General features: G+C 35.5%; 4 protein-coding genes across 4 annotated transcripts; 1 reads left to right on the top strand and 3 right to left on the bottom strand.

The window, feature by feature from the left end:
• Window positions 1-16,529: 16,529 nt before the first annotated feature.
• On the bottom strand, window positions 16,530-18,814 carry LOC131624530 (probable WRKY transcription factor 31). The gene is made up of 5 exons (XM_058895485.1): window positions 18,578-18,814; window positions 18,330-18,434; window positions 17,502-18,071; window positions 17,289-17,402; window positions 16,530-16,811 (listed from the first exon to the last, which is right to left on the bottom strand). The coding sequence occupies exons 1-5, from the start codon at window positions 18,812-18,814 to the stop codon at window positions 16,530-16,532; spliced, it is 1,308 nt and encodes a 435-aa protein (XP_058751468.1).
• Window positions 18,815-35,169: 16,355 nt separating this feature from the next.
• LOC131624528 (probable WRKY transcription factor 31) lies at window positions 35,170-38,402 on the bottom strand. Its single transcript, XM_058895484.1, has 7 exons — window positions 38,193-38,402; window positions 37,949-38,059; window positions 37,570-37,683; window positions 37,147-37,521; window positions 36,935-37,048; window positions 36,339-36,504; window positions 35,170-35,558 (listed from the first exon to the last, which is right to left on the bottom strand). Exons 1-7 carry the CDS (start codon window positions 38,400-38,402, stop codon window positions 35,170-35,172), a joined length of 1,479 nt encoding a protein of 492 aa, XP_058751467.1.
• A 3,303-nt stretch (window positions 38,403-41,705) lies between these two features.
• Window positions 41,706-43,420, top strand: LOC131624503 (uncharacterized). Its single transcript, XM_058895467.1, has 3 exons — window positions 41,706-42,132; window positions 42,265-42,402; window positions 43,077-43,420. Exons 2-3 carry the CDS (start codon window positions 42,336-42,338, stop codon window positions 43,418-43,420), a joined length of 411 nt encoding a protein of 136 aa, XP_058751450.1. The 5' UTR covers window positions 41,706-42,132; window positions 42,265-42,335.
• A 9,849-nt stretch (window positions 43,421-53,269) lies between these two features.
• On the bottom strand, window positions 53,270-63,547 carry LOC131624527 (probable WRKY transcription factor 31). The gene is made up of 5 exons (XM_058895483.1): window positions 63,402-63,547; window positions 55,032-55,128; window positions 54,202-54,773; window positions 53,676-53,709; window positions 53,270-53,551 (listed from the first exon to the last, which is right to left on the bottom strand). The coding sequence occupies exons 1-5, from the start codon at window positions 63,545-63,547 to the stop codon at window positions 53,270-53,272; spliced, it is 1,131 nt and encodes a 376-aa protein (XP_058751466.1).
• Window positions 63,548-72,089: the final 8,542 nt, after the last annotated feature.

Genomic DNA, 72,089 nt, shown 5'->3' with positions numbered 1-72,089 from the left:
AGACCACGTACTGGTCTCCACTACACATGTAGAATCCTGGCAGTCTCCGAATGGCCTAGGTATCCGATCCAATGGTGAGATCTTGGACTAACGCTGGGGGCTATAAATACCCTCTTTCACTAGAGTGTCCCGTAACTTCATTCATTTTCACTCTTATCTTGTACTTGCACTCTGATTGCTCTTTCTTCTCACTTTGGCATCAGAGTACCTTGCAAGTACACCCCTCCAATTTACCAAAATCCAGTCCTATGCAGACCACGAAGGTCCGTATGATCAGGTACGATCAATTAGTATATTTTTAACAAATTATTTAATAAATCTAAATAATAATTAAAAAATAGTAAATTTTACCAATTCTCCGTAGATATTTCTTTCGAAACATTATAAGTATATCTTTAAGATATTAATTAATTAGTTTTTACAATATTTAAAAATTATTAAATTTTATAATAATTCCATAAACTTTTTCTTCAAAACAGAATTTTTTTTGTTTTAAAAATAGTTAATTCTATAATAATTCCATATACGAGTTTTTCTCATTTTCTCTATTATTCACTATTTCATTAACTCCTTTCATTAGTTAAATGAAATAAATTCTATTTTTTTACTTTCCATGTGTAATAATTAGTATATTTTTATGATATTAATTAATTAATTTTTATAATAATTAAAAAATATTTAAATTTTATTTTGTCTCCTTAAATTTTTCTTATAAAATATAAATTTTTAAGTTTTTTTTTTCTCTCTAATTCTCTCCCAACAACCATCATCATACTATTACATTTCTGTATAAAATAAAGACTCCATAATTTTTCTATGATTTTTGTATTTAATATAGTTTTATCTCATTTCCTCTACCATCAACTACATGCATTTAATTATTTTTAAAAAAATAACAAAAATATTATTCCACTTTATTAAATTTTATATTAAATTCTTTCCCTAATTTGTTTTACCCTCAATCTCTAAAACATATAATATATCGAATTTTAATATTTTATTCTAATATATGTTATTTTGATTTCTTTAGGAATGTCAAAAACACGTAAACTTTAATAACTTGTTAAGCATTTACAACTATAAATATATCATATTTATCAAAATTGATATCATGTATCAAGTCTATGAGAACATGGAACTCTTGTTCTGGAATTGTGGAGATGTATCAACTAGTGTGGTTGATTGGTGTGTGTATGGTTAGAGTGTAATTCAGATTGTCTGGAATGTGACTGTCCAATTGTTGTGACCTGATTGGAAGAGGAATATTGTTTGTAATGACATCTAACATTTCAAAGTCAGACATAAGGTCTGAATACCATGCCTATCTGGAGAAGATTCTTGAGATGTTCCTACTGCTTCATGTGTTTTTTGTATGACCTGGAATTCTGATCAGCTACTGATGGTTGATCCCCTTGTGTTCCCCTGCAAGAACTATGATTGGTTTACTATGGAGGTTGCCTTATGAACCATAGTAAATGTTGGATTCTTGTGACTGAGACTGATGTTTGAAAAGATGTTGGAACATCATCTCAAGTGTTTTGATTGTTCAGCCAAGGAAGTTTAGTTGTTCAAAATGAAGCTGATGTCACACGTGTGCACAAGAAGGATGTCAAATCAATTGTCCTACCTTGTATGAGAAGGTAATCTTTTTATGACAAATAGTAAATACTTTGACGGGAGACTAAGTATTTGTCTATTGTTGTTGAGGATGAATAATTTAATGGGAGACTAAGTATTTGTCTGTAAGTTACGCTTGTCTGCAGTATGAATAGTTTGACTCTAAGAGTGTACTTAGATTTTTTTGCAACTGTGGTTGAGAAGTTTGAAAGTGGTGCTCTGAAGTATGACAAATAGAGGTGGTCTTATCAACTGGCTGTTTCAGAAATTGTGTGAAAGTTTTTTCTCTCTATTCTGTTTATTGGTTAATAAACTGATTAAGAAGCAGTAGGTGTGATCTTTTTTCTATGATGTGAAGCTAATGTCATACATGATGTCACAACATCATTGTGTGATGTTATCTTGGAAGAATGTCTAGGGTTGTGCATGGAAAGGTTGAAGAAGCAACATTATTGGCTAAAGTGGCAGTTCTGAGAAAATGTGGATTGGAATGGGGCAGATTCTAAACTTGGTGGTAGTAGTATGTTCTGGAAATACATGATTCTATCATGATGAAGACTTCACTAGGTGCTAGTGACTGTAAGGACATAAGTTTGATGTCAAATAGTGAGATTTGATCAAAAAGGCTGAAGATAAGGAGGGTTCTTCTACTGCAAGTAAGAGATTATGACAATCATTATTCTATGTAGCAAGTAAACTAAAGACATGTGTTATGGAATATGTGAGAAATTCCAAATCAAGTGGACTTTTGCGTAGATTTGGCAGACCTTGTATTTAAAATGTGTCATACCCCAAAATTTGCCCGATCAAATCTATATCTTTTAATTCATCAAGGGCCAAAATTAAGGTTCGCGGGGTTTGACATTCATATTGTCAAACCCGCCTTCTTATAAAAAAATTCTGAGAAATAAATGGGGTGCGATTAACAGGTGTTTCAAGGGTTTCATCATTTGTTAATATTATTTTCCTCTTACTAACATTTGCATATTTTTTTTGGATTATTATTAATAATTTTTATTATTTCTAACTATTAGTATTTAATATTATTAATTTGATTATTAATATTAATATTAGTATTAGGTGATATTATTATTATTGATATTATCTAAGGTTATTATTATAGAATTTGTATATATTAACTATTATTATTATTAATTTTAGTATTAATTTTTATTAGGATTATTAACTATTATTATTAGAGTTAGTTTTAGGACTATTAGGTTAATTAGGATATTAGGCCCATTAGGAGATGAAAAAATTTAAATAACAATGTTTATAAAAAAAATTACATAAAAAACAAGGTTTTCATAAAATTTACCAAAATGTCTAGGTTTTGCAGGACCCCCTAGAGTATGCGCCAAACCATTTAGCGCATTAGTATAAATTTTTTTGAGTTAGCCAATCCATTTGGCTTAAATGTTGAAAAGTAAAAAAAAAAAAAGTTCACATTTGCGCCAAACCATATGGCGCATACTCCTAATTTTTATACTAATGCGCCAATTCATTTGGCGCATACTCCAGGGGGTCTTCAAAACCTAGACACTTTGGTAAATTTTTTGAAAAACTTGTTTTTTTGGTAATTTTTTTTTTAAACCTTGTTATTTAAATTTTTTTTTCCCATTAGGAAGGAAAACCTAATTTGACTAATATAAATAGGATTGATTTTAACAAATTAGGGGAGGCCAATTTTACTAACAACTTTTATTCATCTTCTGACGTACATACTCCAGCACTCACCAAAAATATTGACAGAATCCTAATCCTCTCTCTCTCACGTACAGTGAAAACCTTTTCCTAAAAAAAACCACTCTACATACATTTAAGTACATTCCCCTAATTTTTACAATGTTCATGTACTTATTTTTACACCTCTAAACACATATACAAAACGTCTCTCGTAAACCCTCAAAGAGCATCACAACTTCTGTTTTTTTAGAACTAACAAATCATCCCAGTGACAATTTCATAACCTTTGAGTTTTGATTTCAAACCAATTCTTAACTCCATTAAGATCATCAATAACCCAATCCATCCAAACCGCAGCCATAACATGATTACGGAAAAATCTTAACATGAACCGTAATTGACTTTTCTGCAGGAACTATGTCTCCGCGAGAACAAACAACTCACTAAATCTTTTACTAACATTGTAGTTACAATCTGTACAAATTAGTGTTTGGTTTTACAGAAAAAAAGAGAAGAAGCTCTCTCCGAACCGCACACCGCCGCGGATCTTCCACCATCATCACCGTCACTTCGACATCATCTTCAACACCGGCATCGATCGAACACGCCGACAGCCAGCAACGCCCCTTCGCACAGCTCCGCAGCCACGCCCAGCCGCTCTTTCCAACGAAACTCTTCGACAACCGCGACTCCATTAACAACGCCACCGCACTGCAGGATCCGGTTCTGTCCGCCGCCCTCACAACCACCGAAATCTTAGCCGGACGACACCGCGCGAAGCTATGCAATCGCGATGCAAACAACCGTTGGGCCACCCCTCGCGGTATGCGCCATGAATAGACGCCTTCGACTCCAACACAAAAGATTTCACGGTAATCACTCTTTTCATCCTCTTGGTTTTTCTTCATGTTGTTATTTGGTTTTGTGATGAGGTTTGAAAAGGATCTGTGGTATTATTGTTTGAGAATTGGAAAAGAAAATAAGATAAGCAGGTGGGGAAGAGAATTAAGAAGAAAAGAGAACGTTGAGATGAGGGAAAATTTTGGATCTGATCTTTATGCCACCTCTCTCATCGTGTGTACATTAGTGGTGCAATTTTTATTTTTTTGTTTTTTCTTCCTTATTGACACGTGTCACCATTTCGGTAGTAATGCTTTTGTTTCAAATTTGGAATAGTCAAAGGGTCACATGCTGAATCAAACCCAAGGGTACCTACCGCCCCAAAATTGTCTTGCTGTGTTTTTTAAAAAAATATTTCATAAATCTTTTTGGTGGTAACAAGTTTAATTTAGGTTTAGATTCCCAATTAGGCTTTGGGCCTTCTTACTAACTCTCCCTTTTATTTCTAACATTACACCCCAAATTCATACCTTGAATACAAAATACACCCCCCCTGCAGAATTAAAAATGAAATTTAATTAACTTAATAAAATTTCTTTAATTGTTTCATTGTTTGTTTTTTGATAACTCGATCTAATTTTCTCCTCGAACCGACTATACCTATTAGTCGCAAGTAGACGAGAAATAATTTTTAATTAATTTATTTAATCAATTCTTTATTAATTCTCTCCTCGACCCGACTAAATCTATTAGTCGCATTAGACGAGAGATAAAATACATAAAAATTAAAATACATTTAATTTGCTGCCCGCGACGATCAATCCATCGATCTGAGTAACCAGCAATGCCCATTAATCCGTTAGCTATACTGACTAAATCTATTGGTCATCGCATCTAACGGTGCCATATTAAATCAGGGTTGTACGCCCAAACACTTAAAACACATCAAACCACAAATCACAGATTTTCATCTCTGCAATACTGCGAAACTACGAAGGTAATTCAAAATACCTTTTCAAAACTACGAAACGGTAATTCAAAATACCGTCAACACACTCATATCAATTCTAAGGCGTACAACCTTGTGCCCGAACTACGTTGACTCTGATTCTCCATAAGGAGATACGTAGGCACTTGGATAACCAAGGCGAGTCCCCCTCTCTAAAATCTCAATTTTCCCCTATTCAATTCCTTAGCTATTAAACCTTAACTGTTAGCCATAAAACTTGACCCTTAGATTCAAAGCCAATAGGAAAGGGTTGAGGGTGCCTAACACCTTCCCTCGACCTGATTATAATAACTTACCACGATCTCTAAACTGCGTAGGATTTCCTATTCGCCCTTCAGAATAGGTGGCGACTCTAAAAGTTAAATTTTTAGCGCAGGTTGCTACAAAATGGTGACTCTTTTTCCAAATCAACGAGTATATAAGAGTACTCTTATTCCACCATTGGTCCTCAGTGACAAGAACTGGTTTCTGTGCTGAGAGACTTCTCTCCTATATTTTTCCTCATGTACACCACAATGTGTGTATTTCGCAGAGGGAGTTGATGTAGATGTCCAACTGGATGTTATGGCATCGTTATTCTCCTTGTCATATTGTGGCTAAAAAGGGGGAAGAGACCGCTACTGTCAAAAGAAACAAAGGAATATTTGAAGACAGAGTGGATTGAAGATATTGTGAAGACTTAAAGGCCAGAGTAGATTGAAGGATCTCTGAAGTCTGCCAAAGATATGAAAGACCTATTCTTCTTAAGTTTTTAGTTTATGTTTTGCTGCAAATTATAATTATATGTGTAGTTTTAGCCAAAATAAGCCAAAGGGGGGGATTGTTGATTCTCTGAATTATGTGATTGGCATTTACGATTGGCTAAAATGTAGTAGCAGCAATATGTAATAGGATGTATAGAATTTGCAAATATAAACAGGTACAAAACAGGTACAACAACAAGATATTCTATGGAATGTTGGGACATCTTTTGTGACAACATGTCTTATGAGATATCATATGCAGAAACTCATGACATCGCACCTGCTGAGCTGGAATATGAAGATTCAGTATGTACTCAACAGATGCAGAATATTCTATGGAATATTATGCAATCCTATGTGACACAGGTTTAAAGGTCAAGAGAATCAAGTAAGATTTTGAAAATTATGTAGTTTTTAATTATGGAGATAATTTAGGAAACGTATGATTAAAGACCTTTCTTTTAGCAGAAGTTTTCTGCTGATTTGTAACAGCAAATAAGGCTGTGATTGAAGGCCCAAGTCCAGTTGGGAATATGTTATAAATAGGAAGCTTTGTAACCTAGTTTAGTAAGCTAGCCGGTTTTAGAAATATGTAGTCTTTAGGGTTAGCCATGTAAGTCTGTAGGCAAGATGTTTATTTTACTCACTCAAAAGTTGTGAAATAATGAGTGTTGTTTTGTTCTTGGAGAAAGCTTGTAAGCAACTCCATTATAGTTATTTAGAATTCTGGTTGAATTGTGATTTCAACCTAGGTGCTAAGTTTGTGGGTACAGATCCTTGAGGTGATAGGGAGTGGAATGGAGATATTCCATATCTAGGACGAACCTAGGTAGAGATTGCATTGGGTAGGGTTTATGTGAGAAGTTGTGAATGAAGAAGTTCAACTACAAATTAAGACTACTGGTAGTGAATCTCATTCCTGGCTTGGTAGCACCCGGAGTAGGTATTATTGTATGCCGAACTGGGTAAACAATTCTATGTGTTATTTATTTTCTGCACTGCTTTATTAATCTGGTATAAGATGTCGTAACATCTAGTACGACATCAGGGAATACTTCCATAGCTTGTACTTTTACAGTACCACCCCAGATCAAAATCTGTTTGTGATAACTGAGTTATCATTATGCATAAATGGTTTAAGTATTCTTATGATCTTTTAGCATACTAGTGTTGAACCAAAATTGAAGATCATCCTATCCTACCATTGCAGCTTTTACAACAGAGCAGATGTGTCGACATCTTATACGACATCCAGGTTCTGTCATACCAGAATTTCAAAAAGAATAGGAGATATTTTTCGGTGGTCCTCTATGTGAGCATTGCCAAATAATTAAAGGATTTTTTTCGCGTTTTAGGAACAATCTAAAACGTCCCATAAACTATATGAAAAAGACATTTTTAAAGATATGTTAGGCGGCGTTTTTAAGATGTTGCTAAAAATTGCAATGATTGAAATTTTTTTCCTAAAAATGATAGAGTGAGACGATTATTATCATATCTGGCAACAACTATCAATTGTCCCTTAAATTTGATTTCAACTTTTTAAATGTTGCCATATTTGCGTACAACCTGAAATTGTTCTCTAAACTGAATTCTTTTTTAATAAAACCATAGCAGATGTACAAGGTATTTAGTCTCATTTATATGGTAATAGTTCCCAAATTCACCACTTTATCATCTAACCACGTCATATCAGGAAAAAAATAGGAAAATAAATTATTTGCAATGTCATCAAATAGAAGTTTACAGAGGACATTCCTCTTAAAAATCTTTTTTGGTATAACTTCTAGTACAGTTGAACACACTTCCTATTTTCTTAATAGGGAACTGATCAATTTCACATCCTATAACATTAAAATAAAAAAAGAAACAAATAAATTTAACCTGTTTAAATCCGGAAAACAAAAATCAAATCTCTAATAGAAAAATTGATTATAGAATAAATTTTTTAATTATGTTTGTTCTACGAGTTTAGCAAAAACCCGTTATTTTACTTAAGTTAGGTTCTATTTGGTGTGTAATTTTCTTTATTGGATTTTGTTCGCCTCTTTGTATCTGAGTTCCTAGAACTTTCGTTCTATTCTAATGAAACTTGCTTAAAAAAAATCATGCTTTTTAATAATCCAAGCTTTTTAATATTTGAACATATCCCTTAAGAGTTCTCTTAACAGCTTTTTGATGCTTAGTTGCACACTCAATAAACATAGAACAAGAATAGCAAGTTATCCATGTAAGTGAACCACCCGGATTGTGGGATGGTCATTGATTTGTGCCTCGAAGTCTGTAGGCAAGATGTTTATTTTGCACACTCAATAAACATAGAACAAGAATAGCAAGTTAACTATTAAAATGAGCGAAGTCTATTAACTTGTAATGCTTTATATGATTATTTTTGCCTTGTGAAAACTTTGAGTTAGTCATATTTTCTTCAACATCTACACCACATTGGACTCCATTTAGATATGGAGTAAGTCAACAACACGAGCATGGCTACATTTATATGTACAAGAAGGGCTTTGGATCTCAACCTATTTATAAATGGAAAGAAAATAAATTATAAAGATCATAAGTTCCACATTAAAATTTGCAACATTAATAATCCACAGACCTTGATACCACGTACCTCTACATGTGTTTTCCTAAATATATAACTTGTTTTCTTTCTCAAAGATGTTATATTTTTTGAAAAATAAATAAAATCTCACAACATAATTTCTAGTGGCTTCTTAAATGGTGACCAAAATAATAACTTCTATGGGATAGAAGCTTGAAATGCATCAATGCTTCTAATATGCTCAGGTCCATTTAAGTCCCTTACAATCCAATGTTCAATAATCCTTAAACCATTCTTTAAGACTTGTATTTTCTTTTCTAAATCACAAATGAAATCAAATAAATCACTACCTCTAATATATAGACGATTTCCGGCGGTCATGATACGATTTCCGGCGGACATTCACTTCGGTGATTGTTGGTGAGGAGTATCGTGCAGCTTCGCTTTTTCGGTTAGTCCCCAAGGGGCTTTCGCTAGGGTTAACAATCGTCTTCTCATCTTCGGTTTAAATTCCTGTCCTTAGGGCCAGGGACCTTGTTGGGAGGGCGGTGTGTTTTTCTCTGGTGAGGCCTTGGGAGTCTTACCGTGTCTTTCTTGTTCGCTCCTCATCTCTTATCGTCTTGGTTTATTGTCCTTGGTCTGTTTGGGGGTTTTCTTTTCTTTTCTGGTTAGGTTTCTTCTTCTTGTTTGGGATCTTCTGTGTCGGTCTACGCTTCGCAGGAATGTTCAGAGGTGGTTGGACAAAAGTGGTTTACAACAAAAGGTTTTCTCCGAAATGGGATGTGTATCCGTTCGGTGGTCGCAATAGGAATCTCGCGGAGAGGAATGGTGAGGTGTGTTCGATGTTCGTTTCGGAGTTCCCTGGCGAGACGACGGCCAAGGATCTATTTGAACTATTTGGGTGCCATGCTAGTGTGGTTGAAGTGGCGATTTCACCGAGGAGGAATTCATTTGGGAAAAGGTTTGGGTTCGGGCGATTCGTGGAGGTTAGCGATGGGAGGTTACTGGCTGTGCGCTTGGATAACATCTTGATTGCAGGTAAGAAATTACATGTTAAATTACCGAGATTTGAGCGGAGACAACTCGGGGGCTTTGGGAGGTACGGTGGTTCTGTTAGGGGTTTTCAGGGAATGTCCAAGGTGGGGAACTTGGAGGGGATCAAGAAAGATTCTAGGTACCAGGCCTTCAGGAACAAACAATCCTTCGCAGAGGTGGTTGGCAAGGTCCCTGGGACTAGCGGCTCGAAAGAGGAAGATAACATCTCTTTGCAGTTTAATTCGTCCGATGTAATGTGAGGAAGATTGGCTAAGGCGTATGTTGGGAAGGTTTGCATTCCGAGTACGGCTCATAGTATTCAAACACACTTTGAAATGGAGGGAGTGTTCTCTGTCAGAGTTTCTCCTTTGGGAAGAAACTCATGTCTGTTAGAGGAGCTAGAGGAAGGTTTCTTAGAGGATTTACTAAAAGGAGGTGAGGATTGGTGGAAGGGATGGTTCTCGGAGATCAAGAAATGGGAAGCAGCTGCGGTGAAACAGGACAGGGATGTGTGGATAAGGTTTTATGGCATTCCGGTACACGCGTGGTGTTCCGATTTCTTCATCGCATTGGCAGAAATCCGGGGAAGGTTTGTTTGCACAGATGAAGCTACTGCAAAAGGAAACGAGTTTGAGGTAGCGAGAGTAATGGTTAACTTGCCCATCGAGTGGAATGTTCAGATTTCTGAACAAAGTTAAGGTGGCTTCGACGACGGAGTCTAGTCAATTTGAATCGGAGGAAGATTGTTGGGCGGACGGAGGTGAAGACGGGGACTGTAGCGTGTCTGACAGCATTGAACAGTTTACCGATAGGCTGTCCGCGGAGGTCTTAGGTATCTCTGCAGAAGAAAAGGGAAGAGATCTAGGTGCTGGTGGAGTTAGCGATAATGTTGACGCGAAATCCTTGGTGGTGAAAGAAGCTGGCAGTTGCGAAATCTTTTCTAAGTGCAGGGGGATTCTTGATTCTGCAGTTAATAGTCTCAATGGAAATTCTGGATTTGTTTCCACAGAACCTGTGCTGTCTTTGAGGAAGGAACGGGCGGATGATGCGGATTTGGTTGAATGCAGGGACGGGGCGGAGGTGATGTTGTTGGGAGCAGGAGGAATGAAGTGTTTTACAAACTGTTCCACAGACCATAAAGTTGCTGATTGTGATTCGGTGCAGGTTGTTGAAGACAGTGTGAATTATGGTGAGATGGGAACCGGCAGCAATCCTGTTTGTGCTGCGGCTGGACATAGGGGGCTAAGTCACATGTTGGATTCCAAAAGGGAGGTGACGGGTGACTCTGTTTCTTCCAGAATGGTTTGTTCTTTAGGATGTGAGGGAGTTAAAACAGTTAGGAAGAAGGTGAAATACAAGTCCCTTAGCGAAGTAGGGGTCGGCTCAGTTAGGGGCTGTTTTGGGGAAGGTAAACAACAACTCAAAACAGGCAGGCACTGTGGAGGTAAGGCAAAAGGAGTGGTTGCGGTTCAGAAATGCAAAGGTATAGAAGGAGAGAGTATCGGAGAGGCTTCGGTGAGTTACGGGAAACAAAAGGAGGAGTCGGACATTTGTAGGAATAATGGAAGACAATGGGAATTCCTTAAAAAGGACGTTGGGGAAAGGTTATGGGAGGCTATTGTAGCGTTGGGGGTTGTTGATGAGAAAGGGCGGAGTAATTTAGTGAATAGAATCGAAAATTTGGAGAAGAGTAAGGAGGTGTCAAAGGAAGGAAGGAAGGAGAACAACAATGTGGAACAATGATCGTCGGTTCATTGAACATTAGAGGGGGAGCAAATGCGCTCAAAAGAAGGAGGATTAGAACTTTGAATAATAAAGGAAATGCGGACATCTTTTTTATGCAAGAAACGAAGATCACCAACATGAATGAGGGGTATGCTCATAGCTTTTGGAGAAATCCGGAGATTGATTTTTCATTTTCCAATGCGGTGGGAAGATCGGGCGGTTTGATCACATTGTGGAAGAAGAATATGATGGAGGTCATTCTTAGTTTTAAAGGGGAAGGGTACTTGGGGATTAAAGTGAGTTGGAAAGAAGACTTCTACTATGTTGTGAACGTTTACTCTTCTTGTGACTTTCAAAAGAAGAAGGCTCTTTAGGACAAATTATTAGATTTGAAAAAGATTTATAATGATGGGGAATGGATCATTGGTGGAGATTTCAACGCGGTTAAGAATGGTAGGGAAAGAAGAGGGAGAGTAGGGGGTGAGTAAGAAGGAGGCGGATTGTTTTGGGGATTTTATTCTAAAGAGTGATTTGATTGACATTCCTTACAAAGGGAAGAAGTATACGTGGTTCGGTGGAGATGGTAAAGCGATGAGTAGGATAGACCGTTTCTTACTTTCTAGCGTGGTTGTGAATCGGTGGGACATCATCGGCCAATTGGTTGGAGATAGGGATATTTCGGACCATTGCCCAATTTGGGTGAAATTCGAAAATCATAATTGGGGGCCTAAACCATTCAAATTCAACAACGAATGGTTTTCTTTCGATTCTTTCATGCCTTTTGTGGAGAAGGAGTGGAAATCATTGAAGGTGGAAGGAAGAGGAGATTTTGTGTTGAAAGAGAAACTAAGACTTCTAAAAGAAAAGCTCAAAAGTGGAATAAGGAGGTTTTTGGCAAAATTGACTTGGATATAGAGGAAGGAGTGAAAGGGATCAACCTTGCCGATGAGAGGTTAGTGTCACTCTCTAATTCTTGGTCTTTAAACTCTTTAGAGGAGAATGTGGAGATTAGAAAAGTGGCGACTAGCACTTTTTGGAGGAATTTAAGAATTAAAGAAAATATGCTTCTTCAAAAGTCTAGTTTGAAGTGGCTCCAAGAGGGAGATTCCAATAGTGGTTTTTTTCATAAAGTGATGAAATTTAGAAGAAGACATAATCATATTGGTCCTATTATTTCTTCGGGAGGTTTAGTGGAGTCGGTGGAGGATGTTAGGGAGGAGGTTTTTAAGCATTTTGAGAATAAGTTCATTGAAACGGAGGAGATTAGACCGGTGCTAGAGGGTGTCTCATTTAATTCCATTAGTAGGGAGGAGGCTTTGGATATTGAGAGACCGTTTCTTGAAAGTGAGATTAAGGAGGCGGTTTGGGAGTGTGGGGATGCGAAGAGCCCGGGTCCGGACGGGTATTCCTTCCTTTGCATTAAAAAGTGTTGGAGTTTTATTAAAGAAGACTTCATTAATTTCTTTCGTCACTTTTTCCAAGGTAGACTTCTTTCCAAGGCGATCACTTCTTCTTTTTTAGCTCTCATCCCGAAGGCGAATAATCCCATTGGTTTAGATGATTATAGGCCCATTTGTCTTGTGGGTTGTTTGTACAAAGCGGTGGCGAAACTTTTGGCGGGGAGATTAAAGGGGGTGCTTCATTCAATTGTTTCTCCGTGTCAAACCGCTTTCGTTCCCGGTAGGCATTTATTGGATGGAGTTATGGTGGCTAATGAGGTGGTGGATTTTGCGAGGAAGGAAGGAAAAGAATGCATTTTGTTTAAAGTGGATTTTGAAAAAGCTTACGACAAGGTAAGTTGGAACTTTTTGAGATTTATGTTAAAAAAGATGGGGTTTGGTAACAAATGGATGAGATGGATGGAATTACTAGTTTTTAATAGTAACATGTCCGTGTTAGTTAATGGTTGTCCCACGAAGGAATTTGAGGTGACGAGAGGCCTTAGACAAGGAGATCCTCTCTCTCCCTTTCTTTTTGTTCTTGTGACGGAGGGCTTATCGGGGCTTGTCAAAAAATCTATTGAGATGAGAGATTTTCAACAATTCAATGTTAATGGAACTTGCCCGGTGGATATTCTCCAATTTGCGGACGACACTTTAATTGTTGGAGATAGCAATTGGAAACATGTTTGGGCTTTGAGAGCGGTTCTTCGGGCTTTCGAGTTGGTGTCGGGTCTTGGGATTAATTACCATAAAAGTAAGTTGATTGGTATTAATTCCAATTCGCACTTTTTGGAAGTGGTTTCCCATTTCTTTTCATGTAAATTGGAAGATAGCAATTTTTACTTTCTTGGAATTCCTATTGGCTTCAATCCGAGGAAAGAAGCTACTTGGACTCCTCTTTTGTCTAAGATAAAGAATCGCTTGGAAGGGTGGACTAACCGGTATCTTAATTTGGGAGGTAGGATAACTCTTCTAAAATTCGTTCTTAGTTCTTTGGTCATTTTCACCTTGTCTTTTTATAAAATTCCGAAAAAGGTGGCCAAGAAAATTACTAGTATTCAAAGCAAATTCCTTTGGGGAGGAGTAAAGGAAATAAGGAAAATCCATTGGGTTAAGTGGGAGGATGTCACTTTACCTTTGCATAGGGGGGGGGGGTTAGGAGTAAAGGATATTGTCAAGTTTAATGCGGCACTTCTTAACAAATGGAGATGGAAGATAATTCAAAGGCATGAATCGTTGTGGATTAAAGTGTTGAATGCTCGTTATGGAGATGTTACTTCCAAGATGTTTGAGGATGGCGGAGCAAAGAGATTTTTCCCTAATAGTTCTTTTTGGTGGAAGGACAATGTTAACATTATTTCTTCTTTTCCTCTTGATCCTATTGTCACTTTTTGTAGGTTCTCCGTTCATAATGGTTTCGCCACCCCTTTTTGGGAGGCAAGATGGTTACATGATCGTTCGTTGAAAGATATGTTTCCGGAAATATATGACATCTCGAGATTAAAGTTTGTTTCGGTGGCGGCTATGGGTGGTTGGTCGGATGGAGGGTGGAAATGGGGCAATTTCGGGGTGTCCGAAGGTGATGCGGTTGACATGGGAGTGGAGGAAGAGTTTGCGGTTTTCAAAGGTATGTTGGAGGAGTTTAGAGGTTGGATGGAAGGCAAGGACTCCGTGGAGTGGAATGCACCCGAGGAGGCGGATTTTACGATAGCCTCTTGTTACAATTTTTATAATAATATTCGTATTCCTTTTGGCCCTTCAAATAGGTACGACGGAGCTTTTGAGTTGCTATGGAAATTGGATGTTCTGTTTAAAATTAAAGCGTTTGGATGGAGATTATTTCTCAATAGGCTACCGGTGAAAGACTTATTGGAGATTCGAGGTATTCATTTTCCTTTGGAAGAATCAAAATGCTTATTTTGTGATAATTGTTTGGAAGATAGTAATCATTTATTTTTTAGTTGCTTGGTGGTGAAAATTATTTGGAATGAGATAGCTAGGTGGGTTGGTAAAGGGGACACGGTTGTTGAAGAATGCTTATCGAGTTTTTTTGATTGGCACTATTTTTTTGTAAGTAAAAGGTGAAAGATAGGAAGTTGGGTGTGGTTTGGTTAGCGACCACTTGGATTATATGGTTGGTTAGGAATGGTGGTTGTTTTCGGAAGGAAGCTTGGAATGTAAATAACACCGTTTGGAACATCAAGCACGTGGTGTGGAGGTGGTCTTTTTGTGGGAAAATTACACATCCCAATTATTCTTTCTACGAGTTTAGCAAGGATCCTTTGCTCTTTTTGTCGTAGTTGTAATTGATGTGTAATCTTCGCTTTTTGTCGATTTATACCGTCCTTGTGTAAACAGGTTGGAGAACCCTTAGTTCTCCCTTATCAATATATCTTGCTTACCCAAAAAAAAAAAAAAAACAAATGAAATCAAATGCTAATGATGTTGCCAAGGCTGTATTTAAACAAAAAGCAATAAGTACAAAACATTTGATGAAAGTAAAGGCCTGATTTTCATGAACCTTCATAAAGAATATAATAGGATTAAATAAAAGATGTCTGAGTGCATACAAATATAAAAGGTTGTCCAAAAATATTCATATATACTATAAAATAAAAGATTTATAAATGCTCGTTTTCTATATTATGAGACATGTTTGTTTTCTAGAGACAAAATATACCATAAACTCTTGGCCTTTTATTTTATCATTTTGAAGTTGTAAAACTATTAGGTACATTTAAAAATTCTAAAGGTTGAGTTATTATTAAGAATCTCAAAAAAAGACGCTAGGAGTTTGAAATGTTTTTGCGGTACTTCTGCAAATGGTTGAAAATATATGTTAAAAGACCTAGTTATGTAACACTCTAATTTTCCCCGCATAATTTAAGGACTAAATTGTTAAATAAACACTTAAACACATGAGGTGTCACACTTACAAACAAACACATGCTCATCTGTAAGACATAAGATTTTAAAACTAAAATAGTTAACACCTGACCTGACCTATCATCGTATGTTCACCTTCGCTTAGGATAACATCGCAGTGGATAAAAATGTAATATAAACTCATATATGTCTCAAATCAATTACTTCAATAAACTGAACTTCAATAAACTGAACGACAAATAAGATAAAGCCTCTACAAAATAAAAAAGCATTAAATATCGAGAGAATAATATCCAACTCTATAAATAACATCAACAAACGAAAATATAAACGAAATCGGCTCTAAGAGAAACCGGAACGAGAACGAGAATGGTTTCAAAACAAGAAGAAGAGTAATTTTGGCTTTAAGAGAAATTGATTTCGATTCTTGACTTCAAAACATGAATAGATGGATTTCAGAGAAATCGATTTTGATTTGTGACTTGGAAACATGAACAAGAACGACTTCAACTTTAAGAGAAATCAATTCCAATTCAAAGAAAAATCAAATTTTAGTTTCTCATGGTGGAAAACAAATTTTGAATTTAGAGAAACCAATTTTTATTAAGGAAATATATATATAATTCACATGTTTTTTAAGAGAAAAGAGAGAAATAATAAACAGGTAAAATTTATGTCACAAATCTGCAGCAAGCTTGCATATAATCAAGGAAAAAATAGAGTACGATGAAAAAAAATATATCTTGTTTTCTAATTGATACCATAAAAATGAGTAGTTAAACTTATTTTATTAAGATTAAATGAATCTAATTGTTCTCTCATTATTCACCGATCTCAATGATTTTTCCTTGTGTTTGTGTTTATTATAACTTGATCTTTAATTTCAAGATTGATTGAAAAATACTCTTTAATCTTAATTAAGGATAAGTTATACATTGAATGTTATTTCGTAGAATAGGATAAATTATTTGTTGAGGCAAAGCAACTTGTAACTATTTTTGAGGTATTTGGAGTTGTAGAGGATTTGGAGTTTGTGTAAAGTCAAGTGTAATAGACCGAAATGGTGCAGAAGTTGAGATAGTTGTGAGACTTGTAGAACCAGGAATAGTTGCATTTGTTGTTTCATCTTTGCTTGAAGTTGATTCTAAAAGAAGCATTCTTGCAGCAGCAGCAGTTGTTTGTGCCATTTCCATGGCTTCTGGTGGTAAAGTATGGTTATGATAGCCTTCATATGTTGTGATTACCACTTTTTTGTCTTTAGCACACATTTGTACCTGTAAATTTTATTTACAATGCATACACATGCTTAAAAGTTTATCCACCAATAAGTTTCTTATACTAACATCTGAACTCACGATCTTACGAGATATGAGTCAACTTTATACGAAAATTTTATTAACTTTCGTTGCTAGTTTATAAAGATTTTAATAATCAACCTAACTAGCTACTACATTCGAGCATGGAAGCAATCCTTGAAAGATGAAACACATATCCAGTTAATATTACTATTAGTCATATTCAACCTAGTGAAATGCATGTCATGTCAATAATTGATGTTATTCATTGTGTATGTAGTCTTAAATTACAGTTAATTGAGCACATATATATGAAGTTAATGACATAATACAAAATTTTAATTAATACTATCTAACAATTTAGGCAACAATTAGAAATTTTAATGTCTATGCGACTGCTATGGAATTGGGGTCCGATGCATTAATTATGTTTGAATCTTAAAGGAGAAAGCCTACCTGTTTTCTAACTGGGCAGCCCTTAACCATGCTGCACCTATAATAAGCACGAGGACTCGGGTCTCCATTCACTATTTTCTGTCCATACTTCCTCCACTTGCATCCATCAGAAACCTAATAAATTACAATAATTTCTTGTTACAAAATTGTATAGATTAAAAAGTATTCCAACTTGCAATTTAAAACTATGTTACACATTTTTGACATATTTACCATGATTCCATCTGATCTAGCTCTAATAGAAACTCTTGCTCTCGTCATGATTGCAGCAACATCAGTTGAATCATCATTAACAAAGTTTGGAGCATAGTTTAGAGGACTCGGGTTTTGAAATCTCTCAGCATGACCAACATGATTATCCTCTCCTTTAGTTCCTTTACCATAGTCATTCTTTTCTTCATCACTAACTTTCCCATTCTTAGTTAGGACTAACTCTTTGGAGGCAACTTCAATGTTGTTTTCAGGCGTGGATCCCAATCCATCATAATTTCTTGTTCTTGAAGAAGAGGGTTCACGATCCACCCCATTATCTACATTAATAGCCAATCCAGACTCCAAAAAATCTCTTGAAACTGATACTCCATCGTTCTCAAATTTCCTTTTATTTCCAAGTTTTCTATCAAACCCTTCTTGTTGTTCAACTTTCTCGACCTTCTTGTCCTGCTTCATTTTCTCAAAACGTATTTGCAAGGTATCATACTGTGTTTGAAGCTGATCAAGCATGAAACTCAATCGACAATTTTCCATTTTCATTCGAGCAAGTTTGCCTCGAAGAACAGCCATCTAAAAATACAGTTCATAGATTTCAAATATCATCACATAAAAAAACACTCAATTGTGTCTCTTAAACCATAATTGCACCCTCAATGTAACCACATCAAAACTACTATTGAAACGTCATCGCTGACATTTTAGGCAATACAATGATTTACAGCATAACCACAGCACAACAAAAATTTAAAATCATGACTCAGAATAAAAGAAAAACATTGTTAAATTCCATTAAATTAAACTATTTATTAATATAATCATAAACTTTACCTCATTCTTAGTGTTTTTGTGATCGAATTTAGATGACATATCATTATCATCTTGATCACTAGCATCATTGGTAGCGAGATGATTTTGATCGAGACCACTGCCAATCTATTAAATAAAAATAATTACAAATTAAGGTGATCTTAAAATAATTGAGATAATAAATCAAAAGCTTCAAAACTTACGAACAATTTATTGCGATAAACAAAAAAACAACAAAAAAAGGATTACTTGAATTATGAATCACTCACGCTTAATTTGAAATCCAACAAAGACGGCATGTCGGTATGATCAATGTCAAGGACAGAGACAGCAGCGGTAGAGGCAGATAGAGAGACATCAACCTTATTGCGATCATTGTCGTTGTAATTCTTAAAGTAATCAACCTCGGTTAATGTTTGAAAATTTTTTTGGGAGGGAGTAAGGTTGACTTGGAAAGGGATGACAGTGTGTGAAAGTGAAGAAGAATCCATTTTCTTGTTTGTCATAGTATTTTCTTGAGAACAATAGGGTTGTTGTTGCTGTACAAAATTTTCAAAGGGAGAGATTGTGGCTAAGGAGATAGGAAGAAGGAGAGGGTGAGAGAGAGAGGGAGGGGTTTCAAAGTATGAAATTCATTCGTGTATAAAACGGGGGAGTTTTACGCTTGAGAGTGAGAAGATTATAAAAAAAATAATGTGTTTGTTTATCTCTCATTTGAATATACAGGAGAAAATATCAGTCAGGAAAAGCATAGTCTTCATTTAGAATAGGAAAGCTCCGGTAAAATATTAGTAACGGTGACTAGTCAAAGATTAGTCAAATGTTGACTCATATAAAATAAAAGAATAATATTTTAATATGGTAATTTAAAATATAAATTAATTAATTCCTTCTATGGACATTTTCTTTGGTCAACTAAAAAGCCAACATTTTTTATTAAATACTTAATATTAAACATTTTTTGTTTATTTAATTTTTTTTATGAAATTTTTTTTTAATAGAAACACAATTCTATTAGGGGAATTTCTCTATACACCCTTTATCCTTTTTAGGGGTCTCTGGAGAAATCTCAGATTTTTCTCCTTGAATTCGGAGATACATATTCGAATGCATCACATTCTAATTTTTTAGGGGCGTTTTCGGAGATGCATCTCCGAAAAACCTTTTTGTTAAGATCAGGGTGTTTCGGAGATGTATCCCGAATACACCCACAGTTTTTAACTTGTGGGGTTTTTTGAAGATTCATACGTGAATTAGGGTTTATACATTAAACCCACGACAACATCCCCTCATTCTCTTTTGTTCTCAAATTCAAACACTAAAACACCTGCATAAAATCAAAGGCGTTTGGATGAAGTTGGAAAGGCGCTAGGTTAAGATTAGCGAGCACAACAATTTGAAAGCTAGTAAAGGGAAGTCAGAATCTTATCTCCTTAGAAACATATTCATACATGGAGAATCGATCACCACTAAACCTGGAGCATATCCTCTCAGTCGCAGACAGGCAACTGGCCGCCCAATTCCTTAAACTACTGGGGGCCCTATCTTCAACCGCCCAGAAGGCTCCGACTAGAGAATCACCATAGCGCGAGGCTATCCCCCGCGGTTCCTCGGCCATCGAATCCAAACCAGGATCAGTCACGGAGTCGAACAACATGGGTTCTTCCTCGGATTCAGACAAAAGAAGTACCTCCTCAGGGGCGGCCATATCACCTGCATGCAGAGGAAAATAAGTGAATTCGACATTATATCAAATCCACCCTTCCATTTCAAGACAAGTGAAAGGGTAGAGCGGGGGACACTAGAGGCCCCCGACCGAACCCTTATCCAGCTCCTCAAGCGATGTTCGAACAAGGATACATTAGACCTAACTCAGGCGTATTGATGAATACGAAGAGCGAGACATAATCTACTAAGGAAAAACATGAATTTCTCGGGGAATAACACGAATAGCCCGGGGAAAACCATAAACCCCTCGAGGATAACTAGCCATTCTAAGTTCCTTTCCACGGAAAAACACATGAATCCTACCAATCTGTCGAGGAAGGGGATTCCTCGCGCGGAATCTCCTACAAATCCCCTAAAACCCATTAAACCTAGTTTTCTTGATCACATCTAAAAAGGATGAAGACGCCGAGGACAGACTCGCCCAAAACACAGAAGCGTCCTAGGATCGAAATCTAACTAAAAGGGAGATTAGAATAGCATACCTGAGGATTGCATGTTAGAAGCGGCGATTGGAGAGAGAACGGAGCAAATTTGAGAGAGTTTGAGGAGCGTAAAACCCTAAATAAGAAGTTTTACTCCTTTTTATAGACTTTGCACGGAAGGTGAAACGCCACGTCGGCTGGCACGCCTCATCCCAATCGCCGCCATCATTATGACCCTAGTCAGTAGGTCATCATTACGCTCTTATTGCGCTGCCACGTCACCAAATGTCTGCCATACGCAACCGTTTGCCTTTCCCCGCGAAAGTTTTCCACTTGGCATGGCATTTTCCGCCCGACTGTCACCGATTAGAGGAATTCCCCGACATACGCCACAGAGGACATTGTCGGGAAAATACAAAGTTACAGCTCCCTGCCCGGAAACTATAACTTGCGGGGCTCCTGTTCTGGACTGGGCTGGCTCCTGGCCATATCATAGCGAAAGGCCCAAACCCGTCTTAGCCCAAGGAAAGGTTTGGCCTCGCTCCTGGTCTCGAGGGGACTCCCCCTTGCCCGTCTGACGGGCGTAAGTGACACTACATCTAACTTAACGAAACTACTAGCCCTCGGTCGGGCAGGATTCGCCCGAGCAAGGTTGCCTGCCTGTCCTCGAGCAGGTGCTCCCTGCGAGCACTAGTACTTACCCTTTTCTCCAAGGACCCTCTTCCTCGTAGGGTTTGTTCACTTTCAACCCCCGAATAAAGCGGAGTCCACGCACTCCCTACAAGACCGCGTCTACCCTTAACCTTCGGAGTGGTTGACCTATGATGAAGACCACGTACTGGTCTGCACTACACATGTAGAATCCTGGCAGTCTCCGAATGGCCTAGGTATCCGATCCAATGGTGAGATCTTGGACTAACGCTGGGGGCTATAAATACCCTCTTTCACTAGAGTGTCCCATAACTTCATTCATTCTCACTCTTATCTTGTACTTGCACTCTGATTGCTCTTTCTTCTCACTTTGGCATCAGAGTACCTTGCAAGTACACCCCTCCAATTTACCAAAATTCAGTCCTATGCAGACCACGAAGGTCCGTCTGATCAGGTACGATCAATTAGTATATTTTTAACAAATTATTTAATAAATCTAAATAATAATTAAAAAATAGTAAATTTTACCAATTCTCCGTAGATATTTCTTTCGAAACATTATAAGTATATCTTTAAGATATTAATTAATTAGTTTTTACAATATTTAAAAATTATTAAATTTTATAATAATTCCATAAACTTTTTCTTCAAAACAGAATTTTTTTTGTTTTAAAAATAGTTAATTCTATAATAATTCCATATACGAGTTTTTCTCATTTTCTCTATTAATCACTATTTCATTAACTCCTTTCATTAGTTAAATGAAATAAATTCTATTTTTTTACTTTCCATGTGTAATAATTAGTATATTTTTATGATATTAATTAATTAATTTTTATAATAATTAAAAAATATTTAAATTTTATTTTGTCTCCTTAAATTTTTCTTATAAAATATAAATTTTTAAGTTTTTTTTTCTCTCTAATTCTCTCCCAACAACCATCACCATACTATTACATTTCTTTGTATAAAATAAAGACTCCATAATTTTTCTATGATTTTTGTATTTAATATAGTTTTATCTCATTTCCTCTACCATCAACTACATGCATTTAATTATTTTTAAAAAAATAACAAAAATATTATTCCACTTTATTAAATTTTATATTAAATTCTTTCCCTAATTTGTTTTACCCTCAATCTCTAAAACATATAATATATCGAATTTTAATATTTTATTCTAATATATGTTATTTTGATTTTCTTAGGAATGTCAAAAACACATAAACTTTAATAACTTGTTAAGCATTTACAACTATAAATATATCATATTTATCAAAATTGAAACATATAATTTAGAGATTCAAAACCTCTTTTTCATCATTAGTTGTGTTTTCTCGCGTGTTCATATTCTAGCATAGTTGTAAACAGGACCGTCTCTCACCAACTTGTGGAATTGAAAACCGTCAATTAAGGGTTTTTTCTCCTCCTCCATCGACTAAGTCCTTTATTCTTCTCTGATCATGTCCCAACCGGTCGTTATTCCTTGATTTTGCCTGAATTCAAATGCCAACAATCTTAATCCACCGAAACCTACAACCAAACAATCGAATCCAAGCAAAAATTCTTTTGCTCAAGCAGTTAATAACATTTGTGATATTCCGGTTAGTCAGCTCCCTCAATCGGTGGTTAGAGCCAATAGAATTTTAATCACAATACATGAAGACGAATATCTTGCAGGACTAGCCTCTTTTGGAAATTTCACGCAAATTTTGGTGGCTTTAGATTTGACTGGAAACCTAAGGAATAAGATCCTTGTTGAAAGAAAGAAACCTAAAGAATTTTGGTTAGATTCCATTCCCTTAAATAGTAAGTTTCATGTTTTTTTATCAGATTTTTCCAAAAACATGAAATTGCAATTAATATCTCTTGATCCTTCGCCGTTTACCCCCACCTTTTCAACAACAGCTGCGTTTTTTTTTTGCTTTTGCTGACATTCTTGGATGTGTCACTATCAACCCTGTTTTTTCCTGAACCATCGGAGAAATCCTTCTCCTCCATACTATCGTCTCCCCTACTTCCCATTTCCGATGAAGCTTCGCTGTCCTCATAACCGTTGGAAAATGATTCCATTCCACCGGAATCACCTCTTGATACGTCACAACCTGTGTTTTCTTCCATGATCATCAGATTGATCCATCCTCTATCCATCATGGCCTTCACCTTACTTCTAATAGGATCCAAAAACTTTGTGAACACCATGCAAGAAAGAACATCCAGTCTTTTCGGAATGCGATCTAGGAAATCGAAGTTGGCTATAGTGCCTATATCAGAAAGTAGCTCTTCGAAATCTTTTATTTCTAACATGGCAAGGAATTCCATATATAGAAACCCAAGCTGCTCTGAAACACTTTACATCCGACGTTTTCCATTGTCTCACCTCCTCAAACCACTTCTTTTTCAATTCTCCCCCATCCTCGATCAAGACCTTTAAATCACCCTCCACTGACTCCCATAGCAAACACAGTTTGGGTCCTAGAGGTGTAGTTTGAACCGAAAAAATGCCCTCCTCGATTAGACTTTGTCCTACCCCAAAAGCTACACCAGGCGCAACTCTAATGCCTACCATGGCCTTCCTGAACTTCCCTTTCTCTTCTTCCGTCGAGTTGAAGTAGAAAGACTTAGCCACTTCCTCCACGCTTTTTTTATTACCATTCGTATTTGTTCTTGTAGCACCCCAAATCTACCTGATAATTATACGGAAAATCAGAGTATAAAATTCAAAACATACAATCATTTGGGATATCATGTATTCGTCATTCAAAACAATTACGACTTAATTTCTTCACATAGATAAATAGCACAGGAATTTAAAACGACAATTAAATCATTACTCAAAAATTACTTTGTTCAAATTAAACAAGTAACTCGCAGCGGAATCAACAAACTTCATGAATATTCAAATAACGTCGTAGCATCTTTGCACGGTAACTTTAAGTCACATAAGTTTACACATCAAAACACATAACCTCATAATCACACAAATGAAATGCGACTCTAACAAATGCACATGCATGTGGTACCCAGGGCTTCAGCCCCCATCTCCAATTCCCAATTAATAGAGGCATCAAAACAGACATAAGGCTTCGTCGCTGTTTGCAAATCGAGGTCGTCGCTAAAACATGCTAATCATGAGACACTGATGAAATGCACCAAATCACAAACATCGCAAAATAACGTCGCGAGGCATACGCCTATATCACAATTGTTACCGATCATTAGGATAACTCAACGTCGCATTATTTTTTGCATTTCGCATCGCAGTAATCACAAAATCATAGCATCGCATCGTCACTGGCCATAGGCCTACAACTTAATATCACACGTTACAACATCACGTCAACAACAATGCATACACAACAAGTCAACAACTATAATCAACAACCATCACAAAATTGTCCGAATAATACAACGGCAAATCACAAAATTCATAAGGTTCATCTCATCACAACATCGCCAAAAAATCACCAAAAATATAGATACCGAATCATTTTCGAACACGACTAATTTATTCTACTCGGTTAAATTAGTTCCGATATACTATTGATTTATGTTCCTTCACTGATACGCTACAGTGTTATTTTTGCTACTTCTACAATTTTGCTCTGCTACTGTCAATTATATTGTCACTGCTAACATTTAAAATTCACTCTGTTAAACCAATTATGCAGGTAACTGTGAACCTACTACTAACACTACTGTCACCGTGTTATTTGTTATGGTTCATTTATCTGCTACAGCGTTGATGATGATGTTAGAACAAGATTTGTTCTGATCAATATTCTTAGTTTTGATGATAACAAGGATATGAATTTTGTGTGAGATAATGTGGTACTCTAATACATTGCAATTTCCCTTTCAAGAAATATATAAAGAGTATGCACAAATCAGCGCTCAGAAGCTTTGACTCAGAAGGTTCAGCATGCAACATCAGAACATGGTCTGGCAAGACATCAGAAGATGGTCGAAGCAGAATCAGAACATGGGTCTATGGAAGCATCAGAAGAACTTGAGATAAGAAGCAAAAGCACTGAAGTTCTCATGGTATCACGCTCAGAAGCACTTCAAGGTCAGAAGACAAGAAGATGCTTTGCACCAAGCTGTTTGACTCTGATGATATTCAAACGTTGTATACACAAACATCAGATCAGAAGAAAGTACAGGTGGCAGGCTACGCTGACTTACAAAAGGAACGTTGGAAGCTATTAAAGGCAACGTCAGTAGACACAGCGTGAACAAGGCTCGAGGTAGTTGACAAAAGCGTGAAACATTAAATGCAATGCTGTACGGAATACGCAAAGCATTAAATGCTCCCAACGGTCATCTTCTCAAGTGCCTATAAATATGAAGTTCTGATGAGAAGCAAGGTTAACATTTTCTGAACGAACTTATTCTGAAAAACTTGCTGAAACGCTGTTCAAATCAAAGCTCAGAAACTTCATCTTCATCAAAGCTCACTACATTGCTGTTGTAATATATTAGTGAGATTAAGCTTAAACGTTAAGAGAAATATCACTGTTGTGATTATAGCTTTTCAGAAGCATTTGTAATACTCTTAGAATTGATTACATTAATTTGTAAGTAACTAGAGTGATCAAGTGTTGATCAGGATACTCTAGGAAGTCTTAGCTTGTGTCTAAGCAGTTGTAATTAGAGTGATCACGTGGTGGTCAGGATACTCTAAGAAAATCTTAGCTTGTGTCTAAGCATTTGTTCCTAGAGTGATCAGGTTGTGATCAGGATACTCTAGAAGACTTAGTCGTGGGCTAAGTGGAAAACCATTGTAATCTGTTGCGATTAGTGGATTAAATCCTCAGGTGAGGTAAATCACTCCGTGGGGGTGGACTGGAGTAGTTTAGTTAACAACGAACCAGGATAAAAATAACTGTGCAAATTGTTTTTATCGTTCAAGTTTTTAGACTACACTTATTCAAACCCCCCTTTCTAAGTGTTTTTCTATCCTTCAGATGAGTCACTACTAATTCAATCCAATGGTTTAACTAAACCTAATTTAAATCTGCAAATAATTTTAAGTAGTGCCTAATGTACCAACCACTAATACTCTGCTTTAATTGATTACTAGGACGTAGCATTATTATGGTGTCTATTTGCTAGTGTTACTAAAATATCTCACTTTGTCTTTCATTAATCCAATAGCCCTTATTAAGTAATACTATCTTTAATTATGGAGTGAGTTATGTAAGGCATACAAACTAACATGATAATAAAATAGTCACAGAATAATACTATTAGGCACCTAAGTAGCACTACCAGCAATTAATTTATTTACTAATAAAATGAGTTAAAAAAATGTGAGTGGTCCCATCTCCATAGCTAGGGCGCCCACCCCAGGGATGTGTGGCCCTCACCCCACTCTTTTCTCAGTTACATGGGGCTCCCACCCCACGGATGTATGGCCCCCGTGTCCCATTTTTTTTTATTTTCTTTCTTTCCTTCTTCCTAATTACACCGTTCATATTTTTCCAGAATTACCAACAACATCGCATCACAGTAATTCAACAACACAACATCACAGAAATTCATCGATCAAATTTATCACGAATAATTCCAATTCATCCAATATCACAAACAACATAATTAATCAATATATTCGTCATAGCAGCATCGACTTATATACCAATTTTTTCAGAAAATTAAGTAATAGAAAACACACAATTACACAACGCAGAGATAAAATTATAACCCCAAAAACCCCACATACGGTCAATCATATCACCGTTCATAGAACAAGAACCCCACCCTTACCTTATATTCGGAGTCCGCTCTACAATTCCGGTCGAATCCCAGTTTTTTCGGAATCGCGTAATCCTTTCGGTTTCTTTACTCTTCTACAATTTTTCTTCCTTTCCGCAATTTCTTCTTCACAGCAATGTCTTTCCGTAGCATCACCAAAACCCTTATTCCTCTACCATCTGCTACTATTCTCTCCTCAAAACGTTATATTATTGAGTTTCCAAAACCTAGGTGTATTGTAACACCCTTCTAAACCCCCACGGAAATTAATAATTAAATCAGAGTAACATGCACAAGGGCGTCACAATTCATAAATAAAATAAACAACATCGGTCATATGTCATGCATTCACTAAGAGACATTTCATTATAACTCATAACTCATAATATATCATGTTGACACCGCGGAATAACATCATCAAATTACATCACATAATCGATTTATTAATCCTCAAATAAATTAAACAAAAATGAGTTATTATCATAAACTCAAAAACAACGTTTCCCCCAGTGTTACACCTATCAGAGCATGACCCGACGCTAAACAACATATTGACTCATGAGCTAATCCTCACCGAGTCGGAGCCGCTATCCTCAATCTGAAAAATATAGTGTAAGGGTGAGTCTCATTCGCAATTAACAAATATTATTGCATTATAAATAACAACACATCAATAGTTATATTATTCACCCAATCCATCTATATTCAGATAATCCATCATCACACAAAACACACAATACCAATCATAATAATGAAATACATTCAGCCACGTTATCAAATCCATGCATATGAATGCAACTGACACTATGCATGTGGTACCAAACATCACCAGTGGAATCATCCACCGACCGATCTATCATCAATTCAGAAACGGTCCTGCCAGCACCAATTCCACACAATGGGAATTCTGCCCCTCGATGAATCCTCTCATCATATAGGATTCAACTCATGTTTATGAATGCATGTAACATATATATAACATACTTTCATCATTACCAATCTATGAGTAGCATCAACTATACTCATTTCATCATCATCATCATCAATAACAAGCATGTTCATATATATATCACATCATTCAATACAATCAATCATCATCACCATCATTACAGAACATACATGTATTACACTAATCATCATCATCAAAAGTAAGAATATACATGTATTCACATCTTCCAAAACAATTCAATCATCATTGTACAATCCTCAACAATCATCACATAATCATGTTTTCAAAACACGTCTTATATTGTCACATCTCATCACATACGTCAACAATATATCATCCATCAAACGAACAAAGTATTTAAATCATACTCATATTATCACATGAAATATCTCATGAGTTCCATTACAAAATCAAACAAGATCATCATACGAATCATGTTTAAAACATAGCATGTATTGTCATATCTCATCATATATATGTACAATACATCATTCATCAAACAATAAATTCATAATTCAAAATTAATTGAAAGCTACACCTCATTTTATCATTTAAACTCATAGGTTATCTCATAAGGTTCATCATACTCGAAACGGCACTAAAAACGGAGTTACGGATCAAAAGTTACGCATCATTGAACTTTCGAAGAAAATCACAAAAACAGAATTTTTACACACAGAACCCATACGAGTATGGCACCTCCCATACGCTCCCATACGCGTATGGCCCAAACCCATACGCGTATCAGCCATCCCATACGCGAATCAACAGAACTAATTTTACACTGAGAATTTCCATACGAGTATGAACACACCCATACGCGTATGGCCTCATCCATACGCTCCCATACGCGTATCACCAAATCTCATACGCATTTCACCAGTTTTCTCCAAAAATATGCAATTTCGCACCAGTACGTTTCCACTCGTTTTCACTCATAACAGGCTACGATTTTAAGTCTAAAACACCATCTTTTTACACATTAACATATGGTATTCATCCAATTTCATCAATCTATTATCCTATGTCAGTTTTACACATTAAAACCTAACTTTCTATCCAATTATTGGAAACCCATAACTCATATTCAGTGTTTCATGGAAGAACACAACAACACAACAATTGATATAATACCCACAACACAAACATCAATTAACATACAATTCTATATAGAATTCACAGAGGTATTCATCAATTATTCAACTTCTATTAAAATTATTCCAAAACCTAACTCTGACATATGATCAAATTGACTCAACAACACAACCAAACATGCATTATCATCCATAATTACAATAAGAGATGGTAATTGGAAGAGTCCCCCCTTACCTTAGCCAAAGATTCTTGATTGGTCTTCTTCCCCTTTGGTTCCTCTTTACGTTCCTCAGCTCTTCTCTTCCACTTCTCATTTTTCACGTTCTGACTCTATTTCCTTATTTTCTTTATTTTATGAAAACATAAAATATTTAGTAATGGGCTTACTCACTTAGCACCCCCATACTACTAATCTCACCATCCGGCCCAATGGCCCTTAATCCATAATTCTCCAATAATTCAACAAAATACTAAATAATTCTAAATAATAATTTAATTTCCGATTAAATTAAAATTAGAAAATATGGGGTGTTACAACTCTCCCCCACTAAAAGAGTTTTCGTCCTCGAAAACATATCCCAAGTAACCAGCTCGTTATATCTCCAAAGGTCAACAACAACAGAACATTGAGGTACAACCAATACAATACGCTCAACAACCGAGTAATACAATCACACAATCTATAGTATGATCACACTGATCAACACTGCAGTAATGCATACCATCTACCAAACATACCAACCTTAGACATACTCTTCCATCTGAGTGATAAATTAATACTTACACTTTTCACTAACTGCTTCCTTCAAGAACTCAATACTCATATCCCTATACCGTTGAATTCCAATTATCTGACTCCCCTTAAGTCAAGCCATCGATTATCCAACACTTTACATTCCGCTTTTTCCGCACTACTCTGACTACTCATCACAATCATCTATACCAAATAGATTTCTGAGTTTTACCCGATTTCGACTCTCTTTACTCATTCGTTTCAAGAATCATTCTTCATCATTCATGGTACTAATCTACCATTTAGCAATCCTTACTTGCATCCAACAAAAACCAATTCCTGATTTACTTCCTCTATTTAAACATCCTAACCATCCGAACCAGTGCACATTCATCAGCCTCAATATACCATCGCTCACAAAATAGCTCAACTAAGTCACGCTCTCTACTAAGAATGAAATCAACTCCGTCCTTCATAGAGTGTAATTCCTCATTATATATGTAATTTACAATATCGCCTCAATAACAACACAAAATTATTACAACATCATATAACATCAACTCTTCGTTTTAATTTCGCCGAATACATACTCATTAACTACGTACAATCGTAATAACATATTCATCATCTCGGCAATTATTCAAAAGAGTTATAATTCTTTGACATAACATCCTTACATCCACGGGATTCAAAATCCAATATACAAATCAATACATATTCTCTATGTAAGCTTCCGACATATTAATTCCTTATTTCCCGCGAGCAGTACTCATAATCCTACTCCACATCACACTTTCGCTGCGCGACTCTGATTACCCGTCTTAAGTCATCGTCCAATATGTTGCACTCTTTCCTATTCACTTCTTCATAAGTCCACACAGCATGGTGAGTGATTATTCTCACGGTTTAATATTCATCACATCTTAAACCATTAAGGTAACAAAACAAGCTTATCTCTTCTATATGATTCCCTCTACTACCAACAAGAGATTTAGGGTGATCAAGTCCTAAATTTGTCAATATTAGTTGAAAATCATATTTAAGCATAAACCGTCGTTACTACATAATAGTGTCCATTTCCGAGTTTGTACCCAAACTCATTATCATCGTCATAGTTCAATAGTCCACTACGGTGTCCTTCTTCTAGAATATTCTTCCGAAGCTCAAAACATCAGTTACACAAATCCAATCACTCAACCTCATTACACCGTTCTCGTCGATTCTAAATTCACCGCCTTTACCTTGGTAATTCAAAGTCAACCTATCGATCAACTCAACGTCATCTTTCTGATCTTTTCTAATCTCATCAAGAATACCACTAGTCGTCTTCTAGCATACCCAATCTAACACTATTAGGAGTGCCTTCACATACCAACTCAAGTCTCAAAATTGTCCAATTAAATCCAACTCATTCATCATTAGCACCGACATATTTAAAGACTTCCTACTCAACACAATAGCACAATATTCATAACTTGCGGTTTTACTCCAAATTCTATTACATCCTTCACGTCCAAATATCATCCCACTCGGAATCCCAACAAAGTCTTCCTCACGTCAACAAATGTTAGAAATTCCCCACGATTCTTCTTTTATACTTATCGTTACTTTGCCATCACAAATACAATTCCAATGGTTCTAAATTTTATCCCATCTTTACTACTAGTTCACTTCTCACTAAAATCCATCGGCCCTCCAACCACTTTTATTACCGAACATCTCATCAATAACATGTCCTACTCAACTTCGTTTCAAACAATCGCGGTAAGAACCATTCCTATTCAACAGTTTCACGCTTCCTTAACCGACTTCACAATATCTTCTCATAGGATCACATCTACTGTATTTATAACTCTACCATAATGAAGAACATAATCTCTCCTCTTCCTAGGTTCAAACGGCACATTAATCCGACACTCGGAACTCAAGATATGAATTTTCCAATCAATGCCCGAAAATGCAACACTGACATCATGCAGCGACACTCTATACGATATATCCAAAACTCCTCAATTGGTAAATTCAATTCTTAAAATTACTCCTCAACAAACCTTTTAATTATTCCATCGATCCATTCCACACTGACACTGACATCCCGTGCAGTACCAATAAGTCTAGTTCTAAGAACAAGAGTAACCGTAACTTCACCTCTTTCCAACGTCATCCTGTCACAATTAAATATGTTACAGCTGCTGCAACCATTTTTATAACAAAGTTCATCTCGTTAGCTTTCCGACGCTTCAAACGGAACTCGAATCGGATGTCCAGAACTCCAGTTATGAATTTTCGAAGTTCCGCAGCTATTCAGCAATTTTCCTGCGTTTTGCTTACGAAATCTCACTCGAAAACTCATTCTCTTCAATTCGATCGCATTCCAAACAGCCCTTTATCATATCTCTTCACTTCCAAACATTATTATAACTTGAGCAACACATCCCATCGCCGAATTGCGATTTCTGAAACGTTACTACAGCAATCCTCTTTGCAAACTTGCAACTGATCCTCTTCCAAGACCCAAGGCTACTCAACTGACAACTTCGCAGCACACCAGCAGAGCTGACACATCGCAAAATTCCAATTTTCCTCTCCTACAAATAATCACCAAATACCTCTAATCATCTTCCTTCAAGATGTTCCAATTCAATTACCAATCAAATCTTAATTCCAAGTCACCTTCGACTCGGGAAACAACAAACTCCGACAACGCTCACACTGTTGCCAACAACCACCTACCGAATCAATCTTCTTACAACTGAAACATAACCGAGAAGCGAAGCTTCTCCCCCACTTGTTTCAATCCAACACCTGCAACAAACAACCAAGTACCGACAGTGATTCACTCACATGTCGCGTACCAAGGGATAAAACACCGACAGTATTCAACTGTCGTGCAACTTAATTGACTCGACAATTGGCCGGACGGACCGACCTGCTCTGATACCACTATTGTAACACCCTTCTAAACCCCCACGGAAATTAATAATTAAATCAGAGTAACATGCACAAGGGCGTCACAATTCATAAATAAAATAAACAACATCGGTCATATGTCATGCATTCACTAAGAGACATTTCATTATAACTCATAACTCATAATATATCATGTTGACACAGCGGAATAACATCATCAAATTACATCACATAATCGATTTATTAATCCTCAAATAAATTAAACAAAAATGAGTTATTATCATAAACTCAAAAACAACGTTTCCCCCAGTGTTACACCTATCAGAGCATGACCCGACGCTAAACAACATATTGACTCATGAGCTAATCCTCACCGAGTCGGAGCCGCTATCCTCAATCTGAAAAATATAGTGTAAGGGTGAGTCTCATTCGCAATTAACAAATATTATTGCATTATAAATAACAACACATCAATAGTTATATTATTCACCCAATCCATCTATATTCAGATAATCCATCATCACACAAAACACACAATACCAATCATAATAATGAAATACATTCAGCCACGTTATCAAATCCATGCATATGAATGCAACTGACACTATGCATGTGGTACCAAACATCACCAGTGGAATCATCCACCGACCGATCTATCATCAATTCAGAAACGGTCCTGCCAGCACCAATTCCACACAATGGGAATTCTGCCCCTCGATGAATCCTCTCATCATATAGGATTCAACTCATGTTTATGAATGCATGTAACATATATATAACATACTTTCATCATTACCAATCTATGAGTAGCATCAACTATACTCATTTCATCATCATCATCATCAATAACAAGCATGTTCATATATATATCACATCATTCAATACAATCAATCATCATCACCATCATTACAGAACATACATGTATTACACTAATCATCATCATCAAAAGTAAGAATATACATGTATTCACATCTTCCAAAACAATTCAATCATCATTGTACAATCCTCAACAATCATCACATAATCATGTTTTCAAAACACGTCTTATATTGTCACATCTCATCACATACGTCAACAATATATCATCCATCAAACGAACAAAGTATTTAAATCATACTCATATTATCACATGAAATATCTCATGAGTTCCATTACAAAATCAAACAAGATCATCATACGAATCATGTTTAAAACATAGCATGTATTGTCATATCTCATCATATATATGTACAATACATCATTCATCAAACAATAAATTCATAATTCAAAATTAATTGAAAGCTACACCTCATTTTATCATTTAAACTCATAGGTTATCTCATAAGGTTCATCATACTCGAAACGGCACTAAAAACGGAGTTACGGATCAAAAGTTACGCATCATTGAACTTTCGAAGAAAATCACAAAAACAGAATTTTTACACACAGAACCCATACGAGTATGGCACCTCCCATACGCTCCCATACGCGTATGGCCCAAACCCATACGCGTATCAGCCATCCCATACGCGAATCAACAGAACTAATTTTACACTGAGAATTTCCATACGAGTATGAACACACCCATACGCGTATGGCCTCATCCATACGCTCCCATACGCGTATCACCAAATCTCATACGCATTTCACCAGTTTTCTCCAAAAATATGCAATTTCGCACCAGTACGTTTCCACTCGTTTTCACTCATAACAGGCTACGATTTTAAGTCTAAAACACCATCTTTTTACACATTAACATATGGTATTCATCCAATTTCATCAATCTATTATCCTATGTCAGTTTTACACATTAAAACCTAACTTTCTATCCAATTATTGGAAACCCATAACTCATATTCAGTGTTTCATGGAAGAACACAACAACACAACAATTGATATAATACCCACAACACAAACATCAATTAACATACAATTCTATATAGAATTCACAGAGGTATTCATCAATTATTCAACTTCTATTAAAATTATTCCAAAACCTAACTCTGACATATGATCAAATTGACTCAACAACACAACCAAACATGCATTATCATCCATAATTACAATAAGAGATGGTAATTGGAAGAGTCCCCCCTTACCTTAGCCAAAGATTCTTGATTGGTCTTCTTCCCCTTTGGTTCCTCTTTACGTTCCTCAGCTCTTCTCTTCCACTTCTCATTTTTCACGTTCTGACTCTATTTCCTTATTTTCTTTATTTTATGAAAACATAAAATATTTAGTAATGGGCTTACTCACTTAGCACCCCCATACTACTAATCTCACCATCCGGCCCAATGGCCCTTAATCCATAATTCTCCAATAATTCAACAAAATACTAAATAATTCTAAATAATAATTTAATTTCCGATTAAATTAAAATTAGAAAATATGGGGTGTTACATGTATTACCTCACAAATTCCAATTTGGGCCACAACCAATCACATGTGCATCACTATACACAGCCCATCCAATTTATTTTATTAAACTCCCTATTTACCTAATACCTCATATTTTCCGGTCTAATTTTAATTACTCGGAAAATTCTTAAAACTTCAAATATTATTCCAATAATATTTCTAATACTGAAAATTTTAAAATTCTCGATTAAATATCGGTCCACTATCCCGGATTAATACAGACTAAATCGTCCCAAAACGCAAAAATTTCACTAAATATTCCAAACGACTAATTAAGCAAATAATCGTCTTTGCGGGCGTTGCAGTTCTCACCGCCTCAGCGAAACTTTTCGTGTAACCAGAAGCTAAACCTTCATATCCACCGGAAGGACCGGCGATCACAACACCGTCATTTCCTTCCATCCCTTTGTTCTTAAAAACTGCTCTTGAACTCCTGTGTCTAGTGACCCCATCAACATGGAGATTAGTGATCTTCCTCTTAAATTTGGAGATGTTAGCAGCAATCTTCCTCTCATCTAACAAGACGTTGTTCAACTTGATCTCCACCATCCTCTCATCCTCAACATTTACGAACCTCGCAAAACCATACTTCAGACCCCTCTCCAATCTTTCTTTGCAAGTTAAATATTAAAATGAGAGAAGTTTATTAACTTGTAATGCTTTATATGATTATTTTCGGCTTGTGAAAACTGAGTTAGTCATATTTTCTTCAACATCTACACAAACCATAAAGCATGTATAATTTGCAAATTTAATAATCCACCGATCTTGAAGCTTCGCTACAGGTTCCTCTAACAGCTTATTCAACATAACCTATGTGCAATAGAATAAATTAATAAATCGAAAAGCCAGAACATTATTGAAGCAAGACAATATATTGATGATTCTTAGTTCGTAAAGAAATTTTACCCAAAAATTAAGTGTTATTTTCATTACCCGAAAATGCAAAAGCCATAAAAATTGATACCAAGTATCTCTGCATGTGTGTTCCTAAATATATAACATATTTTCTTTTTCAAAGATGTTATATTTTTTTGTAAAATAAAATAAATTCTCACAACATATTTTCTAGTGGTTTCTTAAATGGTGACCAAAATAGTAACTTCTATGGGATAGAAACTTGAAATGCATCAATGCTTCTAATACGCTCAGGTCCATTTCAGTCCTTTTCAATCCAATGTTCAATGATCCTTAAACCAATCTTTAAGACTTGTATCTTCTTTTTTAAATCACAAATGAAATCAAATGCTAATGATGTTGGCAAGACTGTTTTTAAACAAAGAGCAATAAGTACTAATTTTGAAGCATTTGGAATTGTATAGGATTTGGAGTTTGCGTAAAGTCAAGTGTTATGGAACGAAACGGTGCAGAAGTTGAGATAGTTGCGAGACTTGTATAATCAGGAATAGTTGCATTTGGTGTTGCATCTTTGTTTAAAGTTGATTCTAAAAGAAGCATTCTTGCAGCTGCTGCAGTTGTTTGTGCTATTTCCATTGCTGCTGGAGGTAAAGTATGGTTATGATAGCCTTCATATGTTGTGACATATGAACTCACGATCTTACGAGATGTGAGTCAATTTTTATATGGAAATATATTAACTTTCGTTGCCGGTTTATAAATATTTTAATCAATCAACCTAACTAGCTACTACATTCGAGCATGGAAGCAATATACTTGAAAGATGAAACACATATCGAGTTAATATTACTATTAGTCATATTGAACCTAGTGAAATGCATGTCATGTCAATAATTGATGTTATTCATTGTGTATGTAGACTTAAATTACAGTTAATTGAGCACATATATGAAGTTAATGAATAAATACAAAATTTTAATAAATATCTAACAATTTAGGCAACAATTAGAAATTTTAATGTCTGTACGACTACTATGCAATTGGGGTTGCGATGCATTAATTATATTTGAAACTTATTCTCAAATACACACACACACGTAATTTGATAAACTTAAAGAAGAAATTCTACCTGTTTTCTAACTGGGCAACCCCTAACCATGTTGCACCTATAATAAGCACGAGGACTCGGGTCTCCTTTCACTATTTTCTGTCTATACTTCCTCCACTTGCATCCATCAGAAACCTAATAAATAACAATAATTTCTCGTTACAAAATTGTATAGATTAAAAGTATTGCAACTTGCAATTTAAAACTATGTTACGCATTTTTGACATATTTACCATGATTCCATCTGATCTAGCTCTAATAGAAACTCTTGCTCTCGTCAAGATTGCAGCAACATCAGTTGAATCATCATTAACAAAGTTTGGAGCATAGTTTAGAGGACTCGGCTTTTGAAATCTCTCAGCATGACCTACAAGATTACCCTCTCTTTTAGTCCCTTTACCATAGTCATTCCTTTCTTCATCACTAACTTTCCCATTCTTAGTTAGGACTAACTCCTTGGATGCAACTTCAATGTTTTTCTCATGTGGGAATCCCAATTGATCAGAACTTCTTGTTCTTGAAGAAGAGAGATCAGGATCCATCTCTGTATCAGCATTATTATCCAAATCATGATCCGAAAAATCTCTTGCAACTTCAATGTTTTTCTCCTGTGGGGATTTCAATCGATCAGAACTTCAATGTCCTCTTAATTTCACTTTCTCAAAACGCATTTGCAAGGTATCATAATCAGTTTGAAGCTGTTTAAGCATAAAACTCAATCGACGATTTTCCATTTTCATTCGAGCAAGTTTTCCTCGAAGAACAGACATCTAGAAAACAGTTCATAGAATTCAAACACCATTGCATGAAAACACTCAATTGTGTCTCTAAATTATGGTCGTAAACCACAATTGCACCCTCAATGTATACGCAAACAGCATCAAAACAACAATTGTATCGAAAACATTTTAAATTTCACAATATAATGATTCACAGGATGACCACAAGAACAATTTAAATTCTTGACCAAAATAAAAGAAAAAACATCAATCAAGTTCATTAAATTAAACTATGCATGAATGTAACCATAAATACCTCATTCTTAGGGTTTTCTTCATCGGATTTAGATGATAGGTCAGCATCTTCTTGTTCACTAGCATCATTGGTAGCAAGAACGTTCAGACCAAGACAGAGATCAGTGCCAGTCTAAAAAAACAATAACAAACACTAAAATTAACGTAAAATAATTGAGATTATAAATCAAAAAGCTTCGAACAATTTAATACATAAACAAAAACCAAGTAATAGACTATTGGGTTATGAATAATGAATGACTCACGCTGAGTTTGAAATTGAAAAAAGATGGCGTGTTGGTATGATCAATGTCAAGGAGAGAGACGACAGAGGCAGATGGAGAGACAACCTTATCATTGTTGAAGCAATTCTTAAAGAAATCGAGTTCAGTTAACGTTTGATTATTTTGTTGTGAGGGAGTAAGGTTAACTAGGAGAGGGTTGGTGACGTTGTTTGAAAGTGTGGAAGAATCCATGTTGTTGTTTGTACAAAGAAGAGAAACGTTTTCAAAATCTTATAAAACGGGGGAGTTTGAGACTTGAGAGTGCGAACATCATAGTTTCATAAATAAATTCATAAATAAATGTGTACTCCTGAAATAAATCAATAAATGTTTCTTGCTTATCTCTGAATTCAATGTACAGAAGAGAATAGTCAGCAAAGTCATAGTATATATATCTAGAACAGGAAAAATATTTCTTTATATGATTAAATTTATTTGATAAAGGATAATCCAGTTATTTTTTGACGTTGATTATAATTTTATCAATGCCATTCAAAAAATTAATTTATTTTAATGTTATAAAATAAAATTAAGAATTATATTTATAATATAAGGTAACTTAAAATACTAATAAATGAATTTATTTTACTGCATTTTCAGATAAGAAGTCAATATACTTTTTATTAAAAATAAGTTATATTTAGTATTTTTTTTTTGTAATTTACATTTTATGAATGATATATATCTATATGGGATTCAGAAAATTATTAACTTGAGATTAGTCAGGCTAAACTAAGATACAAAGGATTTGAACAACAAATATTTGAGATAAATTTAACTTCTTACTATAAAATAATAAATATATTAATTAAAAAATATTTGTAACAACTTTTATTTAAAAATAAAGTGTTGACAAGTACATTTAAACATGTATTAACACTACTAAAAATACTCGATTTACCTGCGGAATTTCCTGCGGAAAGTATTCCGCAGGTATTCCTGCGGAAAGTATTCCGCAGGTATTCCTGCGGATTTTCCTGGAATTTTATTTAATAAAATAATTTTTCATGCGAATACAGAGTTGGCAGAAAATTCCGCAGCAATACCTGCGGATTTTGCTACGGAAACTATATTTCAAACAAAATAACTAACTAAAATATAAAATCCGCAGGTAACTTCGCAGGAAAGTTTCCTGCGGATATATATTTTATAGTAAAACCGTTGTAATACAAAATCCGCAGGTAATTCCGCAGGAAAGTTTCCTGCGGATTTTGCTGCAAATGTAATATATTTAAATGTTTTCTTAAAATAATAGTATTTTTTGTTAAAATTTATAAAAAAATTAATCAGTATTTTTTCTATTTTATTAATTATTTGAGTTTAATAGATATTATATATTTTTCATTATATTTTTTAAATATAATAAACCACACTATTTCTTTTGTAATTTGTAGAGAAAAGAAAAGGGTGTAGATTCATATTGACTGAATTCTATTTTCGTACACGTCGGGAAACGGATTAAAATTGAATTGGAGTTAATGATGAATCTTCATATTTCAGAAAGTATTAATATGACTATTTTAACCCAACAATTTAATTTTTGATTTTAATTCACTTTAGTATTATTAGCATAAATAAGCACATTGAATATTGTTCATTATTAATTAATTGATTTTATAAGTAATAGTATAATTTATAAATAATAATATTATAATAAACAAGTAGACTATATAATAGATGTTTTTTTTTTTAAGACACTATACAATAGATGTTATAAATATAATACTTTATGTAATTTGTAGTATAGTGATTTATTATAAGAATTGTTAATTCATTGACATATAATTAAATTCTATAATTTATTTAAAAAAATGCACTTGATTATTTCTATAACTAAAACATAACAAAAAAACAAAAAAAATGCACTTGATTATTTCTATAACTAGAACATAACCAAAAAACAATGACGTTGGCAGTCTTAGTTTACATTAAAAATAAAACAAAATAATCAACAAAGAAAAAGGAAAGAAGAAAACTAGATAGAGTATCGTAGCTTTCACGTAACGTGAAAATGCCTTCTTCCCATAAGCACTTATGAGAAGTGCTTTTTCATTCTAAAAAAACACTTATTTTCAAAAGTCATTCTCTCTACTCTCCTTCATCATGAAACAATGCTAACAAATAATCAACCAATTGATCCACTCTTAAAGAAGGAGAAGGAATTACCAGGCGAAAAATATTATGACGAGGTGACGGATTCCGGCAGGGGACGTTTCCGGCGGCACGTTCGATTTGTGGAGGCGGAGAAATCGAGATTGAGAGGTGCAACAGAGCTTTGAGGTAACCGTGGAGGTGCGCGGTGGAGTTCCAAGGTTGTTCTCGCGTTTTTGTCAACAAATCCAGTGAGGCAAGTATTCACGCGTTTTTAAATTCCTTTCTTCTCTTCTGTTCAATTCTTGGTTGCTTAATCGTAGTTGTGTTATCATTGATGATTGTTGCTCAGTTCTTGCTATCGAAAGCTTTCAAAGTGAAGAGTTTTTCATCTTACACACAAGGTGTTTGATGAAAAGTCTCAACCAAGCTCTTAGTCTTAGCATGTATTAGTATAAAATAAATTGCTTGGTTTACTTAATTGGTTTGTTTATTTGGTTGTTTGTTTTGAATGACATCAATTTGTTCTCAGTAGCTGTTATGAAAATCTTAGGATCAAATTTGTTTTCATGTTTCAATTATTCTGATTGTTTGTGTATAAACAGCTTTTAACAAGAGTGGTGTGTGTGTGTGTCTGTCTTTTTTCTTTATCTATCTGTTATAGGCTTGTAGAAACTGGTTCTTCTTGCTTTATAAAATACATGTGATTTACTTCAGTATTTGACATGATTCTATGATTCGCGATGGACAATACTATTGTATTCTCATGTATATGCAAACTGATATACTTTATGCATACTATGTAGGACTGTGCTGTGAAGTTATTGTATTTGTGTGGCACTTTCTAATGGCATTGGTATCTAAAAGAAGTTCGGCTCTAAATCCAAATGCTCCTCTCTTCATACCTGCCGCATTTCGTCAAGTGGAGGATTTTTCATCTCAATGGTGGGAACTTGTGAAATCTTCAACATGGTTTCATGACTATTGGGTGAGCCAGAACGAAGAGGAAGATTTTGAAGCAAGTGATGCTAATGATACTACAAAGGAGCCCCCAATTGACTATTGGGTGAAGAGCATGGTTGTCAAGATCTCGATCTAGATCTTAAAATCTTAAGATTTTACGATCTCACTTACCCTCAACGATCCCGATCTTAAGTAGAATCGCATGTTGTAGTCAAATTGTAAAAAAATGTCCCTAATGTCTAGTAATTGGCCAAATGTGTCCCTAATGTCTAACAAATTGTCCATGTGGTAATAATAACATATAAAAACTCAACATACATGTCTAAAGAATTTGAAAAGAAGTCATTTTATCACTAATACACTTGTCTAGTAACATATATCATGCAATTTTATGTTTTACGATCTTGTTACTCTCTCCCGATCTTACAAATATAATTAGGCAGGATCTTCCGATCTTAGCTACAATTTTATATTCTACGATCTTGCTATTCTCTCCCGATCTTATGTAAGATCTCGATCTTGACAACCTTGGTGAAGAGAAATATCGCAGCTAGCAGCAGTTGACATTTTTGTCAGTACTGTTGATCCGTTAAAGGAGCCCCCAATTGTGACAGCCAATACTGTACTATCAATTCTTTCTGTTGACTACCCAGTGGATAAGGTCTCTTGTTATGTCTCTGATGATGGTGCTGCTATGTTGACATTTGAGGCTCTTGCCGAGACATCAGAATTTGCTAGGAAATGGGTTCCTTTTAGTAAGAAATATGCAATTGAACCGCGAGCACCTGAGTGGTGCTTTTCAAAGAAAATTGACTATTTGAAAGATAAGGTCCAACCATCGTTTGTCAAAGATCGTAGAGCAATGAAGGTAAAACTGATTGAATTGCAAATCAATTATATTTATTCTTCTGTCTTGGCATGCATTTGTGTGTGATACCATAATCCATGCTTCTTAGAACTTACCAGCATCTTTTAATGGTCATTTCTCTTTGCTTCACAGAGAGAATATGAAGAATTCAAAATTCGTATCAATGGACTTGTTGCAAAAGCAACAAAAGTTCCTGAAGAAGGATGGGTGATGCAAGATGGTACACCTTGGCCTGGAAACAACACCTGATACCATCCAGGAATGATCCAGGTAATTTTAATTACCTCCTGATTAGTTACGCATTTCGTTCATTTTAACTACCTTATTAGTTGTAGTTCACAATGTGAGTAAACAACGCTAGTAAGAGTGAGTCACATTCTAAGCTATAATACTCTATACCACACTGGATTATACATCTATTTCAATTTTTTCTGTTAAATACCAACAACATAACCGAATAGTCCCCAATAGTTTGATTGAGAGCATATTTTCAGTGTTGAAACCTTTTCTGGTTATTCATTCCATTGAATCTTCGTTGAAGCCAAAGTATATTTTGATCATACCATTTTCTTGTTTACTTCTTGAATCTTTTCAACCTTCTACACTTTTCTTTCCATTAAACGAAACTGTTTCTCATTTAGATGGAAAAAGAATGTTACAGTAGTAGCTGGTATAGTGGTTTCTGTTGTTGTTCTTGATTTCTTGAATTGAACCATATTCTGTGTGTTACAAAATTAATATTAGAGAAAACTCATTGCTTTTATTAAATGTATGTGTGTATTTACTTTTCTGAATATCATTATTATTATGACTGTTAAAATACTGTCTAACACTCTTATTATTATATGATGATATTGAAGTGTTTATGACTCAATGCATCATTTATTTGGTGATTTCATTCTATGTTGGTCTAGAAAAAAAATTAAACCCTGGTTTTTATGTAGGACAAATTTTGAGTAGTTATGTGAAAAAAAGTGATTTTGAACAAGAAAATGCTGGAGAATCAAGTGGTATTGTTGATGATGAAGTAATAGAGAACAAAGATAACAATGAACCACCAATGGTTCAGGTTCCGCTGCAACCACTTCCCATTGATTTAATAGGAAATACAATGAAGGTTGGAATGAAGTCAAGGAAAAATGAAAAATTAGCGTTAACATGGCAAGTGATGGAATACAACTTAGAGTTATTTGTTAATATGGCAATGTTTCAAACAGATAGGGAGAGAAATCATGAGATTGAAATGATGAATAAAAGTGCTGAGGCGTCCTCTGATTTAACTTTGTAGCAGATTTTATAGTAACTTGTTCTATAAATTTGCATTATAATTCAAAATATTTTAAATTATAATTTTATTTTTATATTGGTTACATAGTTACATTATAAAAATATTTAAGATTTTTATAATGTTTCAAAAGTTTATAAATTTTTTTTAATTTGAGATAGAAATTACCTGCGGATTTACCTGCGGAAGTTTCCTGCGGATTTACCTGCTGAAACTTTCCTGCGGATTTACCTGCGGAATTACCTGCGGAACTTGCTGCCGAAAATATTACCCACGAAGGTTTTAGGTGGGGACATAAAACCGCAGGAAAATCTGCAGGAAACGTGTTTCCTGCGGAAATTTAGCTAAAATCCGCAGGTAAATACGCAGGAAATTTGAGTATTTCTAGTAGTGTAATATTTTATATATATTTATGAAGAATTGGAAATTATACCAGAATTTCTCTTTAATTATCTTAGATAAAAACGGAAATAATTGAAGAATTGGAAAGTCTTTAAATGGTTTGAAAATAATTAAAATATTATTTTCAAAGTCTATTCATTGTATGACTGTAGGTACGCTTAAAAACACACTTTCTCTCTCTAGGATGTTCTCTCTCCCTTCTCTTTAGAAGGGGTTAGGGTTGAGTTTTCTACTATGTTCGACGACAAATCGTTTCCAGGAGGCTGGCAAAAGGCGAGGAAGAATTCTTTCAGGCATGTGGCTCCCAAATGGGATGTTTTCCCTTGGGGTGAAAGGAATCGTGCAAACGGCGAAGGAGAGGGGTTGACGTCGATTTACTTCTTGGAGTTCCACGGCTTATGTTCAGCGAGGAGCTTCTACGATCTCTTCGGTTTCATTGGTAGAGTATTCGAAGTTGCCATTTCTCCGAGGAAGAACAATTTGGGTAAGAAGTTTGGCTTTGTGAGATTCATGGGTGTGGAGGATGGTCGTATGTTGGCGGTGAGGTGTGATGATCTGTGAATTCTGGGGAGGAATATTCGTGCCAACTTACCTAGGTTCGATAGGGGCAAGAAGGCGTCGGAGTCTCGTTCGGGGGGAAGTGGCGGTAACGCTGGCCAAAAGGGGAAATATGAGCAGAATGCGAAAGAATTTTTTATTTTAGGATGGTGCGCGATGGAAGAACATTTGCAGATGTCGTATCTAAAGCAAATCATAAATAGGTTCAAAGGGATGGGAGTACCAATCTATTTTCCTTTTCTTCACCGGCAGGAGTCAAAAGTCGTTTGTCCAAAACTTTTGTTGGTGTCGCTTCATTTTCGGGCACAACTCACAACATACAGACGCATTTTGAAATGGAAGGATTCTTTGATGTCAAGGTTACTCCTTTGGGTAGTAGTCTCTGTTTGCTAAAAGAAAATGAGGAAGACCTAATACAAGATTTATTAGAGGGGACTGAATCTTGGTGGAAGCGGTGGTTCAGTGAAATTAGAATATGGAAAGAGACTGATGTGGACGAAGGGAGGGTGGTGTGGATTAGGGCGTATGGAGTACCTGTTCAAGTTGGTGTTCCGAATTCTTTGTACAATTGGCGGAATCATTAGGGTCGTCTGTATGTATCGACGAATCCACAACAAATGGGCAATGTTATGACGTTGCTAGAATCATGGTTTGGTTGGTATTGTCATTTTCTATTGTTGAGTCACCGTTGATCAAGATAGACGGCAAAGTGTTTCGGATAACGTTAAGGGAAGAAACTGCCTTTGGTCTATTTCGTACTTCTTCAGGTACTTCTAAATCAAAAACTAATGCTTCTGATTCTTCGGATTCTGAGAGTGAGTGGTCGAAATATCTATCTAATTGTGATAATCATGTTAGCTGTGGAAATTCTGTTTTAGTTTTGTTGAGCTCCTGGGAAATTTTCCGGTTGCAACTATGGGAAATCATATGGTTCAAGTGAGTGTGAGTAGCGGTTCCAGTAAGGGTGTGTTTTATAGAGGGGAACATTGTATTGAAAAGGTGAGGAATGATGGCGAATCGGATAATGATTTTGGATTGACGCTTCAAATAGCTCGTGATGCAATTATTCGTAAGAAGAAGGACAGGCTGGCTGGTTGGAGAGGAGGATACAGAATTAGGGACCTTTGATGATGTTATGGTCAGAATTAAGGAGCGGAGGAAATCGGATCTGGACATACTTGTCAAGGAGGCGAGTGTTAATAAGGAGGCGGTGTTGGAGAGTGTGGAGAGTTTTGTTCCGGAATAGATGGAGGCAATGGAGGGAAGGAGTAAGGGGCAATGTGTTAAAATAAGGAAGTGGGAGGATTTGGGCATTCTTTCGAAGAAAAAAGGCCAAATCATTAGGATTAAGGGAGCGGTGAGGAGGATGAAATCTAAAGGAGGGGTTATTGCTGAATAGAGAAAGTGTAAGGAGGGAATTGGGGGAGCTTTGGTTTCTCATTCAGACCCTATTTCGTCTCCATCGGGAAACTCTATGGTTTGGTATGGGAATCATAGAGAAGAATCCGACATACGGAGGTGTAATGGTAGATTGTGTGAGCATTAGAGCAAGGATGTTGGCGATCGAATTTGGTCCTCTATAATGGCTTTGGGTGTGGTGGATGTGGAGGGGAGAAACAAGTTAGTTAGGAGGATTGAAAAATTGGAAAATGGAGGCGCGCATATGGAGGAGGAAAGGACGGAGATCACAAACATTTCATTATGATCATAGGAACCTTGAATATTAGGGGGGTGGGAATGCATTAAAAAGGAGAAGGATTAATACTATTATCATGAAGGGGAAGGCGGACATATTCATGATTCAAGAAACAAAGATTAATGATTTTCAAGAGCATTATGCGAAGAGCTTGTGGGTAAAGACGGAGGTTGGTTACTTTTTCTCTAATTCCTTCGGGCTTTCGGGGGGATTAGTCACGTTATGGAATAAGAAGAAATTGGAGGTGTTTCTTAGTTTTAAAGGCGAAGGCTTTTTGTGTAATAAAGCTAAATGGAAGGAAGATTGGTACTATGTGGTTCACGTCTATTCTTCTTGTGATCTTGAAAAAAAGAAAAAAATTTGGCAAGATTTATTGGAGTTGAAGGAGAGATTTAAACATGGCGAATGGATCATAGGGGGGAACGCGGTTAAAAATAGTAGGGAAATAAGAGGGAGGTCGGAGGTAGTTCTTTGTAATGAAATGAGGCTCCTTGCGGAATTCATTCAAAATAGTTCTATGGTGGATATTCCGTGCATGGGGAAGAAATTTTCTTGGTATAGCGGGGATGGAAAGTCGATGATTCGTATCGATCGTTTCCTTTTGGATAATTTGGTGGTGTCTAAGTGGGGAGTGGTTGGTCAATTGAAAGGAGATAGAGATATATTGGATCATTGTCCAGTTTGGTTGGTGGTGGATGATGTTGATTAGGGACCAAAACCATTCAAATTCAATAATGAATGGTTTTCGTTTGATGCTTTAATTCCTTTCGTGGAGAAAGAGTGGAATAGTATGGAGGTTGTGGTTGAGTGGAGAACTGAAACAAAATTCATCCCGCCACGGACGCATTCTCCTTCCAAATTCCGTGTGAAGGGTCTAGCGTGCCGTCCTCCCAAGTGAAACGGGGAGGTAAAAAAATGACACCACAGATAGGTATCTTAAATCGAGAGTGTGCAGTCTTACCACCGGGTAACAGTGTTGCAGCCATGCCAGATGATGCAGTTGCCAAGACAATTTCTCCTCTATTTCGTAAAGTTGCCATTAATGTTCGATAAAGGAATGTTTTACCTGTTCCGCCTGAGCCATCTACAAAAAATACCCCACTGTATTTTTTATCAATGACATTCATAATGGTTTTGAATGCAATCATCTGGTCATTATTTAATTTAGCAACAAATTCAATATCTTCATTTGGGATATCAACCACTAACTCCTCTTGTATGACACTTGGGTTTAAATTCTCCTTTATTGTATCACGGGATAATGATGGGAGATCATAATCTTCAATTTTTTTGCCATGTTGGCCTAAGAGTTCATTCAAATCCTTCAAAAACATATTAGTCAAGACTAATTCCACACCATTGTTCATTGCTTGATAATCCTCTGTCATATGTGTAAAAAACTCATTCCAAAGACTTCTAACATCAGTAGGTTCACAAAATATTAGAATCGTCACGAACAACCTCCTTAAAGCATATGGCATTTGGAGACCCGCGGCCTCAACCAAACAATCACGAATACTATGATCAGTCTCCAAAAATCCTCGGTTCTCAGCTGACTTTTTAAATGTATTAAATGGAATGCCATTATTTGTAAGAAGATATTCCCAACTAGTTGGACCTCTGACATGAGATAAAAATAATCGCAAGTAGAACTTATCCCCCTCCGAAGGTAATACTGTATAGATTCTTCCAATAACTTTTCTCGTTGATCGCCTGCGATGCCATTCCTTGCCCATATTGTTCCAACAGTAGTGCTCTGGTATCTCTCTATACAGATAATTCCTTGCCTCCGGATCTCTTTGATTTAGCACAAAGAATTGTGTGAGCATTGTTTTGGAGTTGTGTTCATTATTTAAGACGTCTGCAATTCTTTGGTGTTCATAAAAGCGCACTTGATGGCGGTCTGGCAAGTGAATCTGTAGTCTTTCAACAGAAGGATATAATCGGTAAAGAGTGAATCGGAAAGTTCTCCATATTGCCTCGGGAGCACAAATCCATCTCTCATCAACATATTGCTGGACTTCGTCCATGTATGATCCTTTGTGAACCTCCATAGACACACGATCAGGGCCCTTGTACACATATTTGTATAGATACTTGATACTTTTAATACTACTGGAAACCTCTACACTTATATGACAGTCATATTTTAACAGTAACCAAGGGTTATAATGAACCACCCATATATTATCAATAGACCTATCTCTACCTATAGTTATAGGTTCGTCAAACCTTCTCCTATACTCTGGATATGAGTCAGTGCCTTGACGTGTTTCATCGCAAAATTGTTTGGGATACCTTTTTTTACATTGGTCATCTTTCATACATGGAGATCTTCGATTGAGTACGCCGCAAGGTCAGTGGATCATATGTTTTACAACTACTTCATGAAACTGTGGTTCACATTCTTATTTAGGTATTTCAGTTCTAACCACACTATCGTAATCTTTAGGGTCACGCAACTTGTCGTTACTTTCCAAGACCAACAACATATGCACATGCGGAAATCCTCGTTTTTGAAATTCAGTGACATACATGTAACTTTAAACCATTCCTAAGACTCCTTTGTTAATGACATCATCCTTCAGTTGCTCGAATTTAGAACGAAATATTCTCGTTAGTAAATCTGGGCGATCTTGTGGTGTTTGAAAAGGTAGAAGTTCTGATGTTATCTCACACCAAGAAGGATTGCACGTCATGGTCAAAAAAATATCTGGTTTACCGCTATTAAGAACAATAGCCATGCCATCTTCGTAACATTGTGTCATGTCTCGACGACCTCCAATAAATGATGATGGTAATATTGTTCTTTTTCCAATATTTTCTACGATGGTTAATGTAATGCGTTAGATTTAGGATATATGATTGGTTGTGATTAAACAAACAAAGAGTTATTAATCTAAAACTAAATACTAATGCATACCTGCATTAGTTTCACCAACATGCAAAGCATCTTGTAAACCTTGGTACACTTCAGCACGTATATTTGCCTGGTGTTCTCGAATCCACCTTAACCTCCCGGATTCAATTTTGACATAATTTTCTACGACATATTGTTGTAATAGTCGACCCGCATTTAACAACATTGATTGATCACTTGGACGAATCTACGGTGGATTAAAAAACATGTCGATAGTAAACCAACTATTTTTCAAATTATATTTATGCAATTGTAATATATACTAAAAAATAACTTAAATGTACCTGAAGCATGTAGCTGTAATACGCTCGACATGACACTCTTCGTCCATTACAATTTGTCGTGTTAACATCCCAACCATGCATCCCAAATGGAAACAATATAGGATACAACAAGGGATCATAATATCCTTTTGTTTCTTGTACTTTCTTTAGATTTCCATCATGGCGAATGACATTAATATCCCTTCCATATGCCATAGATTCAGTATCACCTCCAACAATAATTGTAGCGACTTGTTCTGCAGATGGAAGATTATATTGAGTGTGATTACTTGGACGCTCTTTGAGTATGAGGCTACAGTCACTGATATTTGGAAGTAATGACAGTTGTCTGAACCTAATTACAAACGGATTATACTGATGGAGCAATTGTTGTAGTTTTTGAACCACAGTCTGGTGTAGTCGTGGATTTTCCTGCATTCTATTATGTAGCTCGTTATCTGTGTCATAGATGTATAACTGTAGGAAGCGCAGCATGTCACCCTCATTTGGATAGAAACCGCCGATGTTATGGCAAAAAGCTCCTTGAGCACGAAATGTATATATACCACGACCAGACGCAAGAATATTTTCATCGACGTGAACACCAATCGAAGTGAAAGAGAGGACATGGTTGTAACTTCGAATATGCTGCCTAAAATGTTTTCCTTCTGCTGAACCATGCGAAAATAGTTCTTGCAATTCTGTAGGAGCATCAACCCTTGGAAATGATACCTTCCCACCAGAACAACATGTGTCACGTGATTCGTGGTGAAACAGTCGTGCGTTGCAACGTCTACAGGTAGTTGGATTAGGCAACCGAGATTTTGCCATCATCATGTTATTGTTGAAATTTCGAGCAATATTGTATCATGCTCGAAAAGGATGTCGCGAGGCTACATGCAGCGGATAGATATTGATTACTGAATATTATCTAAAATCTAAAATACAAATAAGATCTCATCATATCGAATGGTGCATTTATAACTTTCTATAACTATATATTAAGTGTATACGTAGATTTTAGGGCTGGCTTATTTTCTTTTCATTGTTACCCATATAAAACATCAATACATGGTACATGTAGACAGTTTACATATGTTGCGTGCAAGTTTGTTGTGTGCTATGTATAGTTAAACCCGTTTCGTTAACTTTCATATTGTAGTTTGTATTTCAGTTTACAAACACACAAACCAAAACAAAAAGAAGTAGAGTGCAACTTCATTTTGCAATTGGAACAGTAAAGGTGAAAAAAAATATTGAGAGGCACGTAAGAGCGAAAAATTATAATAAGTAATTAGAAAAGGAGGGATTCATGGGATCTATGAATTTGAGAAAAAATGGGTTATTTACATAAGATGGAGATGATTTCCTAAACTCTTTATGTGAGAGAGGTAAGTTGTTTATCTTGAAAATTATGGTATGTCACATTTTTTTATATTAATAGTTTTTGTGGTGTAATTTTTAGTCTAGATTAAATTTGATTATGATTAATATAGTTTTTATTTTGCTCAAAAAGCATGTTGTGATTCTACATGTAGGAGGTTGATATTAATTACTGAATATTATCTAAAATCTAAAATCTAAAATACAAATAAAAACTCAACGTATGGTAGATAAATTATAAGATTTAACAATGTATAATTTGCAATTTCATATATCTTGGATATAAGCTACATTTTTTTTAGGGAGAAAGTTAATGAACATACCTTGAGGATGACGTGATGATGCATTATTATCTCTAACTTCCATATCGACATATGATATTACTACATCCTCCAAAGATCCATTAACATGCATATCATATGATACAACAATAATAATTATGCTCATATAAAAATACATACATATATATATATATATATATATATATATATATGTGTGTGTGTGTGTGTGTGTGTGTGTGTGTGTGTGTGTGTGTGTGTGTGTGTGTGTGTGTGTGTGTTAAAATAGTTATCGTATACTTAAAACAATAACCCTTATACCTGTACTAGATTGGCTGTTGTTGATAGTTTGATTGGGTGATGCGAAAGTATGACCTGCGAGGTTAAATACATACATTAAACGTCAAACTAATAATATTATACAATGTATGATATAATTTCTATATTGATCACCACTAACCAAGTGCGACATCATTAACATGTGTAATTCTACTTGGGCCGGCTTCATGGTCATGAGTTCCTTGAAAGTGTGAACTCGGAAAAGTCATATTTGTCAAATTTTGAAATGGAACTCTCGACGGAGTGCTAACAGTGCATAATGTTTGAGTTTGTTTCTGTTGCTCTTGTCGCCGCCTATAACTTTCTCTTCGTCTCGATAAATACTCTTCTTGTTGCGCGTTGTCCATATTTTGTTTTCGTTTGCGTTCATTCTCTGCTCATCGTGTCCTTTGACGTTGACTTAACATTTGACGGGTAATACTTTTCGTTCTGATGATATAACTTTCAAATATTCATATGTAATTCAAAAGTAAAATGATTATACATATAGAATAATTCAAAAGTAAATTGATTAGTCTTTTGAAAAAAAACTGTGTTATTCATAGTATAAGTTATTATTAAAAATAGTTATTGACAAATAATAATTTAATGATAATCAATCATGAAGTATACATATTAATTATTCACCAAAAAAAAAAATCAAAAGGCCATATGTCAATGCTGTATAATAGGACATATGCTTACAACCATAGAGAGTGTGTAAATTTTTACCTATAAAGTGTATCATATGCTCATTAAAAATCATCCTAGGAGTTCCATGATAATCCATCCTGTTGTTATTTCTATCGCCCAATTGCCCAATGAATTCGTTTGGGGAAATTTACTTAATATCGAAACAATGTTAACAATTAGTTTATCATTAAAATTACCCTACTTTGGAGAGTTAATAACAAATCTAGGCATGTTTGCTACATACCACTCTACCTTGATAAACAATATTTGGTAGTTAGGTGTTTACATAGTTTTTATAATTTTGCCAATTCTATTCATTATTCAAGTTTTCGAGAAAGCTTAATTCATGTTTGGAATTATGTCACAGGGTTTTTTAATACTATGTAACACTACTGGGGTGGACTACTTTAGCATAGCAGACTGGGTACTCCTACGTTTACTTTGTTAATATACTTCAAAGCCATTATTACTCTTGGATCAATTTGACCAACAATGTAAAAATTGAAGTGAAACAATATAGTCTCCACTGTTACTTGAAACATTCTTTTCTTTAATATCAGTAAAAAAATTGAGAATAGATGAAATATAAGAGTAATAAAAGATTGTAACAGTGAACTAACCGAATATAATATGGAGCCACACACTTGAGATAGGGAGGAGAAAATATAAACAAAGTGAAATTGGTAAAAAAAAAGAATCTACATTTTTATGAGATGCAAGTTAGTTCGAAATTACAAAATAGAGATATAGAATATGAAGTTATAAAAAATTAGTGACAAAATAATTAGAGGTCTTATACAATGCATACAAGTTGAAATTAGTGACAATTTAAAAACACATTGTATACATGTTGTATGGAGCGGTTTTGAATTAAAAGAACGTGAAAGATTCAGTGTCATAAGAGAAAGAATAAGGTATATGCAAGAGATGATGTAGTTACCATTATTTTCTTCTATTTTTTCCTGGTAACTTAATTTTCTCTACATGTAATGACGTGGTTAGGCAGTTAGATTTCTTTTAAAAAAATGCACCATTTTATAAGCAACTTATTTTTTAAAATAAAATAAATTGTATTTTAAAGGGTAAAATGGGAATAAAAATAGGCCAGCCCAAAATCTCGTATCCTCTTTATATATAGTTATAGATTAAATGAATCTAATTGTTCTCTCATTATTCATCGATCTTAATGATTTTTCCTTGTGTTTGTGTTGATTATAACTTGATCTTTAATTTCAAGATTGATTGAAAAATGCTCTTTAATCTCAATTTACGATAAGTTATATATTGAATGTTATTTTGTAGAATAGGATAAGTTATTTGTTGAGGCAAATGAACTTGTAACTATTTTTGAGGCATTTGGAGTTGTAGAGGATTTGGAGTTTGTGTAAAGTCAAGTGTTATTGACCGAAATGGTGCAGAAGTTGAGATAGTTGCGAGACTTGTAGAACCAGGAATAGTTGCATTTGTTGTTTCATCTTTGCTTGAAGTTGATTCTAAAAGAAGCATTCTTGCCGCTGCTGCAGTTATTTGTGCCATTTCCATTGCTGCTGGAGGTAAAGTATGGTTATGATAGCCTTCATATGTTGTGATTACCACTTTTTTGTCTTTAGCACACTTTTGTACCTGTAAATTTTGAACTCTATATAAAAAATTTATTTTCAATGCATAACAAACTTTTGTATACACATGCTTAAAAGTGTATCCAGCAATAAATTTCTTATCCTGACATATGAACTCACGATCTTACGAGATATGAGTCAACTTTATATGGAAGCAATATACTTGAAAGATGAAACACATATCGAGTTAATATTACTATTAGTCATATTGAACCTAGTGAAATGCATGTCATGTCAATAATTGATGTTATTCATTGTGTATGTAGACTTAAATTACAGTTAATTGAGCACATATATGAAGTTAATGACATAATACAAAATTTTAATTAATACTATCTAACAATTTAGGCAACAATTAGAAATTTTAATGTCTATGCGACTGCTATGGAATTGGGGTTCTGATGCATTAATTATGTTTAAATCTTAAAGGAGAAAGCCTACCTGTTTTCTAACTGGGCAACCCCTAACCATGCTGCACCTATAATAAGCACGAGGACTCGGCTCTCCTTTCACTATTTTCTGTCCATACTTCCTCCACTTGCATCCATCAGAAACCTAATAAATAACAATAATTTCTCGTTACAAAATTGTATAGATTAAAAAGTATTGCAACTTGCAATTTAAAACTATGTTACACATTTCTGACATATTTACCATGATTCCATCTTATCTAGCTCTAATAGAAACTCTATAGCTCTCATCAAGATTGCAGCAACATCAGTTGAATCATCATTAACAAAGTTTGGAGCATAGTTTAGAGGACTCGGGTTTTGAAATCTCTCAGCATGACCAACATGATTATCCTCTCCTTTAGTTCCTTTACCATAGTCATTCTTTTCTTCATCACTAACTTTCCCATTCTTAGTTAGGACTAACTCTTTGGAGGCAACTTCAATGTTGTTCTCAGGCGTGGATCCCAATCCATCATAATTTCTTGTTCTTGAAGAAGAGGGTTCACGATCCACCCCAATATCTGCATTAATAGCCAATCCAGACTCCAAAAAATCTCTTGAAACTGATACTCCATCGTTCTCAAATTTCCTTTTATTTCCAAGTTTTCTATCAAACCCTTCTTGTTGTTCAACTTTCTCGGCCTTCTTGTCCTGCTTCATTTTCTCAAAACGTATTTGCAAGGTATCATACTGTGTTTGAAGCTGATCAAGCATGAAACTCGATCGACAATTTTCCATTTTCATTCGAGCAAGTTTGCCTCGAAGAACAGCCATCTAAAAAAACAGTTCATAGATTTCAAATATCATCACATAAAAAAACACTCAATTGTGTCTCTTAAACCATAATTGCACCCTCAATGTAACCACATCAAAACTACTATTGAAACGTCATCGCTGACATTTTACGCAATACAATGATTTACAGCATAACCACAGCACAACAAAAATTTAAAATCATGACTCAGAATAAAAGAAAAACATTGTTAAATTTCATTAAATTAAACTATGTATTAATATAATCATAAACTTTACCTCATTCTTAGTGTTTTCGTGATCGAATTTAGATGAAATGTCATTATCATCTTGATCACTAGCATCATTGGTAGCGAGATGATTTTGATCGAGACCACTGCCAATCTATTAATTAAAAATAATTACAAATTAAAGTGATCTTAAAATAATTGAGATAATAAATCAAAAGATTCAAAACTTACCAACAATTTATTGCGATAAACAAAAAAACCACAATAAAAGGACTACTTGAATTATGAATCACTCACGCTTAGTTTGAAATCCAACAAAGACGGCATGTTGGTATGATCAATGTCAAGGACAGAGACAGCAGCGGTAGAGGCAGATAGAGAGACATCAATGTCAATGTCAAGTAATCAACCTCAGTTAATGTTTGAAAATATTTTTGGGAGGGAGTAAGGTTGACTTGGAAAGGGATGACAGTGTGTGAAAGTGAAGAAAAATCCATTTTCTTGTTTGTCATAGTATTTTCTTGAGAACAATAGGGTTGTTGTTGCTGTACAAAATTTTCAAAGGGAGAGATTGTGGCTAAGGAGATAGGAAGAAGAAGAGGGTGTGAGAGAGAGAGAGAGAGAGAGAAAGGGGTTTCAAAGTATGGAATTCATTCGGGTATAAAACGGAGGAGTTTTACGCTTGAGAGTGAGAAGATTATAAAAAAAAATGTGTTTGTTTATCTCTCATTTCAATATACAGGAGAAAAGCATAGTCATCATTTAGAATAGGAAAGCACTGGTAAAATATTAGTAACGGTGACTAGTCAAAGATTAGTCAAATGTTGACTCCTATAAAATAAAAGAATAATGTTTTAATATGGTAATTTAAAATATAAATTAATTAATTCCTTCTATGGACATTTTCTTTGGTCAACTAAAAAACCAACATTTGTTTTATTAAATAAATAATATTAAACATATTTTGTTTATTTAATTTTTTCCCTTTTGAATTCGGAGATACATATCCGAATGCATCACATTCTAATTTTTTAGGGGCGTTTTTGAAGATGCATCTCCGAAACATCTTTTTGTTAAGATCACGGTGTTTCGAAGATGTATCCCCGAATACACCCACGGTTTTTAACGTGTGGGCTTTTTCGAAGATTCATATGTGAATTAGGGCTTAACATTAAACCCACGACAACATCCCCTCATTCTCTTTTGTTCTCAAATTCAAACACTAAAGAACCTGCATAAAAGCAAAGGCGTTTCGATGAAGTTGGGAAGGCGCTAGGTTAAGATTAGCGAGCACAACGATTTGAAAGCTAGTGAAGGGAAGTCGAAATCCTATCTCCTTGAAAACATATTCATACATGGCGAATCGATCACCGCTAAACCTGGAGCATATCCTCTTGGTCACAGACAGGCAACTGACCGCCCAATTCCTTGGACTACTGGGGGCCCTATCCTCAACCGCCCGGAAAGCTGCGACTAGAGAATTAGCATAGCGCGAGGCTATCCCCGCGGTTCCTCGGAAACCCAATCCAAACCAGGATCTGTCACGGAGTCGAACAACATGGGTTCTTCCTCGGATTCAGACGAAAGAAGTACTTCCTCCTAGGCGGCCATATCACCTGCATGTAGAGGAAAATAAGTGAATTTGACATTATACCAAATCCATCCTTCCACTTCAAGACAAGTGAAAGGGTGGAGTGGGGGGCACCAGAGGCCCCCGACCGAACCCTTATCCAGCTCCTCGAGCGATGTTCGAACAAGGATACTTTAGACCTAACTCGGGCGTATTCATGAATACGAAGAGCAAGCGGTCGAATGTGACAAACACGGGATGCGCCTCCCGAGGGCAAGGTAAATTCAACCGAGATAAAACATCAATGTCCCGGCCTGTGGGATACGTTTCCCGAAAGCGAGACATAATCTACTAGGGAAAAACATGAATTTCTCGGGGAATAACACGAATAGCCCGAGGAAAATCATAAACCCCCTGAGGATAACTAGCCATTCTATGTTCCTTTCCACAGAAAAAACATGAATCCTATCAATCTGTCGAGGAAATGGATTCCTCGCGCGGAATCTCCTACAAATCCCCTAAAACCCATTAAACCTAGTGTTCTTGATCACATCTAAAAAGGATGAAGACGCCGAGGACAGACTCGCCCAAAACACAGAAGCGTCCTAGGATCGAAATCTAACTAAAGAGAGATTAGAATAGCATACCTGAGGATTGCATGTTGGAAATAGGTGAACGATCGCGTTATCAGCAATATCCATTGGAAGCGGTGATTTAAGAGAGAACAGAGAAAATTTGAGAGAGTTTTAGGAGCGTAAAACCCTAAATGATCGGGTTTTACTCCTTTTTATAGACTCTGCACGGAAGGTGAAACACCACGTCGGCTGACACGCCTCATCCCAATCGCCGCCATCATTATGACCCTAGTCCCTAGGCCATCATTACACTCTTAATGCGTTGCCACGTCACCAAATGTCTGCCACACGCTACCGTTTCCCTTTCCCCGCGAAAGTTTTCCACCTGGCGGGGAATTTTCCTCCCGACTGTCACTAATGAGAGGAATTCCCCGACATACGCCACAGAAAGCATTGTCGAGAAAATACAAAGTCACAGCTCTGTGCCCGAAAACTATAACTGGGGGGGCTCCTGTTTTAGACTGGGTCGGCTCCTGGCCATATCATAGCGAAAGGCCCAAACCCTTCTTTGCCCAAGGAAAGGTCTGGCCTCATTCCTCGTCTCGAGGGGACTTCCCCCTTGCCCGTCTGACGGGCGTAAGTGACACTACATCTAACTTAACAAAACAACTAATCCTCAGTCAGGCAGGATTCGCCCGAGCAAGGCTTCCTGCCCCCGAATAAAGTAGAGTCCACACACTCCCTACAAGACCGCGTCTCCCATTAACATTCAGAGTGGTTGACCTAGGATAAAGACCACGTACTGGTCTCCACTACACATGTAGAATCCTGGCAATCTCCGAATTGGGCATAGGTATCCGGTCCATTGGTGAGATCTTGGCCTAACGCTGGGGGCTATAAATACCCTCTTTCACTAGAGTGTCACGTAACTTCATTCATTCTCACTCTTATCTTCTACTTGCACTCTGATTGCTCTCTCTTTTCACTTTGGCATCGGAGTACCTTGCAGGTACACCCCTCAAGTTTACCAAAACCCAGTCATATGCAGATCACGAAGATCCGTCTAATTAGGTACGATCAATTCGTATATTTTTAACAAATTATTGAATAAATCTATATAATAATTATAAAATAGTAAATTTTACCAATTCTCCGTAGATATTTCTTTCGAAACATTATAAGTATATCTTTAAGATATTAATTAATTAGTTTTTATAATATTTAACAATTATTAAATTTTATAATAATTCCATAAACTTTTTCTTCAATAGACCATTTTTTGTTTTAAAAATAGTTAATTCTATAATGATTCCATATACGAGTTTTATGTTGAAAATGATAATGAGATTAAAAGAGGAAATAGAAGAATGGTAATTAATTATAAACAAATAAATGATGCTATGGAAGGAGATGCGTATTTTCTTCCCAGAAAGGATTTAATTATTGAAAGAGTTTGAAATATGAACTGGTTTAGTACTTTTGATTGTAAAACTGGATTTTATCAAATAAGATTATCAGAAGAATCTAAAGCTTTAACAGCATTTAGTTGTCCTCAAGGTCAATATGAATGAAATGTTCTTCCAATGGGAATGAAACAATCACCATGTATTTTCCAACGCAAGATAGATTCTATCCTTAAAGAATTCAAAGATTTTTGTCTTATTGATATTGATGATATATTAGTTTTTTCAAATAAGGATCTAGATGATCACTTTAAAAAAGTAGAATTAGTACTTAGGTGTTTAGAACATGGAGTAGTATTAAGTAAGAAAAAAGCTATAGTAGCTCAAAATAAAATCAATTATTTAGGATTAGAAATTGAAAAGGGGAAAATAATAATGCAAAAACATGTATTAGAAAAACTTCAAAATTTTCCCACTAAACTAAAAGACAAAAAGGAATTACAAAGATTTCTTGGATTACTAACATATATTTCAAATGAAGGTTTTATTAAAAATCTTGCAGCTGAAAGAAAATTACTTTAACAAAAACTTAAGAAGGATGCTATTTGGTCATGGACCGCAGAAGACGAAATACTTATTACTAAATTAAAAAATTTATGTCAAGATCTTCCTGAATTATATCATCCATCAGATGATGATCTAATTATTATTAAAACTGACGCATCAAATGAATGTTGGGGAGGTGTTATGAAGGCTAAGCCCCCTGGCCAAAAGAAAGAATTACTATGCAGATATATGTCTGGAACCTTTTCAAACAGTGAAATTAATTATCCTACTCATGAAAAAGAAACATTAGCATTAATTCGGATGTTAGAAAAACATCGAATTTATGTTCTTGATAAAGAATTTATTGTTAGAACCGATTCTACTTATGTTGCAGGTTTCAAAAATATTAATCATAAAGGAACTTACAAGCAAGGCAGGCTTATAAGATGGCAGATGAAACTAGCTGAATATAATTACGCAATTACTCACATTAAAGGCAAAAAGAATGTACTTGGAGATATACTTTCTAGAGAATGGAACGAATCTCAGAAGAAATTTTGAAACAACAATTGGAGTTAAAAGAAGCACTAAGAATTCACAAAATAATAGAGCAAGAACTGATTGGAAAGGAAGTATAATTAATCGATAAGGAAATAGAAATTATAAAATCTCAACTTAGAATGAAGAATCCACTTGAAGAGATTAAATTAAAAGAACCTAAGAAATGGTATGCAGTATTTAACAGACCATTTCCAAGAATTTATGATGAATGGTACAAAGCAGCCCCTCACTGTACAAAAATCTCAGGAGTTACTTATAAAGGGTATGCCACCAAAGAAGAAGCTAAAAAAGCAATGAATGATCATAGAGATTCAGAAAAATCAAGAAAAGAGATTTATCTTGGCCCAAGAACTTTTTCAGAAACAACAAAGAATAATGCACCAGAAAGAACATCCATGAAAATCTTAGGAAGAATTCCTTCTTCCAGGGATAATTTGCCAATTATGTCTCAAAAAGAGCATGAAAATCAGGTTAAATTCTCTGAAGAAAAATTTAAGGAGAATTTAAAAAGACTTACTTACTGGACCGAGAAAGAAAATATTAATTGTTTCTATATGGTGGATAGAAAGCTTTTTGGAGTAAAAGCTATAATTACACCAGGAGCATCCCAGTTACTAACATTTAATATGTTCCAATTTGGACTTATTGAATGCCTTTATTTAAGTAAAAATCTGGAAGAAATTAATCTTTTCCCATATAATTTTAAAGAATCAGTCCAGAATTTTAAAAAGAATATTGCTAGAGAAAGAAATATTTATTTAAAATTTTATTCAGCCTATCCGGATTTTACAACGAATCAACCAGCCAAGCACTTTGTCTTCATTGGAGTAAGCAATAATCAATTTCCTTTAAGAGATGACTCAAAAGAAGAAATGTATGATGATGATCACTTACTAAACAAGTAGAAAGGTACTAAAGGATAGAGATATCCATCTATTCACATCTTTTGAGCTACCATTCTACGCATTTGATAAGGAGACAATGAATTATAATCCATGTGTACTTAAGGAGTTATGTTCAAATATAAAAAAGAGTGAAAATCATGCATGTGAAAGATGTTTTCAAGAAAAAGATGCCATGGAAGTGACTAAGTGTCTAGAAAAGTCCATGTGTCTTAAGGATGAGGACAAGGATGAAGCAATAATAGAGTCATAAAGATGAGGATAAAGGAAAGCAATAATAGAGTCATGAAGATGAGGATAATGGGAAGTAATAATAGAGTCATGAAGTAGATAAAAAGTAAAGTCATTTGTCATGTAATGTTTAAGTGTCTTAAATAAGTAGTACTATAGATGAATAGTACTATGCATTATTGTGAATAGAAAATAATATTATAATGTGTGTTTAGGGCTATAAATAAGTGCTTGTACAATGGGAAGAGGAAAGTTGTAGAAAACAACCTTTGTGTAAGTTTCTCTTTAGAAACATATGCTAATCCTTTTAGGATTTAGCTTGGCACCTTTTGTGTGCATTGTTGTAACATAAACTTATATCAATAAAACCATGTTTCTACTTATTCAAGAATCATTCAATTAAATTACACAACATATATATCTATTAATCAACTATCTCACATAAACTTACGGAAGCAGCGGTGGACCAAAATTTCAGAAGAAATCATGATCATGTATAATTTCTTTACTTACTTACTTTTATTAAGTGTTATAATTTTCTTATATGTCTAGCATAACAAAAACGGAAAAAGAAATAATAAATAATATAGAGCATTTACATATTACTGAAGAAGATGGAAATTACGAAGGAATTATTTTAATAGATCCATCCTTATTTCATAAAATATAAAAGGAATACTTAGATTTATCTAAGGATGCAAATATGAAGAGAAATGATAGAATTGGAGGAATAATGAAAAGATTTAACCAAAAGGATAATATTATATATTATGGTAAAATAATTAATGAAACCCCAACAGATATAGCAGATGCCCAAGGACATACCTATATACAATTATTAAATAAAAAGAAACTTGTGGAACTCAAGAAAAAAATAAAGAAAGATGAACATAGAAATAAAATAGGATATATTCATATAGGAGCAGTGCAAGTATTAATCAAAGCAACTTTTCAAGAAGGAATAAATTCTCCCGTAGAACTAATAATAAAAGATGATAGAATTACAGACCCAGTAGATAAAATACTTGGAGTAGTAGAAGGAAATTTAGCTTATGGTAAACTAAAATTTGAAATACATCCAAATATTAGAATACCTTTAAATACTCAAAGATTAGAGCAAACTTTAACTCTTGAACACAAATTCCTTAGAGGAAATTTACTGAGATCAGGAGATAAAATATTTTCAATCACTTATTGTGTTAATTATGCATTAACTAATTCTCACCATAGTATTACCTTTAGATATAATAATAGAATTGATATTCCAAATCTTTTTGAAGATATAGGAAAAATTTATTATCCAAAGAAAAATGAAATAACCGATGTGGGACTAAGTTTCTATCACTTCTACAAACTCTTTTCAATTCATAAGCATTTTCTCCATTCTTTGGATTATCCTGTCAACTACTCGATGTGGGACACTAGTTCTGTCACTAAGTGGAAATATGAGGGCAGCAAGTGGAGTGAGGGAAATATTCATGTTCATCATTTTTATTGAATAATATACAACACTTTCTTAGAACAATAAACTACATATGTGACTCTTTTTTCATCGTGCATAGATAATTTTTCTAAAGATTATCAGCTTTCACTACAAACATGTGCCATGCAGAACTGTGAGCTCTATAAGCTTTTGCTATCCCATAGTTTGTTTAGGATTAAACTCCATAAGCAATATTAGTAAACCTCATATCTGGTATATTTTCCAAAATGTGATCAAAATATCATCTCTCACGAACAAAAATAATGTAATAATATTTCAAGAACAAAATTAATGTAATGAAATTCTCGAGAGATAAAACATAGATTTAGTTGTTCAAAATTCTCAAACTCACAGATTTTTACATTCAGCAAAAAATGAAGGGGCGATAACTTTCATTCAATACTCATGAAACATACCTTCCACTTTAACTTCCACCTTAACTCCATCATTATTTTGACTCTTATTGGAAGCTTTCTTAATAGCTTTAAAACTTTAAAGGTGGAGCATACAAGTTTTTATATGCCTGTGACATGCTAAACCGAAGATAACACCAACGTATGCATTACTCTTGTCTCACAATGTGGTGTTTCAAATCTATGTAGAGAGAGGAGCACATTTAAGAGATAAGTAATTGTGATTTTTTTAGAAGATTCAATCACAAGCTACTTGTTCAACTCCATCCAGATTTTCACGTCAAACTCTCCAAGCTACTTGTTCAACTCCATCAAAAATTTCAAGACAACAACAACATACTCTCTGACACGGACAGCCGGTGTAAGGCCTTGTGGCTCCATCCACTCGACACCCTTCTCAACATCATCATACTCTTCGACAACAACATACCATCCTATTTTGAATCTACTCTCTGTTTGCAGCATCATGCAATTTTGATAATATTATTGTTTAGTCTTGATAATATACTTATATCTAGTGCAGTTTTCCTCCCCTAGCTCTTTAGATGAAAAATGGATAGTTGAATTGGCATCATCAATGTCAGTAGGTCTCTGAAGATAAAGTACCCCTTGCATGGGGGAGCCTCAAATAATAATATAGCCTAGTAGTGGTGCAATGTATACTATTAATTAATAAAAAAATATTCCTGAATCAAGTTAGTAGTGTTGAATGTATAGTACCGTTCGTTGAGTTACCTTTTAGAAGAGGCACTGATGAGCTTGACTGTGGAACCAGTACTCATGGAGAGTGATAGTGTCTGCACACGTGCTGCTCCATTTTCATTGTTGTTGGTGGTGTTGTTTTCTGGGGGTGGTTGGTTTCTCAGCCATGTTATTATCATGGATAAACCTATGGAGTTATTGTTGTTGTTATTTGTGCTATCATCGTGATGGGTTAAAACCAAAAAGAGAAGGCACCACCGTTTGATCTTGAGTAGAAGATGTGTGTTGTGGTTGATGATCAGGTGGTGGTGGTTTGGGTGCAACCATTTGAAATGCAATTTTGTGTTGCTTCAGTACACTTTTAGTCCCACATCGTTTGAAAACAAAACACAACACTACAACACGGAAGACCTACGAAAGCGCTTATTTTGGGCTTTAAAAGCGCTGTGAAAGCCAGCGCTGGTGTAGGTAACAAAAGCGCTTCTGAAAGCGCTCTGGTAGACCCCCCCTATAAGAGCGCTTTTCTGGAAAAAGTGCTCTGGTAGACCCCCCTATAAGAGCGCTTTTCTGGAAAAAGCGCTCTGGTAGTTCCCTTATAAGAGCGTTTTTTCCAGAAAAGCGCTATGGTATCCCCCCCTTTGAGAGCGCTTTTTCTAGAAAAAACGCTCTGGTAGCCCCCCTATAAGAGCGCTTTTCTAAAATCGCTTTCGTAGGTTGCGTTTTTTTATTTTTATGTTTTTTTTTAATCTTTGGCAGCGCTTTTACTAAAAAGCGCTTTCGTAGGTGGACCTTTAAGAGCGCTTTTTAAAAGTGTTGTCTTTGCTAAATGAGGTATTTTAATGTGCAGCCTGTAATTTAAGCCTCCCAGTCGACCTGTAATATTTTCGACCTGTAATATGTTTTAAACCTGTAATATTTTCGACCTGTAATATATTTTCGACGATATATTTTCAACCATAGGTAGGACAATATATATATATACTAATATAACACCATTATAATATCCAAAATTATATATATACATCATTATAAACCAAATCAGTAACATCAACAATATTATACTTCAAATCGACACAAATCCTACATGAAAAGTTGCTGAATATAAAATTGACACAAATCCTCTTTGATTTCTTCCAACTTAAGTCTCGGGTACGAAGCAGCACAGAATTCGTCAAAGTACTACAAAACAAAAACATAAAATGAATGATTTAGTTAAATGTAATAAATTATATGAAATTATCTTAAGTTATAAATTCATACCGTGAGCGGAATATCTAATTGATTCGCCTGAAGGATTTCTTTCATAAACCTCAAAACAAAGTATCCGCAATCTGAACTGTTTCGCTGTTGCGGACACTACATAGAAAAACAAATAAGATTTTATAGTTGTCTTGTTTTATCAAGTAGCATAAATATTATAAGCGAAATTGTGAAAAATATTGTACCTGCACTTTGATCCAAGTAATGTTGTTTGATTTAGTCCGGGATACCTGTGCGTCCCGTTGACTTCAGAACACTTGTATTGATCTAACAAATATATAAAAGCATATGTTTAGATCAATCTCACAAATAATTAAATATATAAATATAAACGAATATTTAGAACGATCCCACTTACAAATCAATGATTTCCTTCATAGCCGGATAATTGGTCCAGTCACCATTTACCGAATTCAAATAATACACCACTTCCCTTATAGGGTTGATGGAAAGCAACAACCAGTGTGCTCTATAAATTAAAACAATAGGTTATATGAAAATTTTGCTATACACAAAAGAAACAGAGATTAGATGAACCAAGAATGAGAAACTAACCCTACTGGTCGGGTATTATACGCCCAAAGATGCAGACTTTCTGTATTGCTGGTGGACATGAATCTATCGACTAAGCGTCGTCTAACTGATTCCGGTTCCGAAGCAATTGTCATTCCGCTGCAATGGGCGGAAGACACGAAACGGAATCTGTTTGACAATGCAGTCCCGCGCAACACTCTGTCATACAACAACCTTAAATAACCACACATAATAAACATTAGATTATTTTCATTGAAATGTGAAAAGAATATATCGGATGAGTGATTATTACCGGATGTATGAGTGCATATTAGCGACGCCTAGTTGTTCATGCGTAAAAATTTCTTCCAAGTCATCTATTGCAATAATTGACATGAATTCAACACCAAAGATACCTTCATCCATATTGATATTACGGAGAGCTCCATCCTTCATATCGGACATATCAACAATTGTTCCGAGCGTCGTCCGGTATTGAGGCACAAAAGCACCGCCTTTTTTTGCCGCTGGCTTCGGAGGACCAGTGGGTGGTACGCTACGAACTGGCTGCATCACTTGTTGTGACTCCCGAGAAGATGCCTAAAAATCATATAAGTTAGGTAAAATATAAAATCATGCAGTTTTAGATTCAGATTATATATTAACACTTTAAATGTACCTCTTTTATTGATGCAACAGACTCCTCCTCCTGTAAAATCCCTTTACCCTTAATTGCGGGTTTTGTAGGAGCAGTCTAAAATTAAAATGTAAAAAATAATTAATAAACGATGCAGAATTGACATTCGAAAACTAAATGATTCATAATCATTTTTAATATACCTCATCACTAATGGTAATGATCTCCGAGGGCCGTGCAACAAATGATCCAATTGCATCTCGCAGCAATGTCGTCTTTGAGACAATGTCAGGTACCGGTAGCATCGCATCATGATCTAATACAACATCCACCGATACTTTCAAGTGTCCATCCGGGAGCGGTCTATGGTGAAGTAAATCTCCCAAAGTGTTGTTCACTTTTCCCTTGCCAACTAGGCGATAATTCGGTGACAATAAGTATAGTTGGCAAGATGAAATGCCCTAAACCAATAGTAAATATAAAGTCATTATCATTAATAAAATAGAACAATTTGTAAGGAAAAAAATTTATAATTACCTCAGGAAATTTCCTTTGACAGTTGATACTAGCCTTATCACTAGTTTCTTTCACCGATGAAGTGTTGCACTTTTCTCTCATATATGTATCTTTATCTCTTTGCAATTCAGAGACTTGTGCTTGCAATTCCTGTAATTTTTGCAACACTTCTTCATTGGTAGGATTTGATCTTCTCCTAGGATGCTTGTAAAAAAAGGTTGGAGTCACACCATGACCTTTACCCCTCACCCGACCGGGATACTCAGGAGCATCTAGTGCTCTACTAAGTACGCTCCTATCATCCTGGTCCTCACCGGTGGATACCGATTGCGACAAGGTCTCCTGTAATTCATTTACATTTCAATAATTATTAGTGGAGATAAAAAATCATTTATATATTAAAAAACATTTGATTTAATTAAAGACACAGTGTTATACTTACACATTCAGCATAAACTCTTTGAACATCGGGATCGACAGCTTGATTCTTGCCCACACGAGCTTCCTTCCACAACACATGTACTGGAAGTGAGGTTTCCTCACTTTTCGTCTCCTCTAACTATGCATTGACACAAATAAAATCTTCAAATAAAACACATTTAGACAATTAATTAAAACGCATTTCTATTTACATACAATTTTTTCCTCTAAGCGTGCATATCCCAAACGCCCTTTTTTGTATGGATACACGGCTTTTGATGCTCTCGCACTATTTGTGACACTCCTTTTCCGAAAAGATTCATCTCTTTGCTCTACAAACTTAGCCCAATCATTCTCATAAATGAACATCTCATACTTTTTTGGACGTCCTGGGGCCTCTTCAAGAAAGTGTCCTTCTTTATCCTTAAGATAGTTGTTTGTTAGATAAGCTTTCCACCCTCTATATCTTTTTCCGGCCAAACTAAGAATGAAGCGTTTACCCTCATCTGGTATGGTAAAAGACCTCTGCAAACAAACATACGCATAAAGTGTGTTAGTATAAGTAATTTAATCAAATTTTCGTCAAGATAATAACAACAACCATATATGATACCTTAAGCTCGTCCCAAATCATGTCTTTTTTCTCGTCCAACTCTTTGCTTTTCAGATTCCATTTAGCTACGGAGACTGGAATATGCAAACGGACAAGTGTACCAATATAGCTTGTCAACTTTGCAGAATTAGGACCAATTGGTTGGTTATCAGAATTCCATTCCAAATTATATATCAATCCTTGGTCTCTATGTCGAATGATTCCCTTCATAAGGGACACACCTCGTGCAACTTCTTTTGATGATGTATCCGGAGCATCTATATCTTGTGAGTTTTCTTGTGGGTTCTCTTGTGGGTTCTCTTGTGGGTTTTCTTGTGGGTTCTCCTGTGGGTTTTCTTGATTACTAGCCATTGAACCTGTATAAAACAAATTAAAGCACATTAGTACACTATTAATAAGCTAACAATCTATACAAGTCAAATGGAAGTCAAACCATGTATGTACAAGTAAATCGGAATCGAAATCGGTGAAATCAGAATAAGCGACAAAAAAAGAAAGTTGTCGGAATTGAACGAAATTTACATGGCTATGGTAAAACGTCCTCACGGACTCAAAAATGAAGTCGGTTTTCTGAAATTCAGACCCTAAGCCCAACTTTTGATCACGGGCAGAACCAAAACCGATAAAATAACAGTCCCGAAATGTAAAGATAAGTGAATGAGCAGCTCCGAAATTGTCAAAATAGTATAGTTACATGTAAAGAAGTCGACAAACGGATGCATGGTTCAAAAGTTATGTACAAAACGAAAATATACACCAAAATTGAATAAGTATTGTAACAATCGGAATACAAATTGAAAAAACTATACAAATTGAATATATAACATTAGTCGGAATATGTATACTATTACCTTTTTCACTAACGTCTCTTTCTTTTCTTGGTAGGATTGTGTGCTACGTGTCTCTTAACAACGCAGACGGTTGGATTGATCCAAATACCCTCATTATGATCATTTCTAGTACAAGATTCGTTCTCATCTTGATCGTTTCTTGTACAAGATTCAATGCCAACACCAATATCACCTTGATCTCCAATGTTTTCATCAACTATTTTGTTTGATAAAAGCACTATAGACCATTTCGTACTTGTCGGATCATTGACATAGAACACTTGTTTAGCTTGAGAGGCTAGAATGAAAGGCTCATCTTTGTACCCCACCCTGTTGAGATCCACTTGCAAAAATCCTGACTTATCCATTCGTATGCCACTATTATTTTCAACCCACTTGCAACCAAATACAAGAATTTGAAACTTTGCGTAATCAAACACCAAAATGCGCTCGATAACCCCAAAATATGACAAATTTGCAAATTTCGGATTTAAGTCATTCGCACTTGATATGTGCATTGCTTCAGCTACCAAGGTAACACCACTATTTTGCATAGTACTTTTATCATCCTGTTCTTTGGTATAAAATGTGTATCCATTAATTGCGTATGCGCTATAAGGAAACACAATTATACTTGGACCATGGCTAAACATCTCAACCTTTCTGTTACCGAAGCATGATCTGAACGATACTTTGAATAAATATGTTCCCTAAACCACGGTATGAAACTTCGATTGTGCTCTCGTACTATCCAGTTCTCATTTCTATTCGGATTTAAATCTCGGAGAACAACCTTGTGCATTTCAACATACGGCTCAACCTCAATCTCATTGTGCAGAACATACAAGTGCGCTTGATCCCGTTCGACCATTGATATTGTCACAACTTTATTTCCAATTAGCCCTTTTCCTTCTTTTTTTCTCGACAATATGAGATTTGGGGAGTCCAATTGATTGAACATTTGACAGATATTCAGTACAAAACTCAACCGCTTCTTCAACAACGTATCGTTCGGCAATACAACCCTCCGGTCGACTTCTGTTTTTCACGTACCCTTTTAATATTTTCATATAACGTTCAGCAGGGTACATCCATCTCATATAAGCTGGTCCGCACAATTGTGTCTCTTTCACAAGATGAACGACTAGATGAACCATTATGTCAAAAAACGAGGGAGGAAAATACATTTCAAGATCACATAAAGTAACAACTATCTCTTTTTGCAATGTTGGTAAGATCGCGGGATCGACCACCTTACTGCAAATTGACCTGAAGAAGAAACACAGCTTAGTTATTACGCTTCTTACTTTTTCTGGCAGAATAGAACGTATACCTATTGGTAAAAAGTGTTCCATTATAACATGGCAATCATGCGTCTTCAAACTCTTTAACTTGAGGTCTTTCATGGACACAAGTCTTCTAATATCTGAAGAGTAGCCTTATGGAACTTTAACTTCACTGAGGAACTTACACAATGTTTTCTTCTCCTTTCTAGATAGAGTGTAAACAGCAGGTGGCAGATATGTTCGTTTTCCTTTTGTCATGGGTCCCAATTCAGTTCTCAATCCTATGTTTACCATGTCCTTCCTTATGTTAAGGCCATCCTTAGACTTTCCTTGTATATTGAGTAACGTACCTATGATGCTGTCAAATACATTTTTTTTCAATATGTATAACATCCAGGAAATGTCTTACGTACAACGACTTCCAATTTGGAAGTTCAAAAAAAATTGACTTCTTCTTCCACCCACCCTTGACAAGTAAATGTGCAAAAGGCTTGCCAAACTGAGTGCTCACATCTTTCACCTTTTCAAAAATTTGATCACCTAACAAAAAAGGCGGGGCTGTACGATGTTCGGCCTTTCCATTGAATGCTTTTCTCCACCCACGGTAGTGATTATTAGAATTTAAGAATCTACGATGGCCGAGAAAGACATTCTTCTGACAAAGCTCCAATCGTGTCGTATCGGTTTCATCTTCACAAACAGGACACGCCTTTTGACCTTTATTGCTATACCTGGATAGATTTCCGTATGCTGGAAAATCATTAATTGTTCCAAACAACATCGCCCTCAAGTTGAAACTTTCTTTCCTATACCCATCGTAAACCTCCACACCGTTCTCCCACAAAAACTTTAAATCTTCGATTAACGGTGCCAAGTATACGTCTATGTCATTCCCTGGTTGTTTAGGCCCAGATATTAGCATAGATAACATCATGTACTTACGCTTCATACATAGCCACGGAGGCAGGTTATAAATCATAAGAATCACAAGCCATGTGCTATGCGAGATACTTTGAATACCATGCGGGTTCATTCCATCAGTAGAAAATGACAAGCGAAGGTTTCTTGCTTCTTTTCCAAATTCAGGATAATCAGTATCAACTTTCATCCATTATGGTGAGTCTGCTGGATGTCGCAACTTTCCATCATTAATTCTTTCATCTGCATGCCAAGTCAAGTGTCTTGAACCGGTTTCACTACGATACATGCGTCTAAATCTCGGAATTATAGGAAAATACCATAAGACTTTGGCCGGAGACAACTTTTTCTTATATCGAGGGGCACCACATTTAGGACAATTATTCAACGCTGCATACTCGTTTCGAAACAAAACACAATCGTTTGGACATGCATGTATCTTATCATAGCTCATGCCAATAGAGGACAACATCTTTTTGGCCTCATACGTTCGATTGGGAAGAACATTATCATCTGGTAGCATATCTTTCATAAGGGCTAATAACTCTGTGAAACTTTTATCCGACCATCCATTGTCCGCCTTTAAGTTGTACAACTTTAACACCGCAGACAATCTTGTGAATTTTGTACAACCCTCATACAACGGTTTCTCTGCATCGCTTACCAACCTCTCGAACATTTTGGGACAATCCTCAAGATCTTCTTCTAGCGCTTCTGCAATCTCTTCGACTCGATCATAATCATATGTGTCTGTGCAATCGTCGTTTGAAGCATACTTCGTATTACACCTCGACTCAACATTCCCGTTACTTTTCTCACCATGCATTGTCCAACATGTATAACTTCTATCAATTCCAAACCGTAGTAAATGCGATGCCAACTTATTCCCGTCAACCTTACCCCCATAACAGCAACCCAAGCAAGGACACGGAATTCGAATCGGGTCTTTGGAGTGCGCAACCGCAAACTTAACGAATTCCCATACCCCTTTCTCGTACTCTTTCGACAATCAGTTTGAACTCATCCATGTTTTATCCATGTCTTAATTAAGCTAAACAAATGCTTTTTCTTCCTGGTTTCTCTATCAAGTACTAAGGAATTCTCTCAAGATAAGAAATAGCTATCATCATTATGCCTTGATCAGAATACCTAATGAAATCCTCTAAAGTGTGAATAATAGAAATAAATCTTGTCAAACCACTCAAGTCTTGAAATATAATGTAACTGCTATGAATAAGCAACACTTAAGCAATACCTAATGAGATCCTATAGCTTTCATATTGGTTAAGTTGGTAGTTAGCTAAAGATAGGAAGTTACAGTTGTCTCGATTGTTTGAGTCTCTAAAAGAAGACAGTACCTTATTTCAGCCTACCCCCGATTTCTTAAAGAAGACATTCCCTTATTTCAAGGTATTATAAGTCCACAAGCCAAAAAAATGGTTGAGAGACACTAAATTGAAATTAAATAGAACCATAAACAATAAACTATAAGCAGAAAACAACAGACTATAAGCAAGAAGAAAGGACTAGTAACCTGAGTTGGACTTGATGTGGGAGACGGGTAGGTTCGAATCGGCGTTTTGTACAAGTAGAAACCAGAGCCTTCAAAGTAACTGTAAAATTAAATAAAAATATACCAAAACAAATCAATAGACCTCCAGTAGAATAATAATATGATTAGTATTGTCTCCATAGAGATTATACTTAGAGGAATCTGATATATCCAAA

This window comes from Vicia villosa, unplaced genomic scaffold, assembly GCF_029867415.1.
Source record: "Vicia villosa cultivar HV-30 ecotype Madison, WI unplaced genomic scaffold, Vvil1.0 ctg.000133F_1_1, whole genome shotgun sequence".
Classification (NCBI taxonomy): domain Eukaryota; kingdom Viridiplantae; phylum Streptophyta; class Magnoliopsida; order Fabales; family Fabaceae; genus Vicia; species Vicia villosa.
Note: the sequence above shows the minus strand (reverse complement) of the source record. Positions and strands in the feature narration are given on the sequence as shown.

Bases quoted from the DNA above. Each gene is read 5' to 3' on its own strand.
- LOC131624530 (XM_058895485.1), bottom strand. From the start codon at position 18,814: ATGACAAACAAGAAAATGGATTCTTCTTCACTTTCACACACTGTCATC. The intron at 17,403-17,501 runs GTAAATATGTCA...GTAATTTATTAG, and splicing joins CTAGATCAGATGGAATCATG to GTTTCTGATGGATGCAAGTG. The intron at 16,812-17,288 runs GTAGGCTTTCTC...TAAAATTTACAG, and splicing joins GCTGCCCAGTTAGAAAACAG to GTACAAATGTGTGCTAAAGA.
- LOC131624528 (XM_058895484.1), bottom strand. From the start codon at position 38,402: ATGGATTCTTCCACACTTTCAAACAACGTCACCAACCCTCTCCTAGTT. The intron at 38,060-38,192 runs GTGAGTCATTCA...TTGTTTTTTTAG, and splicing joins TTTTCAATTTCAAACTCAGC to ACTGGCACTGATCTCTGTCT. The intron at 37,522-37,569 runs GTGAAATTAAGA...AAATCCCCACAG, and splicing joins TGCAAATGCGTTTTGAGAAA to GAGAAAAACATTGAAGTTGC.
- LOC131624503 (XM_058895467.1), top strand. From the start codon at position 42,336: ATGGGTGATGCAAGATGGTACACCTTGGCCTGGAAACAACACCTGATA. The intron at 42,403-43,076 runs GTAATTTTAATT...GTTTTTATGTAG, and splicing joins ACCATCCAGGAATGATCCAG to GACAAATTTTGAGTAGTTAT.
- LOC131624527 (XM_058895483.1), bottom strand. From the start codon at position 63,547: ATGATAATAACATGGCTGAGAAACCAACCACCCCCAGAAAACAACACC. The intron at 54,774-55,031 runs GTAAAGTTTATG...CTGTTTTTTTAG, and splicing joins ACGAAAACACTAAGAATGAG to ATGGCTGTTCTTCGAGGCAA. The intron at 53,552-53,675 runs GTAAGATCGTGA...CAAAATTTACAG, and splicing joins ATAAAGTTGACTCATATCTC to GTACAAAAGTGTGCTAAAGA.